The sequence below is a fragment of the Panthera leo genome, chromosome A3 (assembly GCF_018350215.1).
Source record: "Panthera leo isolate Ple1 chromosome A3, P.leo_Ple1_pat1.1, whole genome shotgun sequence".
Lineage (NCBI taxonomy): Eukaryota > Metazoa > Chordata > Mammalia > Carnivora > Felidae > Panthera > Panthera leo.
This window is the reverse complement of record NC_056681.1, coordinates 132,793,365-132,864,471: the sequence shown is the minus strand read 5'-3', so window position 1 is coordinate 132,864,471 and position 71,107 is coordinate 132,793,365. Positions and strand designations below refer to the sequence as shown.

Below are 71,107 nucleotides of genomic sequence, written 5' to 3'. Positions count from 1 at the left end.
TGATCTCACAGTTCGTGGGTTGGAGTGGAGCCTGCTTGGGATTCTCTGTCTCCCTGTCTCTCTGCTCTCTCTCGCTCTCTCTCTTTCCCTCATAAAAATAAATAAATAAACATTAAAAAAGAAGAAGGCCAGGTCCCAACTGGAGGAGACAGCCTCGGTCTGGGAGCAAGAGGTTGAGAGACTGAGCAATTAATTAGACAACAACAAACAGCCTGCGTTTCGTAGACAGCATGAGATGGCCTGTCCGTGGCTTGAGGGGCCTGGGGGCCTATCCTACACAGGAACGTATACCTCGATTTCTTTGGTCTCGAATCCTGGGAGCTATTTTGAGTCCCTGGCTAGAGACTGTTACTCATCTGTGTCCTGGGATGCAGAGTGCCCGGTGAGGATTGTTGAATGGAGTTCCTCCAACTTGTCCGATAATTTTCTCTTTCACTGGGTCACCTCCATGAGGACACCCACGCTCATTCTAATGCCCACACTTTTTCTTTGTATGTCTTACCCCTGGAGCGAACTGCCCATAGCTTTTGCCGTTGCTACCGTTGTTTCAGGGACTTCTGCAAGTTCCTTTTCCCAGGGGGGGCAGCTTCACTGAATGCAACGTATACATTTCAATTTATACAAATTTTACCCGCAGACAGCTTTTTAGGAACCATTTTATTTGGTAGAAATGGCTCATCTGAGTGAAAAAGAAGGGACTCCAACTACGCCATGGTGGGGTTTGGGGGTCTGGAGGAGACTTCCACGTGGAAATTGAAATCAGAGCCGTCAGTTTTGCAGGGACGATAGGACCCGCTGTCGGGAGGTGGCCCCAAGTGATCCGGGTGTGAAAGGGCCACACTACGAAGCCCAAAGGAGGAGGGACTAGGATGGGGACAGTACTGAATACTGACTGGTCCGACTAAAGGACCATGTAGTAAAGGAACACAAGACGGATGATGGAAGTCTTCCATTCACCTCTAGAATGCGTCTTCCTGCTTAAAGACAAGGAGGTCTGTGAACCATCCCCCCCTAACCCCTGCAGCTGTGACGGACGTTTATAGAGAAGGATTTTCAGAACTGTTCCCGTTGGAAGAAAGTGCCTGGAGAGAGCGCCCATCCGTCCTTCCGCTTCACGCAGATCCTGCAGGTACAAATGAAGTGGACACATTCCGTGCCATGGAGACAGAACTTGGCCGACAGAGGGAATGAGGCCTCTCTGCAGAAGAGCTGATACCATCCGATACTGTTTCATCATGGTTTTGTGGGGCTGGAACGGATCAAACACGCAGACGGTGATGAGAAACACTGAGCTGGGCCAGAGTTGGACGACCACACCAGATGCTCCCGCTGGGGGGCTTAAGGATTATCCAGCTGGTAACGCCAGACTCCCTCTGCAGTCATACTTTTATTCTACGTGTGTGTTTATATCTGCAGGGACCTTTGAATTTTAATTAAAAATCTTCCCACCTTCCAACACTCATACGGGAAGTATTTTTTTATTTTAGGTACAACGAGTTCGCATGAAGGCAGGTGACTTGGACGACCCACCCGAGAAAGTTCACTTAATCCAACCTGAGGCGGCCTGTAACCTCGGCATGCAACGGTAACACTACATACTGAGGCTGCACCTCCCTAGCGGACCCAGCCGGTTTGAGCAGACACGGCAAGAGCGAGAACTCTGGCCAGATTTCCTCCGACGGCCCCAGGAGAGCTGCCGGTGACCCACCTTGCCACCTCGGATGCAACGAGGCCAAAGGCGCGACCTCTCAAGCTTCTGTGAGGATGTTCCTGAGTCCGAGTGATCAGAAATACACACGTGTAGAGAGATGTACGGAAACAGGTCGTTCAATAGCCCTGGAGGCAGCACCCGAAGGGACGGCCTCTGGGTCACGGTGGCTTGAGCCTGAGGGGGAGGCAGCCACCCGGAGGCGGCTCTTGATCTGAAATGTGTAGATTCGATGCCATAATCAGCAAGTGTACATTCATGCCACTTTGCTGCCTTTGACTCTCTAAGCTTTTGTTCACTGGTGAATAAAAAGCAGAGATTTGCTCTGCTTCGAAAAGTGAACATGAGGCGCCCGGGTGGCTCAGTGGGTTGAGCGTCCAACTCTTGATTTTGGCTCAGGTCATGATCTCAACTCTTGATTTTGGCTCAGGTTCATGGGTTCTGTGCTGACAGCGCGGAGCCTGCTTGGGATTCTCTGTCTCCTGCTTTCTCTGCCTCTCTTTCTCAAGAAAAAAAAAAAATAAATAAATCAAGCAAACAGTTTTATGCTGCTGACTAAATACGGACAACACATTTCAGACTCTTTGGATGGCCTAGAAGACTCCAATTTGAATGCTCTTATTTTGTGGAAGGGATCATGAGGCGAACAAACAAACGAACGAACGAATGAGCGAACGAATGAGATGTATTTGGAGCCCCTACTTATGCTTCTGAGCCTCCTCTGCCTAAGCTGCCTGGACTTCTTGGCCTCTGCTGCACCTGCTACGGGCGACGCCCCCTCCTACAGGCAGCCCCGCAGCCTCACCCCGGCTCCCATTTCAGCGTCTAGTCCCCAACTTCGGGTTTCTGACTCTTCCCGAGAACGTCTCTGAAAGCCCTCTTGTCAGCACATGGCCGTATAAGCTTTCATTTTCTCATCATGAGAGATTTAAGGCACCGTACGTCTCAAATTAGAATTACTCCCTCGATACCCTTTAATCCTTCATAATACCCTTCTGGGAAGCCATAGCCACGGGGACAAAGCCATTAGTTATTCTCTGGCTGTGACACAAAGTGGCTGATGGATTCCTCACAGGCCCTGTCATCTTCTCTTTTAGTTTTTAATTTTAAAGGACTAAATGCCATTGCAACAGTCCAGCGAATAATAGACGTTGCGACAAATTTTGGCCTGGCAAAAGTTCAATTTAAGTGCAACTTGGCTAAAATGCGCTGATTTTATAAGGTGAGGGACGCCGGCATGGCACATGTCGGCCTGCTAAGTACAGAAAGGCCTTCACTGGGGACAGATGAGAGAGGGTTGGGGCTGGCCTCTCTCGGCAGGTTCACAAAACTCACCCACGCTCTTGTGACCTTATGTTTCCCCGGTGGGGCCTTTGTTTCGAGGAGGGGAACATACTTGGGAGTCAGGCCAACTTGGTGTCACTGGTACTGTTTATTATCTACCTAATACTTTATTTAAAAAAAGAAAACTTGGGGCGCCTGGGTGGCTCAGTCGGTTGGGCGTCCGACTTCGACTCAGGTCATGATCTCACAGTTTGTGGGTTCGAGCCCCGCGTCGGGCTCTGTGCTGACAGCTCGGAGCCTGGAGCCTGCTTCGGATTGTGTCTCCCTCTCTCTGCTCCTCCCCCGCTCATGCTCTGTCTCTTTCTCTCCTTCAAAAATAAATAAAAACATTAAAAAAATTTTTTTTAAAAGAAAACTTTCTGGGGCCCCTGGGTGGCTCAGTCGGTTAAGGGTCTGACTTCGGCTCAGGTCGTGATCTCCCAGTTCACGAGTTCGAGCTCCGCATCAGGGTCTGTGCTGACAGCTCAGAGCCTGGAGCCTGTTTCAGATTCTGTGTCTCTCTTTCTTTCTCTATATCCCTCCCACACTCGTGCTTTCTCTCTCACTCTCACTCTGTCTCTCAAAAATAAATAAAAACATTAAAAAAAGGAAACTTCCTGTTAATACGATACATGCAAACGATATTTATTCTGATAAACATGAAAATATTAGAATAAAAAAGGTTCACCTATGTACGACCTAAAATCATTCCATGGACTACTAAACTGCTAACATTACGTCCACCTCAGTGGAAGACCCAGTGGGACCATGGCAGCATTGGAAGTTTGATGAGGTGTAGATTTGGTAAAGAGGAAGACACAAAACGATACCACCCAGAGTCCTACTCTTGGATTTCACTTTTATCCACTCAGGAATGTTGTAGCTCCACCCCGTATCATCCCACATTTAGCAATTTATTTATGTGTGTGTGTGTGTGTGTGTGTGTGTGTGTGTACTTTATGTTTTAGAGCAGGGTTAGGTTCACCGTGAAACTGAGAGGAAAAGTACAGAGATTTTCCCATATATCCCCTGCACCCATGCATAGTCTCCTTCATTATCAATGTCTCCCACCAGAGGGTTCATTTATTGCAGTTGACCTTGGCCCTCACAGATAAGATGGCTCTGTCTTTGACAGCAATGGCGATCTTGGCTTGATGCTCTACAGGTGTTGTGAGGCAGTCATCAGAGTCTTTCAGGATTGGCCTTGGTGGCGATAGACCACTTGAACCGGGGGTGTCTTAAAGCTCATCAAATCCAACCCTCCAATCCAGAGTGAGGCAGTGGCTCGCTTTGTCATTGTGCACGTCACCGTTACCACCATCATCATCTACCATTTACCTAACTCCTACCAAGGGTACGTCTCTGACGCTACAGAGAAGAATAAGATGAGGTCTTGCCCTCAAAGAGTTTACCATCTGTTGTGATGATGGGTCTTGCAGGGAGTTAGTAGTGAAGTTCTGACCAGAGCCCAGGTTTCTCTCTGGACTCCCAGGGCAGTGCCTATCCCATTACCCCATGACCTCTTCTACCAGCAGGTCGGATGGGGGTGGGTGTCCTTAGGGGAGAGGGCAGTCAGGACTACGGATCCTTACAGGTAAAATGATTATATCCTTGATATCAGCGGTGATCTTGGCTCAATGCTCAGTATAGATGTTGGAGTGTAGTCTGGGCTGAGTCCCAGACAGGACGCTTCACAAAAAAACGCCTAGGGAAGGATCTCATTGAACTGGCTTGGATCAGGTGTCCACTTTCGGGCCAATCATCTGTGGCCAGAGGCAGAGGCGATGAGAATATGGAAGCTCCTTCCAGAATCAAGTGGTTGGAGTCAGAGGAGCAGTTCTCAGAAGCAGGGTGTTTTTCCAGAAGAAGGAAGAGCTACCAGGCAAATAAAGCAATAAGTGTTCTCTACGATGGTAGGTGCTCACTCAAAAAGACACCAAGGGTGTTTGAAGAGGAGGGAGGTTCTGCCCCACTGGGGATTAGGGATGGCCTTTAAGATGGAAAACAAAGGGAGAAGCTTTCGCAAAGGCAGAGGGGCAGGAAAGCAAAAGGCAAAGCAACACGTAAGAGGTAGTTCACTTTGCCTAGAAACGAAAATGGGTACCAGAAAGGGAACAGTGTGTGGGAAGTGAGATTGCAAAGTCAGGAAGGGGCTGAATCTTGGAGAATTGGAGGTCAGAATTCAGGCTTTAGCTTGTAGCCATTGGGGATAGGGTTGCCACATAAAATACAGGATGCCGGGGTGGGGACGCAGTGCCTGGGCGGCTCAATCCGTGAAGTGTCTGACTCTTGATTTCAACTCAGATCATGATCTTGCGGTTGTGGGATCGAGCCCCCCGTCCGACTCCGCTGAGTGTGGAGGCTGCTTGGGATTCTCTCTCTCCCTCTCTCTCTCTGCATCCCCCCCCCAAAAAAAATAAATAAATAAACACACAAAAAATACAGGATGCCTGGTTAGATTTGAGTTTCAGATAAACAGCAGCTAATACTTGCATGGGCATAATTACACCCAAAAATTATTCACTGGGTATCTGAAACTCAAGTTTAACTGGGCATTCTGCGTTTTGGTTTTGTGAATTTGGCAATTCTAACCGGGGAGGCGGTGAAGTTTTGAGCCAAGACATGCACCAAACTGTTGATTCAGTCTGAACTCCGGAACCTGTTAGGTCTAGAATCCTGGGCAATGAAAGCTGATGCCCACGGCCATGAGTCAGACCTTGACAGCTGCTGGGTTTCCTTGAATTCCCACAGAACGGCTGAATCCCCATTGTGGAGCAGAAGTGTTAAATTCACTCTTTTAATGTCTTCATGCTCCCAACTCCGGCATATCCGACGTCCTTTGTCACCGTGGTAACTCAATTGGAGCCACAGAATTCAATTAGCCAGACACCCCATTCCCTTGAGAATGACTCAGGAGTCGACCTCCCCGGGTTTGCTGACGTCATCCATGATTTATTCCCTCAGAAAGCCTGGATATAAACTCAGGCAGAGATTAGCAAAAAGGCAAGGCACATTTGTACGCGTGTCACCTGCTCTTCTTCCGCCATCATTCCTCTCCGGCAGAGAGGTCACAGGGCTGGCCTCAGGAAGCCACACAGCCCGGGCTTCCTGGACAGCTGTGAAGAAGGACTTCATCAGCCTTCACAGCCAGGACCCCGGGGGGGAGCTGTTGTACGCACGCCCACGAGCAAACTCTTCCCGCAATTTGCACTTAACAGAAGCACAGAGTCAGTTGGGAAAATGCGTCCTTCTTCAAAGCAGTAATTCAGATGACCTGATCCCAGCTTCCGGCTTTTTTCTGCTCAGCCTTTCACACACGCTCCACATCATAGCAAGATTTTTAAAAAACCAACCAAGAAGGAAATGGAGTTTGGGATCTTGCTCAGACAATCCTAGAAGTTTCCAGAAGTTTCCAGAAGTTTCCAGAAGCTTCTTCCTCCAAGAGGCCTCTACTTTGACTGTATTTCATGGACGTGAGACACACAAAAACCTTCCATGCTGTTCCGCCATCTTGGCTCCTCCCAAGAGGCCTCTACTTTTTCCTTTCTCAGCCCCCATCGTCAGAGGCATTTCTGGATGCTTACTGTGCGAATGAGCACAGTACAGGAGCAAGTATGCACCCCACAGGTCATGTGATGCGTGCTGGCCCAGGCGTCACTTTTCATTCTCAATTAGCGTGTCTCAGATACCTTTCTGTGTCAGTATGCATAGATCAGCCTCGTTGTTTCTACAGACAGCATAATATGCCGTAATGTGAGTGTAGAAAAATGTATTTACATAATCCCATACTCGTGAATATTTAAGTCGCTTTTTTCCCTTCACGTATAAAACAATGCCGTATGGACAGTCTTCCTTTTTTGTACGTACCTTTCGGCTCTTGTGCAGGGATAGTTACAGGATAAATTTCTAGAAACCAAACTGCTAAGACATACCAAAGGTATTTGGAATTTCTCAAATGCTCTCCGAAACCATGGCAACGAATTAAAATTCCTGTGTACGGTGTGTGAGTGGGTTTTCCTAGAAACTCTAACCATCACGATGTAGAATCAAACTGTAATTCTTATCAGTCCGGAAAATGTAATTCACGGTTCTGACTTGCACTCATTTATTTATGAGTGAGGTTACATTTCTCGGGTGGGTAGCTTATCATTGTTTCTTTATTATTTAATTTTTTTAATGTTTTATTGTTAGAGAGAGAGAGAGAGAGAGCGCGGGTGCGTGCGTGGGGAAGGGGTAAGAGAGAGGGAGACACAGAATCCGAAGCAGGCTCCAGGATCTGAGCTGTCAGCACAGAGCCCGATGCGGGGCTTGAACCCACAGATGTGGGATCATGACCTGAGCCGAAGTCAGATGCTTAACCGACTGAACCCCGCAGGCGCCCCACACACTCATACCCTCATTTTTTAACGTGTGACATCGCCTCCCCATCTCCGTTAAAAGCGAGCCGTGTGATTGACACTTGTCTGTTACGCCCACAGCACATAGTGGACTGATGCCAAGTGCTTAGGTTTTGTTCGGATACAAGCCAGGCAGCAAGGCCCGGGTCCCTTGCCCCACGCACCCTGGGAGCCAAGCCCTGCTGGGCGCCGGCTCTGGCCCCCTTCCTTCACACACAGCAAGGGATCCGAGCAGGAGGGAGAAGCCCAGCCCAGGCTAGGCCCTGTCTGGGTCTGAGGCGGGGAGAATCTGAGCAGCTGCGCCCCCACGTCCAGGCCTCAGCAGGTGGTGGGGCTGACACACAAGGTGGTTGCGTGATGGTCCTTCACAGACACCTTCTCGAATTCCTTACAGGCCCCGGGCTGAAGGCTGGCTGCCGCATTCCTGTCTTCGGGTCAACGCTGGTATTGCTGTGGTTGGGCTGCACACGGTGGGCACCCGCACGGGGCGTGTCCTCATTTCCTGGGCCTGGGTGCTGTCCCGACCCCCTGTCTCCTGCTCTGGCTTGTTGCAGCCCCTCCCCTCTCTGTGCCCACAGGGGCTGTTGTTCTGGGCCCGAACCCCAGACTCACGCCTGGAGCCCCAGCACCTGCCAGCATCCCCCTGTTCCTACTGCCAGCCTGTGACCCGGCTGCCCCCTAAAGTGACACGGGACTCACGGGACACTCCTCCCACATTTGACCCGGTTAGTACTATCCTTTGTACGATTAAACCACCATTTAATGAGTGTTTGCTGCGTGCCAGACTCTGGCGATGCTTTACGCATATTATTTCCTTTGTTATTCACCAACAAAGTTTTGCCACTGGTATTGTATCCCCATCTTCAAAATCAGGAAGCTGAGAGTCTGGGAGATTACGTCAGTTGTCTGAGATTTCATAACCTTGGAGGAGTGGGGTCAGGACTCCAACCGTCTCGCTCCGTACCTGGAGCCCTTGAGGCCAACTTCAGGTATTACGCTCCACCTGCTGCATAGAATTTCCTTCTAGGGCCTGCTGTGAGCCTGTCCTCGAGGGCGAAGTACCCCTCCCTCCCCCGGAGAAGCAGGGGGTTTAGTCCAGCTTTTCCCGGCCCACCCAGAGCCACCCACAGCCATCCTGCTATACGACAGTTACCCTGCCTCTTTCCCCACAGGTCTGACACATGTGCTAAATGACAAGCGGGAGGGGCGCCTGGTTGGCGCAGTTGGTTAAGCGTGGGACTCTTGATCTCGGCTCAGGACACGATCTCACAGATCCTGAGTTCGAGCCGCGCGTCTGGCTCTGTGGAGTGTGGAGCCTGCTCGGGATTCTGTCTCGCCTTCTCTCTGCCCCTCCCCCGCTTGTACACTTCCCCTCTCTCTCTCTCTCTCAAAATAAAGAAATAAATATTCTTAAAAAAAATAAAAAAACGCACGGCAAACAAGAGGGAAAGCATCCAGCTGTCCCTCATCCTCCCAAAGGGAGAAAAGCCAGGTTATTCGTGAACCCTGAAAGCAGGATGCGTGGGATCCCCCTGGCCGATTCGAGGCCCTGCTCACAGCATGGCACTACCAGGAGGCCAGCTCCGCACCCCTCGTCCTACCCCAGTGACGTGAAGTTAGTGTTCCTCCGGCAGCCTGTCAGGGGCTCACTGATAGAGGGAGGCGTTAAGCTGAGATGATGGGCTCTTTCTTCCCCTCTTAGCTTCATCTTGAAAAACTGTTTAGTCTTTGGGGCGCCTGGGTGGCTCAGTCGGTCCGGCTTCTGACTCTTGACTTCGGCTCAGGTCTTGATATCACGGTTCGTGAGACTGAGCCCCGAGTTGGGCTCTGTGCTGGCAGCACGGAGCCTGCCTGGAATTCTCTCTCTCCCTCTCTCTCTGCCCCTCTCCTGCTCACTCTCTCCCAAAAACAAATAAATAAACATTAGGAAAAATTGTTGGGGCGCCTGGGTGGCTCAGTCGGTTAAGCGTCCGACCTGGGCTCAGGTCATGATCTCATGATCTCTGTTTCTCTCTTTCTCTCAAAGGTGAAAAAAATGTTAAAAATTAAAAAAAATTGTTTAGTCATTGAATGAATAACACGTGAGGATATTATTATAATAGATTCAAATACAGACATTGCAATAAAAACTTGATGTTCCTCAGGAGAAATTATTAACAATTTGATATGTATCATACACATCACACACACATGTATTAACATAAATGTGATAATGTTATAGTACATAAAACATAAAATACTATTGTTCCATGACTTTCTAAATATATTTACATATTTAACTTGATTTGGAAAAAATTGCATATGAAAATACACGGTTCTATTTTACTGTTTCTCATGGCTACGGCATATTTAATAGTAGGACTAACCATTGTTTAAACAAATTTTATTTATTTATTTATTTATTTAGTTAGTTAGTTTTTAAAAATATTTATTTATTTTTGAGAGAGAGAGAGAGAGAGAGAGAGAGAGAGAGAGAGAGACAGAGCGTGAGTGGGGGAGGGGCAGAGAGCGAGGGAGACACAGAATCCCAAGCAGGCTCCAGGCTCTGAGCTGTCAGCACAGAACCCCACGTGGGGCTCAAACTCACAAACTAAGAGATCATGACCTGAGCCGAAGTCTGATGCTTAACCGACTGAACCACCCAGGTGCCCCGACTTAAACACATTTTAGATGAAGCCTTCTCAAATTAGTGTGGTCCTTAAACCCCTCGGAAGGCCTGATATCTCTTTGAAATCAAAATTACTTTCATACCTATGCTAAACGGTTCTGCCTTTTCCACTGTGCTGACCGTTGCTCAGAAGGTTCCAGAACAAAGGTGGGTAAAGTGTCCATGACTCAGCAGGAATCAGGGCAGAGACCCCTTGCTGCTCTAGCGGCCTCTGTGCTCTTCACCGCCCTGCACCCAACAATGGAAAAACAGTCCGGTTTCACCTGAGAATGTCTTTGATGAAGCAGTAGAAATTACTAATTTTGTTAAATCTCAAACCTTAAATACATGGCCTCTCAATATTCTGTGTCAGGAAGTGGGAAGTAGTCATTAGGCACTTTTACTTTTTGTTTTTATATATTTTTAAAAATTTGTAACATTTATTCATTTTTGAGAGAGAGACAGACAGAGCATGAGTGGGGGAGGGGTAGAGAGAGAGGGAGACACAGAATCCGAAGCAGGCTGCAGGCTGTGAGCCATTAGCACAGACCCCAAGTGGGGCTCGAACCCGCTGAACCGGGAGGTCATGACCTGAGCCAAGGTCGGAAGCTCAACTGACTGAGCCACCCAGTGCCCCCACAAGGCACTTTTGCACGTACTGAGACATGGTGGCTCGCAGGCGGAAGTGGCTGCATTTTCCAGAGTCTCGCTTTTACTTGAGAAGAACAACTGACAGGCAAAAGGTGGTTATTCCGACTGGATGTTTGGTGAACATTTCCACACAGCGAGCAAGGTGAGCCGTCACTTCAAGGAAAACAACCTACAGTGTTTGTCGCCAATGAGATGATTCGAGTTGTCAGGTGAAACACTTGAGTTTGGAAAACTTCTGTCTGCCACCTGAAGCTTGATAGCCTCCTGCGACTTCAAGACGGATGAGATGTGGTCAAAGATTAACGAGTGTGGTTTTTTAAAATATTGTATGACGAAATATGTCAACATTTGGAAGCTCCGTATAACTCAGGGAACCAATATTTTCCAAACAACAAATGCATTATGTTACAAAAGCATGCGTGGATAAAGGATCCATTCAAAGTAAAAGACAGAACAATGGATTTTAACGTAACACAGTATAAAAAGAGTATTGATATGGATTCAGATCCCACATTGCAACCGTCTTTAAGAGACGACCACTCACTGAGGATTTAAGTAAAGTCAAGGAAGAATATTCACAGTGATCTGAAAAAAGCTATGAAAATATTTTTCCCCTTTTATTTATTTTTTTTTTTTTTAATTTTTTTTTTTTCAACGTTTGTTATTTATTTTTGGGACAGAGAGAGACAGAGCATGAACGGGGGAGGGGCAGAGACAGAGGGAGACACAGAATCGGAAACAGGCTCCAGGCTCCGAGCCATCAGCCCAGAGCCTGACGCGGGGCTCGAACTCACGGACCGCGAGATCGTGACCTGGCTGAAGTCGGACGCTTAACCGACTGCGCCACCCAGGCGCCCCTATTTTTCCCCTTTTAAACTATATATGTCTGTAAGTCCAGCTATTCTTTGAATTCTTGAACTAAACCAATATATCACAATGGATTGAAAGCATACGGTATAGGAATCCAGCTGTAAATTGTAGAACAGTGTCACTCTCTTACTTTTTTTAGGTATTTAAAATATACAATTATTTTTTCATAAATATATATTATTTATGTTTACATGTGATGGGTAATTACTATTTTACTTTATTAAAAATTTTTAACGTTTATTCATTTTTGAAAGAGAGAGAGAGAGACAGACAGAGCCTGAGTGGGGGAGGGGCAGAGAGAGGGAGACACAGAACCCAAAGCAGGCTCCAGGCTCTGAGCTGTCAGCAGAGCCCAATGCGGGGCTCGAACCCATGGACCATGAGATCATGACCTGAGCCAAAGTCGGAAACTTAACTGACTGAGTCACCCAGGCGCCCCTTTACCCCCTTAATTTTAAGCTTTTTCGGTTCTTTGTTAATTTTTAAGAATGTAAAGATGTCTTCTGAGAGTAAAACGTTTGAAGACTGCTGCTATAGATAATGAGCTCTTAGACCTGGAGTCTACTTGCTGTACTTGACCCCAGTTCGGCCAAAAATGACCCCAGCTCAGGGTCATTCGAGAACCTAAGATCCATTGTGCAAATGATCTACGCCCCCGTGTCTGGCAGACCCTCCCCAATACCCAAGACACATACACCTGCTCCTGACTTTCTCTGTCTGGGGAAGCCAGATTAACAGATTCGTTAAAATTAACTATAAACTTGAGTCAACAGGCTCTGAATGAAGAGGAAAGGCCCTGTTTTGTTTTGTTTTGTTTTGTTTTCGATCTTCTCACTCAGGCTCTCAATTTCATAACACCTGTTTAGGACACTCAGAGGCCCTGGTTTAGGAACTTAAAGATTCCCAGTGTTTTCTGGGAAAATGTTTTCTATAGCCTTGCTACTCGGAGTAGTGGTCCATAGACCAAGAAATCAGCCTCAGTATCTTCCACTGCTTGTTACAGATGCAAATTCATGATCACCACCCTAGGCTACTAAGTCAAAATCTATATTTTAAGAAGATTCCTCAGGGGTGCCTCAGTGGCTCAGTTGATTAGGTGTCCGACTCTTGATCTCAGCTCAGGTCATGATCTTGTGGTTCATGAGATCGAGCCCCCAAATCAGGCTCTGTGCTATTTATTTGTAAAATAAATAGCACAGAGCCTGATTTGAATGCAAGCTGGTGCAGCCACTCTGGAAAACAGGATGGAGGTTCCTCAAAAAACTAAAAATAGAACTGCCCTACGACCCAGCAATTGCACTACTAGGCATTTATCCAAGGGATACGGGTGTGCTGTTTCGAAGGGACACATGCACCCCCATGTTTATAGCAGCACCATCAACAATAGCCAAAGTATGGAAAGAGCCCAAATGTCCACTGATGGATGAATGGATAAAGAAAAGGTGGTCTACACACACACACACACACACACACACACACACACACACAAAATGGAGTATTACTCGGCAATCAAAAAGAATGAAATCTTGCCATTTGCAACTACATGGATGAAACTGGAGGGTATTATGCTAAGAGAAATTAGTCAGAGAAAGACAAAAATCCTATGACTTCACTCATATGAGGACTTTAAGAGACAAAACAGATGAACCTAAGGAAAGGGCAACAAAAATAATATAAACAGGGAGGGGGACAAAACAGAAGAGACTCATAAATATGGAGAACAAAAGGGTTGCTGGAGGGGTTGTGGGAGGGGGGGTGGGCTAACTGGGTAAGAGTCATTAAGGAATCTATTCCTGAGATCATTGTTTCACTATATGCTAACTAATTTGGATGTAAATTAAAATAAATAAATAAATAAATAAATAAATAAATAAATAAATAAAATTAAAAATAAAAAAAAGAAAAACAAAGAAGATTCCCTAGTAGTTTGTATGAACATTAAAGTTTGTGAAGCCCTGCTCTAGAATAAGCATTTTAGAACCTAGAGTGTAAAATTCAAAAGGACTTCTAATTTTTAGTATGGTTGGCAAGTTACTTGGATGAAGTCTCCTATTGAAAGGAACTAAAATATGGGTAAGATATACCTTTATAAAACCATTAAAAAGCTTTTAAGACAGCAAGAAACCACCACACCCAAAATGAAGGGAACATTCATTCAGAGAGGTAAGCCTGAACTGAAGAAGTTTTTACCCTGAAGTCATTTGTTAAACGCAGAAAATTAGAACCCAGGGTTTTTTTTTTTTTTAAGTTTATTTATTTATTTTGAGAGAGAGAAAGATACAGAGAGAGAGAAAGAGAGCATGCCTGCGGGTGTGTGAGGGAGAGGCAGAGAGAGAGGGAGAGAGAGCAGGCTGCCAGCATAGAGCCCGATGTGGGATTCAATCATGCAAACCGTGAGATCATGACCTGAGTCACCCAGGTGCCCCAGAACACAGGTTTTGACAGATTCTCAGGGTGAAAGATTCAGAATTAAAACCTGGAAGTGGAAAATCCCGTGAGTCAGAAACCCTCAAGCCTTGAACTTGGTAATGTTCCCAGATGCCTGGAAAAACAAATGGAAATCCTCTCCGAGTAAGGTATCTTTAGCATGAGTGGTAAATTATTCTCACAAGTAACTTTTCAAATACAATGATCAGAACATTCATGGGTAGGTAGGCTCTCAAGGAAACTAGGCTCCATGAGCAAGCACCAGACTATAAGAGAGCTGGGCTATGTTTAACAAAAGAAAGACAGGCTTGAAAATATCCTCAGAGAATAGAAATCTACCAAGGGTCATGGATCCAATTTGAAAAAGAACCTAAGAGAACTTGTAGAAATAAAAATATTCAATAATTGAAATAAAAACTAAAAGGATACCCAAAGAATAAAAAAAAAACCCAAAACATTAATTTGAGAAGACACATACACCCCTATGTTTTTTGCAGCATTATTTAAAATAGTCAAACTATGGAAGCAGCCCAAGTGTCCACCAATGGATAAATAGATAGAGAAGATACGGTGTGTGTGTGTATAATGGAATATTACTCAGCCATAAAAAAGGATGAAAGCTTTCCATTTGCAACAACATAGGTGGGTCTGGAGAGTATAATACTAAGTGAAAAAAGTCAGAGAAAGACAAATAACATTTCACTCATATGTGAAATTTAAGAAACAAAACAAACAAAGAAAAAAAAGAGACAAACAAAAAACAGACTCTTAGCTATAGAGAACAAACTGGTGGTTACCAGAAGGAAGGTGGGTGGGGGATGGATGAAATGGATGAAGGGGGTTGAGAAAACGCTTATCATGATGAGCAATGAGTAACATAGAGAATTGTTGAATCACTATATTGTACGCCCCAAACTAATATAACACTGGATGTTAACTCTACCAGAATTTAAAAAAGAAAAAAAAAAACACCTAAAAGGATGGGCTCCACAGACTGCACCTAGCTGAGGAGAACATCTGTGAACTGTAAGATGGGTTATAAGAAATCTTCCAGAGCACAGCACAGCACAGAAAGACAAAAAGATGGAAAATTCAGGTTGAAAGGGCAAAGACAAAGACTGAAAAAGTGCAGCGCATGTATAGATCTATATAATATATATAACTTGAATCCTAGAAAGAGAAGAGTAAGGTAATGTGGCAGAGGCCATATTTGAAAAGATAATGGTGGAGAATTTTCTGGAACGAATAAAAGATACCAACCCACAAATTTTAGAATCACAATAAATCCCACGCTGAATCTACCCCCGACATAAATCATTGTGAAGCTTCAGAAAAACCACCAAAAGTGATCATCTGAACAGAGGGCAAAGTCACATGAGCAACAGCAGGACTGACAGCTGACTTCTCAAAGCGACAATGGGAGCCAGAAGATGATAGAATTCCATATGCTGAAAATAATTGCCGACATCATGGGGCGCCTGGGTGGCTCAGTCAGTTGAGTGTCCAACTTTGGCTCAGGTCAGGATCTTGCAGTTTGTGAGTTCGAGCCCCGCATCGGGCTCTGTGCTGACAGCTCAGAGGCTGGAACCTGTTTCAGATTCTGTGTCTCCCTCTCTCTGCCCCTTCCCCTCTCAGGCTTTGTCTCTCTCTGTCTCTCAAAAATGAATAAACATTAAAAAAATTTTTTAAAAATTTGCCAACATTGAATCCTACATGCGAACAGAAACATCTTTCAAGAACAAAGTCAGAAGACAGTGTCACATCAAGGACAGTTAAGGGAATCTGTCACCCAAAGCTCTCTACTAAAGGAAATTCTAAAGGATGTACTTCAGGTAGAAGAAAGATAATCCCAGTTGGAGAGACTGAGGTGAAAGAAGAAATGAGGAACAAGAACAAAGAAACTGGTAAATGTATGAATAAATTTAAGTGAACATGGGCTCTACTAGGTAATGATAATGTCCCATAGGGTTTGAAAACCAGAATTAAAATAGGGGACAACTGCATATAAATTGAAGAGATGTCAATGTGGCTAGAGGAAAGAATATTCATTGACATTGGACTGGATTAAGCTATAAGAATGAATGTTGTAATTTCAAAGATAAACTCTGAATACATTCAAACAGAATATATAACTCCCAAATGAATAGAGGGAAAAAAAGTAGAATGCTAAAAAATAATCAGTCTAAAGGAAGGCAAGGTGTGAGAGAAAAAGAAACAAAATGGGCCAGGACAATTAGAAGGTATAAAATAAGATGTCAGATTTTAAAAACTTTTTGGTATAGGCAGTTTAAATCATACACAAAAAATGAACAGAATAGTATAATAAGCCTCATGTACCCATTAACACTTAATATGGTGGCTACATTTCTCTCTCTCATTTTTTCCCCTAGAGTAATTTTAAAAACAAATCTTTTTATTCATAAATATTTTAATATGGATCTTTATCAGATAAGGACTTAAGAAAATATAGCACCACAATACCACTCTCACAACAGTGGTATAGTTAAACAGAAATATGTCAGAAATTATGTTACCCCCGTAAATGGATTAGATGGGTAAAGACACAAATTGAGAGACTGGGTAAGAAACAAAATCCTGCTTTATGCTGTGTGCATGTAAAAAATAAAGATTTAGGAATGTGGAAGGTAAATAATGGGAAGAGATACATTGCGCGAATATAAACCAGGAGAAGACGTGTACAGACCACAAAAGAAAAAGATGTTTCACATACGTGAACAAAGTCTCTCTGGGGCAGAATTGGGCAAAAGTTCGTACATCAACAGCTTATACTCCCCAGAGGTCAGTTTCCACTGCTGATCTCACCTGAGACAGGATTAACCCTTAAGTCTGCCTACGAATGAGGAATGAAGGCTTGGGAAGCTGAGGTTGGTCCAGGACCCCTGGCTGGTGAGGGGCAGAGGTTAGACTCGAGGTCAAGGTCCCAACACCAAGATGAGAAACACTTCCACACCCCATGGTGCTTTACCAGGCCCGAGAAGGAAAAGGCATGGGGGTTCCTGGGAGGGAAATGGCGGTGGGGGGGGGGGCTGGAAATCTCCTGAGAAGGTAGACCTCTGGGCCACGGTTACAGGTAGAGCTCCAGGGTCTTTAAAGTTCTTTAATATTTATTTATTTATCTTTTCAAGAGAGAGCGACAGTGTGAGCAGGGAAGGGGCAGAGAGAGGGAGACACAGAATCCGAAGCAGTCTCCAGCTCTGAGCTGTGTGCACAGAACCCGACGCGGGGCTCGAACTCACGAACTGCAGGATGATGACCTGGGCGGAAGTCAGATGCTTAACTGACTGAGCCCCCGAGGTGCCCCTAGAGCTTCAGGGTCTTTAAAAGGGAAGGCAAGAGCTTCAGGGTCTTTAAAAGCTTCAGGGGAGGCACCAGCTCCAGGGTCCCTTCGCAAATACAACTGGGAGAGAGAAACAAGAAGAGAGAATGGCTGTGTGTGCCCCTTGGTGCCGGTGCCCTTGGAGCGCCTGTTTGGCTGGGTCTTTCCCAGCCGGGGCCCACGGGAGAGAGGAGTGTGACGAGGGGGGAGCTCAGACCTTGGCCACTTTCCAGGAAGAGCGTGGGTGCGTTCCGGGGGCCCTGACACCCCAGGAACACAGCAGGCTCTGAGGTGACCCCAGGACACTTCATTTCAGGAGGCTCCTACCAGCGCAGCCTCGATCTGATGTCACCCAGCTCATCCCAGCGGACGGAGAGGAATTTTTAAGAAGGAAACGTGGCCCACGGGGGATTCGGGATTTGTGATTCATCCAGACCTGTCCAGGCCCATCTGGGAGGAAAGCGATGTAGCTTCCCGGCGAATCCTGGCACATTCCTACCAGGAGCCCGGCGGTGCCGGCAGCCTCCCCGAAGGAGCCGGCCGCCCCAGCGACGGGGGCCTGGCTGAGCCCTCGCCTCGCTCCCACACAGACGGACAGAAACCCGGACACAAACAAACCTGGGTTTCGAACACACACACACTCACGTGTGAGTTTCACCTCCCACCCAGTCAGGTTTTACCTACACGTGGACAGACGGACACACGCGTCCAGAGTTGCAGACACGAACCCGAGCACACGCGCTGCCATTCCAACCACCTGCCGTTCCTGGCGTGGTCGTGGGCCACCGGCGAGGAATGACCGAGCAGGTGTGGGCTGAGGCCACCGCTAGCCAAGAACAGAGGGAAGAAGCAGGCCCTCCCGATGCGTCCCGAAAACCAGGGGCCCTAAAGCTGCAAGCCGGCGGTCTGGCTGCTCCCGGGGGGCAGACCCACGGAATGAGCGCATTTGTTTTTTCTACAGAGCCAACTGCAGTCCCGTTTCTCTTACACGGGAGCTGTGGTTGGTGAGTCCAGCTAGCTGCACTGCCTGTCCTTGATGTGGTAGCTAAGGGCCGTGGATGCTGTCGAACGTACAGGCTTTGGAGACAAATGGACCAGACGTGCGGCCCGCATGTCACGCTTTCCACCTTCTGGGCTCAGTCTCCTCGTCTGTAGAAGGGACACACCAGCCTCATTCAGCTGTGAGGACTCAGTTGTAATAACACCCCCAAAGGACAGGGCCCGGGGCACAGGGGTGGTCCATCACTGTTGATTTTCTCCCTTCCTGTTTCAGGCTACACTCCTCACCCGGGCCTTTAGGGCAAAGAATGGGGTCAAGGCTAGCAGGGCCCCGCCTTTGACAATGCAGGAATGGACAGTCTTGTGACCGCTCTCTCCCCGCCTCCCAGCACCGCTTCAGCCCCTCGGCCACACGCCCTCTGCCAAGGCCCCTCTCCTGCCATCTCCTGTATGAAACTCCCCGTTGAGTTTGAAACGGGAGGGGGCGGGGAGGCAGTTCGAGAGGCAAGCACAAGGCCGGCCACCTCTGGGGGGGACAGACGCGCTGCAGGCTCCACACAGGAGGGTGGGGCGGGACTGGGGCGCAGACTCTGGTGATGTCCCCGAAGGTCACAGGGGCGTGGAGAGAATGAGTGACATGGAACCCATGAGGCTCGTGGCACGTGAGGGACGCTGGGTAGTCACTCCAGTTAGACTTTCCTTCTTTCCCTCGACCTCGCAGTCCTTCTGCAGGGGAGTCACTCGGGAGGGGGATTGCAGACGGGCAGCCCGCAAGCTGGATTTGCTTTGTTTGCCTTGTGTCCAAATATTTCCAGTAGATTTCCAGATTTCTGGCTTCTCAAAAAATCAGAGACCCCCAAGGGGCCTGATATTGAATGTCCTCGAGGCCACAGCTTAAACACAGCAGGTCCTTTCGGATGTACGTGCTCAACCTAGTATGTCACAGTCCACACGGCTTCCTACCGTCTACATGGGGCCCCCTTCCCTCGCTCACATCGCCTGCCCTGCCCCGCTGATATTTGTGTTGCAAACCTTGTCTACATAGTCACCCATCGGGGGTGAGAAAGGACATTAGATCTGGAAGGACCCTTAAAGGTGATCTTGTCCAGTGGATTTTAAACTTGCTTTTAAAATGTTTATTTATTTATTATGAGAGAGAGAGAGAGAGAGAGAGAGAGCAAGAAGGGGAGGGGCAGAGAGAGAGAGGGAGAGAGAGAATCCCAAGCAGGCCGTCAGCACAGAACCTGACGAGGGGCTCGACCTCACGAACCGTGAAATAGTGACCTGAGCCGAAATCAAGTCGGAAGACTTAACCGACCGAGCCACCCGGGCGCAAGGCACAGCTGGACAACAGTAGGGCTGTTCTGGTTGAAGCAGGACTAGCTATAATCCAACCCTTGTTTAGGTGAGGAAACTGAGGACCACGCTGGAGACTTGACCCTCCCCCTTTGATCCTGCTCACCGCGTGGGGGCAGGTTCCAGGTGAGGCCCGGTGGGAGGACACAGGGAGGATGCTGGACCCATAAGGCGGAAGGGGAGCTGTCGGGGTGGCAGATCACACAGGAAGGTCCCCAGAAGACAGGTCTTCCCCACCTCGTGAGTTGCCCTGGGACATCCTGATGCCAAGCACGCCCGAGGATTAAGAGCCGTGCTGGGGAACAGCCGGTCACGCAAACACTCACCGTGTCTTCTGGCATCGTGGTGACACCTGACCTCATGATCTCAGTGTGACCCACCTTGAATGGGACACGCCAGGCCCTGGGAGCAAACGAGGAGCTAAAAGGCTGTGTCAGGAAGTTGGCATAAAAAGGGAGATTTTGTCGGACTAATGAGATTGCACGTCTTTTGAAAGGGCCTCGAGGAGAGTCAAGTCCTGAGTCAGCCTTGGCATTAGAAGTAAAATTACCGTGTACTTTTCTGTTGGGACTCATCCACGGCAGCTGGAATGATCTGGGCTTCAAATATCAAGAGCCTCCGGGGTAAATGAATCTGTGAGCTCACGGAGCAGGTAGTCAGAGGGTAGGCCCCTCATCGATGACCCCGGTCCTTCTCATCCTTCTGCTGTGCTGTCCTTGGCCCTCAGGTAAAGCTCCCTTCACGGTAAAGCTGGAATAGACCAGGTTGTCACGTTTTCCTGACAGCATCCAGGCACTATGTCTCCACGTGTCCTTTTTCCCCCTTTTAATCAGGGAGGAGCCTTTCCTGGAAGCCCCCAGCAGACTTCCTTTCATCCTCTGTCGGCCAGAACTGTCAGTGGCCAGGAGAGTGAGGTCACTACCGTTGTCCTGATGCCCCGGTTCTGGGGGCTGCCCCCCTTGGCCAGAGAGTGGGTACCAGACACAGTGTGGGTCTGCGAGGAGGGAGGAAGGATGGACTGGCTGCTGGGCAGCTTCCAGCAGGGTCCCCTACACCAGCTGTCCACCTCCTTCCTCTCGGAAATTCCCTTCAGGTGGTGAAGCAGGAAGTCACGTTTCCGTGCCATCTCCTTGGACTCTCACAAACAGCTGTAACATCCTGACCTGAGGAATGGGCATCACAAAAAAAGTAAGGCAGCAGCTCCACGGTCACCGGCTTGTAAGTGATGAGCTTGAATCAGAGCCCGGTCCTTCCTAGGTCTCCATGGGGAGCTCTGGTCGCCACACCCCGCCTCGTCCCGCACCCCGAGACGGGGTGGCAGCGAGGGCAGGAGGCAGGGCTGGGGGGGGGGGGGGGGAAGGACCCCGGATGGGTCACAGCTCTGCCACTCATCTACATGAAACCTCCCTTCTCTTGGCCTCAGTTTCCCCACTAGGACAGACAGGGACTGGACTCTAATTTTGAAGGTTCCTTCTAGCACAAACATCCTTTGACCTTCTGAAAGAGATCTGGAGCTCCAGAGAAAAGCAAAAAAGAACCCAGCATTTCTGTGGCTTGTCAGCTCAGAGGCCCCACAACAGGCATCTGAGGGCCTTGGCTCCCCCTATTTTGGGCTCATGAGTTCATCCCGAGGCCCGTGCCAGCCCCTGTGGTTTCTCATCTTTCCATCCTGGTCTGAATGACACAATGACTAAAAATACCGGGCTCCCACAGGCCCGACACCCGGTTAACGCCCTCCCTTGAATTGGTTCATTTTTCAGTTTTAGGTGTGCCACGGGTGAGGGCCAGGGACCAGCCACACTTCACACTGCTGACTCCCAGCAACCCCACCTGCAGGGCGTGGGCAGGTGTGGGCAGGTGTGGGCAGGTGTGGGCAGGTGTGGGCAGGTGGGAGGGGCCCACGCCTGCCCCGTTGCGTCTCCCAGCCGGTGAATTTGGCACGTCAGGAGCCTCTGAGCCTCAGTTTGCCTCATCTGGAAATTGGGGATAATTACTCCCAGGTTGAGGATAAAATGAGATCGCGTAACCCAGGCTAGGGGCTTGATCTGTATCTGTTCCTGCCTCCCCTTGGCCCCTCCTCTCTGCTTGGTACCCTGGGGAGGTTTCCGGCCCGTGACGGCCCAGACCCTGTGCGCTCGATACTCCCCCTCCCCCTCGAAATCTATTCTGGGCTGTGTGAAGAAAGCCCTTCCCTAAACTGCTTCCTGAGATAGTCGCTCATGAACCCTGCGCAGCCACTGAGGGAGGCAGGGGCTCCTGCGAGGCCAGCACATCGCTCCTCCGGGGTCTGTCCGGACATCCCACCAGGCTGTCTCATGGCAGAGATGTGCAGTAACCAGGGCATGGCCCCCCGCCAATCCCCTTTGCTGGTTCCTTCTGTGAGGCCCGCTGGAAGCAGAGGATAAAAGGTAAACTAAACTAAAAGCTAATCAGATGCTCCATCCATAGGTGAGAGCCAGCCTCCGCCACGTGGAACCCCTTGACCTTGGGCACATGGTTTAACCTCCCAGACTCTCCCTTTTGTCTTCCACACAAAGAGAAAAATCAAAACGCCTCCCTTATATGTCCTCAGAGGATGTGAGGATCCAAAGAGGTAAGTCTGTGAGAGCATCACATATCTATACATACATATGTGCATTTATTTTGTCTTTTTATAGCCCGAAGACAGTCTTAAAAAGACTTGTGTGCCCACCCACACCAGATTGGAGATCCAATTTAGCTCAGTGTTTGGTCCATGACGGGAATTCCACAAACGTCCGAGAGTCCCCTGGGTGCCGGGCCGCGGGTGGGGTGCAAGGCAGAGCTGCTTCGACGGTGTGGTGGCCGTCTTCTGCCGTGAAGACAGGCTGGAACCCCGCCGTAGCTCAGCACCGAGGCGGACGTTCACCTCCTGCGCTCATCACGGTCAAGGGCCGGATGGCTGGGTGTTCCGGGGCTGACCCAAGAGGCTTATGGCTTCTCACGGGTTCTGGGCCTCTGCTCCGTTGGCTGTCTGCAGGAAGCTCGTGAGGGCAAGTCGGCCTCCGAAAGCGGCCTCTAGTCAAGCTGCCGGAGCCCCTCGGTGCTGCCTCGCTTTCCCCACAGGAGGCCACTGCCTGCAAAAGCAGACACGGGAGGAAGCCACGCCGGTCTCTTTCCTCCTTTGCTTTAGTTTTAGGGACTAGGACCTACGGCAGAGTCAAATAATTCTAGAAGGCCTGTGTGCAAACACGATGGGACGCCCCTGCCCCTCTCACCCCTGCTTCCTTCCCTGAAGTAGCTGCTTTCTCTTTCCCCCTGACGATCTGGGGTGGTCTCTAGATGTCTAGACAACACACTTGCAGAGTCACTTTCTAATCGTTCAGGGTGGACACCATCTACTGACTTCCGATATGAACTCAGAGATCGAGCACGCTTTCCACCGCTACTCTCCCCAGACACGGGAACCCCCCTCCCTCCCTATGGAATTAGGATGCCATTTTGGTTAGATCAAGTAAGTCTATGATATTAAGCCATGGGAACACTTTCCATAGTAAACAAAAAAGAATGTAGTTAATTATGAATCTTTTTCCTCCTCTACAGATTTTTGTTATCCCTGAAGTTAATCACTGTCTTGTTTCATAGTCTGACTTTCTGTGTTTTTATCACTAATTCCATTCCTGGCTTGCTGCTTGTCTAATTGTCCTCTCAAGACATTCAGAAGCATCAGGGGCTCTATCGGCTTTATCTTCCTGAAGTCCCATCTTTCTGGCTCCCTCTTACCTTCTGGACCTGTCACTCTGTGTCTGGAGCTCCACTGTCACCCGGCATCTGTCTATACCTCATCTGGGGACCGTCCTCTGCTCCTCTTCTGTGTTGGGCCTTCTGTTTCCTGGGTATGGTGGTCTCTTGTGTCTTGGATGAGTCCTCCTTTTAGGGGAGCACATTCTCTAGAGGTTTCCAAGAAGAGTGTCATGGCAGGTAAGTATTTTGAGCCCTTGCATATCTGAAAATGTTCTCGCTCTACCTTGTCACTGGGTGAAGAGTTTCACTGTTTCCGCAATCCCAGGTCGTAAAGCGTTGCCCCTCGAATTTTGAAGCCGGTGCTCTCCTGTCTTCTGGCTTCGAGGGTCCTTGTGAGAAACCAAACTCACGTCTAGCTTTTTGAATGTGACTCGTTTCCTGTCTCTGGAAGCCTCTAGGCTCTTCTCGTGGTCCACAGTCTTCTGAAATGCCACGGTGGTGAGCCCTGGTGTGGTCTGAACGCACGGGTGAGAACAGACCCACACATCAAGGCCCTTTTCTCTAGAGGTCTTCTCCAGAGGGCAAAGACTTAGCTTCCGGGCTCCAGGCAGGGTGTGTGGGGGCCGCGGTCTTGGCGTTTAGAAGCCACACAGTCACTTAGTCTCGCTATTTGCGGTGAGAATGCCTATCCTCAGCTGCACCTGGCGGCCTCCAATCCAAAGAGCCACTTTTGACCCTTTTCCAGGGTACAAATCTCCAGTCTTCTCCTGGGATGGAAAAGGGCAGGTGCTCATGAGTGGGGAATAGAGGGGACCGAGGGACCCAACTTCTTTGCCTACTTTCAATGAATCCTCCTCATTCTGGCCACCCCTTTACCCCCGTTCCAGACGTTCCTGACGCCTCTAGCTCCTGAAGAGTCCGGAGGGGTCCGTCTAGTCGGCTCTCACTTTTCTTCACTGTGAGTGTGAGATTTTCCTTTCTCAGGTCTGCTAAGTCCGTTACTCCTCTTCGACCTGCTTTCCAGCTTCTAAAACATTGTTGTGGTCTATTCTGGGTGTGTGCGCGCGTGCGCGTGCATTCGTGAACCTTTTGACTATAATTCTAGTGGGGTTTTTGCGAGGGATTGAAACTAGATGTTCAGTCTGCCATCTTTTCCCGGAAGCCTGGTTTGAATACTATGAGCAAAGCCCAGAGGCCTCAGAGCACGGAGTTCAACACCCTCAACATAGAGTGTTTTTCTTATCACAGAGACGGTGAGAACTTTTTCAGGCTGGGGGCAAATGTTCGGAGAGAAGGGCTTGTTGTGGGCCCTTGAGGAAATCCAGGCAGGGGTGCAGATGGGAGTGGCAGAGACCTCCTGATAGACTGGGGACACATGTGGGGTTCTCCAGGGAACCCCCTGCTCAGGGAGCCTATGCTAGAAATCCAAGAAGAGCTAACACCACCTTAGGCTGAGGCCAATGAGATAAGGCCAGCCTGAGAGCCAGACAGGTGGTATGTAAGCTCCCTGGGAAAATAGATAACCCTCAGAGAGAGGGGAGAGGGGACCCCAGAATCACAGAGTCATGAAGTTGTCAGAGCTGGGAGGCCCTTAAGAAACATCCCCTTCATGGGGCGCCTGGGTGGCTCAGTCGGTTAGGCATCCGACTTTGGCTCAGGTCATGATCTCACGGTTTGTGGGTTCGAGCCCTGCATCGGGCTCTGTGCTGACAGCTCAGAGCCCGGAGCCTGCTTTGGATTCTGTGTCTCCCTTTCTCTCTGCCCCGCGCCCCTCTCGCTCTGTCTCTGTCTCTCAAAAATGAATAAACGTTAAAAAAATTTTTTTTTTTAAATAAAAAAAAGAGAAACATCTCCTTCCATGTCTCCATTTTAGGGAAGGGGATTCTGGGGCTCAAAGAAGTAAGGGGGCTCGTCCCAGGCCAGTCAGTGAAAGACAGTGTCCCTTCTGTGATGCCTCTAAAGATGGTTGACGGAGACTAATGGTTTACTTGCCCTGGGAGTCCTGTCCTTGACCAGACCCACTCCTTCTGTCCCGATCTGCTTGTCTAGGGTTCATCAGAGCCTTTTGGATAAAGCGTATCTTTTCCGATGATTGCTCCAAGCATGCCTCAGGGCAGTCATGTGACCATGCAAGGGGCTATTTGAAGTGGACATCGGGGTTGGGGGAGGAGCTCGCTGGCCGGAGGAGAAAGAACACTCCCAACAGAGAGAGTACAAAGCTATGGCAGGGCGTGTGCAGGGACATAAGGGATTTGCTGGCTGAAAGGATGCATCCCTGCGGAACCGAGCTGGCAGAGGGCCTCCCCGGAGGAGGCGGCCGGGGCCCGAGGTGCTCCGAGGAGGTAGGCTTCTGGCAGTACCTGGGGCAGACTCAGACCTCCGGCCTCACTGCTCCTGGCCGTCCTGCCATGGCACCCACCGGCTGGTATTTGTGGAACAGTCTCCACTCTGTTGCCGGGGAAACGAGGCCTCCCGTCACTGCTGCCCCCACCCCTGGGCCTCCGACACCCACCACACCCGGCTCAGAGGCTTTGGTCAGCCCTTTCTGCCAGAGCCACATGCACACTAGTTTGTATATCCTGAGTGGGGGTGTGGCTGGGGGTGGGGGCATTGAGTGCCGCCCACCCAGGTCTCTCGGCATGGAGTCCTGGGCAGCTGGTTCCAGGGAAAATTTGGAGGGTTGATGGTTAACACTCATGTGTCAGGGTCACGGAGCGCCCCCCCCCCCCCCAACCTCCACTGCCCCCTCACCCCGGTTTGGACTGATGCTTACCTCCTCTCGGGGACACAGACCACAGACTGCCTGCCTGGCGTGGGAAGGCCAGGTGGGAAGTAGAAATACCAGCTGACACCCAGAGCTGGGGAGCCAAGTGCCCCCAAGCCCACCCCCATGTGGCTCAGCTCACTGGACTTCCTGGGGCGACCACAGTCAAGGCCAGGGCAGCCGAAGGGGCCAGGCCTGGGAGCCCAGAGAGCCGGGTCTGAGTCCAGGCCCACTGCCAATGGCCTTTGAGGCCTTGGACAAGTGGAGAGGCTTCTGGGTGTAAGCCCCACCACCTGCTACCTCCTGGGCTCTGGGAGCGAGTGAAGACCAAAGACACGGGGCGGACGACCTCCTCCTGGTTCACCCTGGGCTCCTGGAGATGGGGTGGGGGGGTTCTCTGGGGGATTTGGTGACATTTCTCGGGAATCTTCTCAAGTTTGGACAGAATCAAACTGGGGCCTGTGGGCCTGCCCTGCCTCCAGGGAGGATGGTGGCCGGAAAGCGAGAAGGAGAGACACAGCCCCTCTTCCTGTCGGCCGTCGTCAAGGCCAGGCCCCTACTCTACACCCCAGCCTCAGTAGGTGCAGTAGACGGGATCGTGTGTGACTTGTGCATGGCTTGACCTTGCACGTGGCCCTGTGTACTCCTAAGCCAAATTAACCCCTCGCTGCTATGTTGGGGAAAATGTGTTAGTAGTTCATCCTAGGTCCCCACCCTGCCCCTGCGATGTGTGAATCCTGGCCGGTTCCTGCTGGCACGCCTACTGCCCCAGCCCAGCCTGAGGACCAGGGCCTCTGGGCCTGGAGCCTGGGGCTGGGGATCCTTGGTGACCAGAGGCCCTGTGGACCCAGAGCCCAGCCTCCCAGGGTGTGCCTTCCTGAGGGCGATTGTCTTCAAGCAGGTTCAGGACCCCAGTGTCCCCCACCCAATGGCTCTCAACCCTTCCCTGCGCCCCGAGAGCCCCCTTCCTTCTCCACCCTCCTCCAGCTGACAGAGGCATACAGACGCCTGAGGGAACGAGGGACAGGCTCGTAACACAGCCCCCTGCAGCACGTCTCAGAGGAACCTGGCCCTTGTGCCCTGGCTCTGTGGATGGGGAGGTGGGTGATACAGGGAGGAAAACCCTTATTTCCATCCCCAGAAATCTAAAGCGTCTGTGATAACACCCCACATGGGATTTAGAGACTTAGAATACTGCCGTTTCCACATTCTAGCCCTTTGATGTAACTTCGACCCCAGAGAACACACCAAATACAAGCACATCAGGCAGTCGCTCGTCCCTTGCACGCATTCATTTATTCCCCAAACCCTTGTTGGTGCCTGTCGGAGGCCAGGCCTGGAGAAAACAGAAAGTGGGATGCATCCCGGCCCGCAAGGAGCTCCCGGTCTGGAAGGGGGATGCGTGAGTCCTCGGGTGCAGCGGTCAGGTCCTTCCCCCAGGAGGTGCTCTGCTGCTGGGTGGGGCAGGAAAGGGTGAGGGGGACGAGGGGAGAGGGGTGTGCCACAGAGGGGACAGAAGTAGAGGAGGCTGATCAGCGCGGAGCCCTCACAGGGGGTTCATCTGGTGGTGTAGACAGAGTCAGCGAAGGAGAGGGGCTCTCCGTCTGCAGGGACAGATCCCTCGCTGGTCTCCCCTTTCCTGGGTAATGAATCCCAAGTCCTTTATCTGTTCTTCTGTTATTCAGTAGCTGCCGGCTGAGCCTGTTCTCCGTGGCCAGGGCACAAACGAGGCTGGGCGGGGGACCCAGAAGAAAATAGCTGCTGTGCAGTGCGGTGCGGCGAGGGCTGGAACACAGGGACGCACAGCCACCAACTGACCACAGGACAGGAAGGGTGGCAGAGATGGGGACATTTGCGCGGGGCCGGGAGTAACGAGCAGGAGTTCACCAGACAGGTGAGAGGCAGAGGAGAGAACAGAGTGATCAGAGCCGGAAAAGCGAGGGGTGCTGTTGGGACGACAGGCAGGTGTCGGCTGAGGCTGCAGGTCAGGGGTGCGTAGGGACAGGCAGCCCAGCACTGGGGGCTGTCACCAGGGGCCCCCCTGCAGGAAGTCAGTGGGGCGCCTGGGCAGGAGGGGACCAGGATGAGACTCACCGTCTGTGACTTCAAGTCGGACCGTGGATCTCCTCCAACCGACTCTGAGTTCTGTTTTATTTCTAACTATATTCCCGATGGACAAAAACACGAATAATAGCGACAAACCCTTACCAAGCACTTGTTCTGAGTCGGGCCTTCGTCTCAGAGCCTCACCGGCATTAATTCATTTCATCCACACAAAAATGCTAGTGGTGTTCCTTAATTATTCCCACTTTACAGATAGGAGGTGGAGGCAGTTAGTCTGCACAGCTGCTAAGTGGCCGGCCTGGGGCAGGAGGCAGGCAAGGCTCAAGACGTTTGTCGCACTGGATGAAACCAGACCGAGACCCAAGACTGGCTCTGCCTGCAGCGTGGAAGCTGGTTAGGTGAGGCCGCAGGCGGGGTGACCAGGAGGCTGCTGCCGCTGCCCAGGCTCGCAGGGCGACCCCCCACCCCCCACCCGACACTGCCCAGGATGGCTCAGGTCATCAGTGACCGTCTTTGTGGAAACTTTTTCATTGCGGTGATTTTTTCTAGTTTACATTCCCCTGACTGTATCAAACCTTTCCTGCTTTCAAAATTGAGCCCTCCTTCATTTGTCAAACATTTACTAAACGCCTGCTTTGTGCCAGGCACTGTGCTGGCTCTGGGGGCTCTGGCCCAGATGAGACGGGATTCCTCTTCTTGCTGAGCTCGCGGTTCAGTGGGGGTGTTAAGCACTCCCAACATCAAGGCAGTGGTGACCCCACACCTGCAGGGACACCTATGCTGTCACCATCTGGGGACCTGGGCTGGACTCTTCACTGGGCGAGTGTCAGTTCCCTGAACTCCCTGTCCCATGGCCCCCTTATCCGTGAAACGGGGAATAAAAATCCTACCTTGGAGGATCCCTGAGGACTAAGGGTGCTCGCACACTCCCTGTGCTCCCTTGGTGCTCACTGAATGGTAGTGTCTCTCCCTTCTCCTTGTTTCCTGCCAGAGCACAAGCAAACTTTTCTCGAAGACTGGGCATCCTGGAGCAACCCCCCATCCTGGTGGATGTGCAGGAGGGCAGTGAGCCTCACACTGCCTGGGGCACAGAAGAGGAAGCCGCCGGGAACACAGGCTGGGGTAGCAGGCGAGCTGGGGCTGGCTGTGCGATTCCCAGAACCTTCCGAGAAGGCCTTGGCCCTGGCCGTCCTTCAGCTGGTGGATTGCATCCTGCAAGGACACGTCTCCTTTAGAGAGGGCATTGGAGGAGGGCTGTAGGAGCACCACAGTGCCCCTGCCCTGCTTGGGTGCTCATCATGGACTGCCCCCCATCTCAGGCTGGCAGTTCCCCTGAATCTTCCCTCAACCTTGGGGTGAGTTTTTTCTTGCTCCTGAGGGTCTCCCTTTCTCTCCAGCCCCCTTGGGTCCGGCTCTGTGGTTCTAGTGCCAGTGTCCATGGAACTGGGCCCTCAGGGGCCTCACCAGTGCCCAGGTCCCTCTGAACCCTCATAGGGCTTCCACCCAAGGACTGGAGACAGGGCAGGGCACCACCCTTGCTTGGTTGGGCTGCATGCTGTGTCCATTTTGCAGATGGCACCCAGAAGTTAAGCAGAGATACTTATGGGTTCCAAAGCATTTCCAGTGGACTGGAAAGATGATTACGATGCCATGTTTAAAGATAAAAATGGGAGGGGCGCCTGGGTGGCTCAGTCGGTTAATCTTCCGACTTCGGCTCAGGTCATGATCTCGCGGTCCGTGAGTTCGAGCCCCGCGTCGGGCTCTGTGTTGACAGCTCGGAGCCTGGAGCCCACTTCAGATTTTGTGTCTCCCTCTCTCTCTGCCCCTCCCCTGCTCGCTCTCTGTCTCTCAATAATAAATAAATGCTAAAAAATATTAGAAAAAAAAATAAAGGTAAAAATGGGATATGAGGCTGTGGAACCAGCATGATCCATCTCAAGAAAGACCACGTAGACAAAAACTGAAAGGACATGTCATTTCTCCTACTTTTTCCAGTTTTCCAGTTTTCCAAGCACTCTCCCCACTGTGACATACGTGCACACCGTTCATTTCCTACCTCTGCTTTGTTGAAGTAGGAGCAGACAGAGCCCCAGTGGTCCCATTTTAAGAGGCAGAGATTGGGGCGCCTGGGTGGCGCAGTCGGTTAAGCGTCCGACTTCAGCCAGGTCACGATCTCGCGGTCCGTGAGTTCGAGCCCCGCGTCAGGCTCTGGGCTGATGGCTCGGAGCCTGGAGCCTGTTTCCGATTCTGTGTCTCCCTTTCTCTCTGCCCCTCCCCCGTTCATGCTCTGTCTCTCTCTGTCCCAAAAATAAATAAAAAACATTGAAAAAAACATTGAAAAAAAAAAAAAAAAAGAGGCAGAGATTGAGGGGCGCCTGGGTGGCTCAGTCGGTTAGGCATCTGATTCTTGGCTTCGGCTCAGGTCACGATCTCATAGTTTGTGACTTAGAGCTCTGCATCGGGCTCTGTGCTGACACTGCAGAGCCTGCTTGGGGTTCTCTCTCTCTTCCACTCTCTCTGCCCCTCCTGTGAGCTCTCTCTCTCTCAGAATACATAAACTTAAAAAAAAAAAAAGAGGGGCTTAGCAAGGTTAACTGACTGGCCCAAGGTCACACAGAGGTGGAGCTGTGACCATACTAGGGGTCTTTTGACTCTTAGTTCATTGCCATCTTATGATTTCTCAGCTGCTCAGATGCTGATGGACACAGTACCCAAAGTCACTCAGTGTTCGTGCTGGATTCAGAGACCGTGTTCCCGAAAGGGGTGCAGACCATGGTGGGTCCAGGCTTGTGGGACTTGAAGTATATATAATTTGGAGGCCCTTAATGAGGACAAGAACAAAATAGGGCATGAAAGTAACATTCATTTAGAGTTACAAAATTTTAAAAGCAGGTAAATATCGCAAACAACACAAAATCCAGAAAAGTAACATATTTTTATTAATTACTTGCCTGACACACTTCCATAATACTTTCCCCCCAACATTTTTAAGCCACGTGCTCTTTGAATGCCTCTTTACATGACAATGGTTTCGTATTTTCTGTATAGATGATGATTAGTAATTGGTTTGCATTACGCACGTGACTTCAAAGTTATACTATAACTAGTATACTATAAATAGGACCACTACAGATCTGTGCCCTATAAAGACAGAAATCTGGATAAATTCGGGGCACCTGGGTGGCTCAGTGGGTTCAATATCAGACCTTGGCTCAGGTCACAATCTCGCGGGCCATGAGTTCGAGCCCCACATCGGGCTCTGTGCCGACCGCTCGGAGCCTGGAGCCTGCTTTGGATTCTGTGTCTCCTTCTCTCTCTCTGCTCCTCCCTGGCTCGCGCTGTGTCTCTCTCTCTTTCTCTTTCTCTCTCTCTCAAAAAATAAATAGGCATTAAAAAAATTTAAAAAAAGAAAGAAATTTGGATAATCCAGTCATACTGGATTAAGGGCCTGCCTACTCCCATGTGACCTTATCTTAACTTAGCTAATTATATCTACAAAGACCCTATTTCCAAATTAGTTCATATTCTGAGGTTCTAGGAAGAACATGAATTTGGGGGCGGTGGGAGGGGGCACTGGGATGCTTAATTCCCAGCTGGTTAGCAAAACATTATTTCTGGGTGTGTCTATGAGGGTGGTTCTGGGAAAGGTTAGCATTTGAATCAACAGTCTGAGCAAAGAAGATGCTTTATCCCGTGCGGATGGACGGCACCCAATCCACTGAGGGTTTAAATAGAAGCAAAGGCAGAGGAAGGGTGAATTCACTCTCTTTTTGCTGGAGCTGGGACATCCTTCTTCTCCTGCCCGTACACTGGTGTGGCCAGTTCTCTCTGGCTTTCAGCTGCCCACCAGGACTTAGACTATCATTTCCCCATTCTCAGGCCTTTGGCCACGGATTGAATTACTCCACCAGCCTTCTGGGGTTTCCAGCTTGCAGATGACAGATTGTGAGACTTCTCAGCCTCCAAAACTGCATGAGCTAATTCCCATAATAAATCTCCTCTTCTAGAATATCCGTATATAGCCTATATATCTTGACTAACACAGATACTATGCAACCCAGTACACGGGGTAAGCCAGAGTGGAACGAGACAGTGGCCCTAGCCCACTGGGCGAAACAGCTTACTTTTGCAGATCTTACAAGCACACTTGACCTTGTGAACGCATTGCTTGCAGGTGCCGGGGCCTTGGAGGCACCTGTGCAGGGAGGAAGGGACTCTGAAGCGGGAGCTTCCTTCAGGTATAGGAGAGGGGAAACAAGGGGTGGGGTGGGGAGATGAGAGGCTGTCTCCAGAAGCTGGTGGGATTTGGGGTGGTGGGAGCACCGGGGGCTTGCTCACAGGAGCAGGATAGGAAGAGCATGCGGGGCTGCAGAGGGTGGCTGTCTGGCCCCCTCTGCGAGGAATTACTCCTTATTACTCAGGAGGCTGTGAACCAGAGTCCCAGTGATGGTGCGATAATGGGAGGCCCAGGCCTGCGCTCCCCACTTTCCTTTTCCTGCCAGCCTCTTCTCCCGGGATTTCAGAAAAACCAGCGGCCTCCACCTTGACTCTTTGCACACTCTTCACCCGATGGCAAGAAGGGCAATAAAAATGATAGCTGTTTATCGAGCTCTTCGTTCAATAAATATGTGCTGAGCACCTGCTGGGTGCCAGGAACGCTTCTAGCTGAGATACAGCAGAGAGAAACAGAGGAACAGATCGCGGCTCTCGTGGGGCTAAGACTCCCGGGGAAGAGAACTGAGGAGTTAATAAGGTACCTGTGTGTCAGACGGTGATCAGCTCAAGGGGGGGAAAGGGAAACTGGAGTGAGAAAGTGGGGGTAAGGAGTGTGTGGGGGGTTTAATTTAAATAGGCCTGACTGAGAAAAGGGCATTTATTCACTCAAAGACCAAAGGCAGGAGGGAACTGAGCATTCCGGCCAACAGGCCAGGCGGAGGCCGGCGAGTAACAGATCGGGGGAGACGTGGCAGGGCCTGGGGACACAGCACCCTTGGAGTCACCATTGCAGGCGCTGGGCTGGAGGGTGATGTGATGTGACATCTGCATTACAGGTTGGCTCGGGCCCGTCTGGTGGAAATGGCCCGGGCAGGGAGTTGAGGGCAGAAGCAGGGAGACTGGTGGAGGTATAATCCGGGCAAGAGCGGAGGGCCAGGTACCCGTCGAAGGTGTGGCCAACAAAGTACGCTGAGGAACGCGAGGGAGACAAGCTGGGGAGGTGCTAGACGCTCGCAGACGTCCCCCGATAAGCCTGCCAATCCCTGTCTGACAGATGAGGCCCAGACTCACAGCAGGGAGGCTGCTTGTCACGGGCCCCACGGCCGGGCTTGTGTGCTGACCTCTGCCCGAGTCCAAAGCCAAGTGCACCTCAGCAGCCCCTCCGGCTTTTGCGTTTTAGACGGTATGAAATCAAAAAGACCGCGGGTACGTAACACATACACCTCTCATACCGCACATAAAACGTACATACTTCAACCCACACATTCCACACATCACACACACACACACACACACACACACACACACCCCCCACATACCTCACGCCCCACACATGTCCACAAAGTCTGATTGTCTTGCAGGTGAACCCAGCACTGGATCTCACAGCCCTCGGAGTCAGCTTCCAGAAGCCATGGCTTTGGATCCAGATAAAACCTGGTTCAAATCTTGGCTCGTCACCTTCCGCTCGCACGACGTTGGGCAAGTCATCAAATCTCGCCCTTCCAATTTGCTGTATACAGTGGCCACAGCCATTTCAGGGCTGCGGCGAGGATTGACAATAAGAGGCTGCTCTTGGGCCAGCCCTGGGTTACAGCTTGCCTCCGTTTCCCCGCTTGGGCCCTGAGGACAAGGGGGCTGTTCGGAAAGTGCTCTGAGACCCTGGGGCAGAGAGCAAGAAAGGCCGCAAATCTGTCCTCAAACTGTCCAGGAGCTCTGTCTCCCTAGGACACAAAGACTTGTTCCGGGCCACAGAGGGCCCCTCAGGCCGTGACCCTGTCACCGCAGCACTGACCCGAACCAGGGGCACCATCAGACCCCGAGCCTCTGGCCTCCCTGACACGACAGCCCCCCAGAGTGGCCAAGAGGGGCCAGGGCAACACTTTGCCTTGGATTTGGCTGTGATTTATTCCCTGGAGATGACTCATCCTGCTGGGAAAGGAGATTAATTGGAGATACACATGTTTAGAGGGCAAATCATTTCATATACAAACATTCTAGCCGAAAAGCAGTTGTAAACACCAGTTGGAACATCCTTTCTCCTCTCAGTCACGCAGACTCTTAGCTAACCAAACTGGCCCAGGGGTCTCCGGAAATCTCTTCTGACACCTCAGGCGGGGTTTCCCAAGCATCTAGTGGAGCTGCTCCTGAGCAAACTGCCTCCCTTTATACAACAGTTCAACAGAAAATCTCATGGAGGATGGCTGGCGCACGCACGCACACACACACACACACGCACACTGATGATGCAGAATGTGCTTTTCTCAAAAGACCGAATATGTGCTTATCTCCATGCAAGTGCATGTTCTATGGGAGAAAGAACATTGGACTTAATATAAGAATATCTGATTTCATGGGAGTGCAAGCTGGTGCAGCCACTCTGGAAAACAGTATGGAGGTTCTTCAAAAAATTAAAAATAGAACTACCCTACGACCCAGCAATTGCACTACTAGGCATTTATCCAAGGGATACAGGTGTGCTGTTTCGAAGGGACACATGCACCCCCATGTTTATAGCAGCACTATCAACAATAGCCAAAGGATGGAAAGAGCCCAAATGTCCCTCGATGGACGAATGGATAAAGAAGATGTGGTATATATATGCAATGGAGTATTACTCGGCAATCAAAAAGAATGAAATGTAGCCATTTACAACTACATGGATGGAACTGGAGGGTGTTATGCTAAGTGAAATTAGTCAGAGAAAGACAAATATCATACGACTTCACTCATATGAGGACTTGAAGAGACAAAACAGGTGAACATAAGGGAAGGGAAACAAAAATAATATAAAAACAGGGAGGGGGACAAAACAGAAGAGACTCCTAAATATGGAGAACAAACTGAGGGTTACAGGAGGGGTCGTGGGAGCAGGGATGGGCTCAATGGGTCAGGGGCACTAAGGAATCTACTCCTGAAATCATTGTTGTGCAATATGCTAACTAATTTGGATGTAAATTAAAAAAAAATAAATAAAAAATAAAACAAGTTAAAAAAATGAACAAACATTGAAAAATAAATAAAAAATAAACTCACACACACACAAAAGAATATCTGATTTCAGATCTTGTCTCTGCCATGACATTTAACATCTCTGACAAGCCAGTAAACTCTCAGAGCCTCATTGATCCAGTGGGGATGGGAGGGTTGTTGTAAGTGGTGAACGGACAAGATCATGTATGTGGGGACCTGGCCCCGATTAGCTGTAAGTCAGTGACTGGAATGTTTGTCCCTCCTTTGAGAAATTTACCTGCTATTGGTCTTTTGGTTTGGGAATATAGTTTTTGTTTCTTTTTTTTTTTTTTTTAATTTTTTTTAACGTTTATTTATTTTTGAGACAGAGAGAGACAGAGCATGAACAGGGGAGGAGCAGAGAGAGAGGGAGACACAGAATCCGAAACAGGCTCCAGGCTCTGAGCAGTCAGCACAGAGCCCGACGCGGGGCCCAAACTCACGGACCGTGAGATCATGACCTGAGCCGAAGTCGGACGCTTAACCGACAGAGCCACCCAAGCGCCCCTGGGAATATAGTTTTTGAAAATGTGGATCTAAATGTGTACTTCATGCACCTGCGCGTGTAGGTATTCAGTAAACATTTATCTGTCACCTGCTCCACGCCAGGCATAACCTGGAGGCTGGGAAGCAGGAAAGGCACTGTCTTACCTTTGGGGCTTGAGGTCTAGTAGGGGGTAAGATGAGGAAAGTCCTTGCTGCCCCGCCCACCCTGCTCCCCGGTACAATCGACCTGAAATGCAAATCTGACCCCGCCCCCCTGCTTTCTATTCCGTGTGGCTCCCTAATGCCTCACAGTGAAGCCCTTTCTGACCTCAGGCCCTTGGCCGTCTGACTCCCCTGCCCCCTCTAGACCACACCTTACCTCTAGTTCCTCTTTGCCCCACACCCTCCCTCACACCCTGTTCCCTTGGTCCCTCCCGCCTGCCACCTGTCTGAGCAGCCAGCTCTGGCTCCTCCCGCCCTGTGTGTCCCTGTCCCTTGGACCCATCACAAGGCACTGCTCTCTGGTGTTTGTTGCCAGACCCTTGTCTTGCCTGGGGGAGTGGGGGGGGGTGGGGGGGGGTGGGGGGGCCCTTCAGGGCAGGGCTATATTTTGCTCAGCCCGATTCCCTGGGACAAAGTCCAGGGACAAGTGCAGGGGCTTAACAAATGTAGTTGAAGTGAATATTTAAGAAACCGGCTTCTTACTTTAAAGGTCCCTTATTAGCAGTTTGGGAAAGAGAAACGATCCAGCAGAAACATGTGACCCTCCTGCTTGGCCTGGGGCAGGAGGCAGCACTTAGGAGGCCAGGCTGCTGCCCAAGACCACAGAGCCACGGAGCCCAGAGCCACAGAGCACACGGAGCTGTGGTCATAGGGACGTGGCCACCAGGCTGCCCAGAGCTCCTGCCTGCTGAACCAGAGGAACCCTGCCTGGCTTCCCCTGCTGCCTCTTCCCTGTCTCCCGGCTTCCATTTCCAGGTCTGTTTTGTGCATCTTGCCGCGTGGGCCCTTTCGTGGCCGGGCGTCTCGATCACTTCAGAAAGAGTGGGGGAGATAGGTTCTTGAAAGTGCCTACCGACATTCCCAGAGGCCTGCAGGGAGCATGTGCAGCAACGTTCAGTATTGTCGGAAACTTACTTTCTTTTTTTGTTTTTAATGTTTATTTATTTTTGAAGGAGAGAGAGACAGAGCGTGAGCGGGGGAGGGGCAGAGAGAGAGGGAGACACAGAATCCGAAGCAGGCTCCAGGCTCCGAGCTGTCAGCATGGAGCTCGACGCGGGGCTCGAACCCACGACCCGTGAGATCATGACCTGAGCTGAAGTCGGACCCTCCACCGACTGAGCCTCCTGGGCGCCCTGAACCTTTCTTTTTCTTTTTCTTTTTTTTTTTAAACGTTTATTTATATTTTTGAGACAGAGAGAGACAGAGCATGAATGGGGGAGGGTCAGAGAGAGAGGGAGACACAGAATCCGAAACAGGCTCCAGGCTCTGACCTGTCTGTACAGAGCCCGATGCGGGGCTCGAACTCACGGAGTGCAAGATCATGACCTGAGCTGAAGTCGGATGCTCAACTGACTGAGCCACCCAGGCGCCCCAAGAACCTTTCTAATGCATGACTCCGCTCACGTCTGTCCACTGCCTGGAAGTCTTTAGTAAATAATTACACCACCATCATCACCGGCAGCAGTAAAAGTGGTCAGCTCCTGGAATCTCCCTGCGTGCGAGGCGCTGGGACGAGCTCCTTACAGGTAGGATCTCTCGTCCTCACGCCCACCCTGAGTGAGAGTCCTTATCCCCATTTTATAGTTGGGGAAATGGGGATTTAAGGATTAAGCAGCTTTGCCCAAAGTGGCTTCAGGGGCCACCCATGTGCACCTCTCAGATCTCTGAGGCAGGGAGCTTCGTGCCTGAGCCCAGCGGCCGCCCTGACACCCACGTCCAGTCCTTGTCCTCGAGGCCACACTTTCCAAGGGCGGCCCCCCGCCAGCAGCTGAGCACAAGGCGGCGGGGGGGGGGGGGGGGGCATAGAGCCCAGCAGGAGCTGCAGGTCTCTGCTGCGCCCTTTGGCTCAGAATCCCTGACTGGACTCTGTCAGGACCCCCGGTGCACTGGAGATGTTTCTATTCTCCCACCAGGACCTCCCTCCCCTCTCTGTCTCCTCCCCACTCAGACCTGCCTCGCAGTCTGACAGCTCTCCCAGCCTCCCCCTCCATTCTTCACCGGCATTGCCCTGAGACATCTCTAGCATGGCTAATCGTGCATGGTGTCTGCTTTTTGGAGGACCAGAAGGAACGCACACAGCTAAAAAAAACGGTGAACCCCAATATCCCTTCTATCCTTCCACACTGACGAGCTGGCTTCCAGAATGGGCTGCATTTCCCAGCCTCTCTTGTAGCCTCAGGCTAGGATCTGCATGCAGTGGTCTGAGGGATGTCTGCTTTGTGTCCTTATTAAAGGGATGTCTGTCACGGACCCTGTGAAGCAGGTGACAGAAGAGCGTGGACCCCCGATGGCTTTGCAGAGCAGAGCATCACGCCTGCGGGGACTTCCACGTGGCAGGGGGTGGCGGGGGCGGGGGTGGACTTGCTTCTTATTTAAATCACTCTTACTCTGAGCTCTGTTCCACTTGGAACGGTATCAGTGGATCCCCGAATCCAATCTCCCAGCCAATACAGACGTGAATCTCAGCTTCGGTGGCAAAACTCTGGATTTTAAAGGGCCTCTAAAGCCACATCATTGCGACAGGCTTCCCAGCATGGAGGGAAGGAGAGGAAGAAAGGAGCGGAGGAGCAGGGAGCTGGTCAAGAGCCACAGTGAATGGGCGGAGCACTGTCTGCTGTGATCTGAGAGGCAGGCGAGAGCCCGGACGGGGGCAGATAAGTGCCCGGTGTGACTTGTGCAACAATAAGACGACAAGATCGCAGGACAAATTCAGCTCCAAAGCAGAGGAGACGCTTTTCCGACCCACAGGGGAAGCCCTCCAGCTGGTGCCGTGAGCCTCTTCCGCCCATGACCTTGAAGGTCCAGGGAAAGGGTTGGGTGGTTTGGGCTGGGCATCACCACCCCCGCGGCAGCCCCCGCCCCCAGCACTGTGGGAAGAGAGAGGATTCTTCGCGGATGCCAGCCCCATGTGAGCATTCTGGGGGTCAGCTCTGCCTCCCTCTTGTGCTGGGTGTGCCCAGAGTTAGGGCTCAGTCTCGTTTGGGCTGCCGGCCCTGCTCGAGTGGCCAGGAGGACAGGCTAAAACCAGCTTCCCAGCCTGGCTCTCAAGGCTCTTCAGGACGCGGGCGTCCCACTTTCCCACAAGGTCTGATGGACTTCTCACCACCCCCCCCAAACCCTGCCGCCACGACTGTGCTGTTCCCTCCAGACTTTCCCTCCACCTGCCCGGGTCCAGTGTCCCGTCCGTGAGGCCGAGCCCCCCGCCGGCGGTGGCCTCCTCTGTGCCTCCCTCGGTTTCACTGCTGGGATCTGCTCCCAGGTGTCCTCCAACCAGCCTTCTGAAGAGCAGGAATCTCTCACCATTTTCCTTCTTTCCAACCCAGCGCCTGCAAAAGGCTTGGCACGGTGGAAGGTTCAAGAACTTTTTGATGGACGAAAGAAGACTCGGCCACTTGTCAACCAACACACGGTGATCGAAAGTGCAGTAGTTGTTCCACGTGTTCATGCAGAAAATGACAGCAGGTCATCCAGGGACACTGTGACAGAGGCGAGTACTGTCCCTGTAGAGGGGGGCCGTGGGGGTGAGTATCGACGGAGGGCCTCTGGGAAGTGGAGTGCCGGGGATGTGGCCACGCAGCTCAAGAGCAGGCAATTCCCCTCCCTGCCGATGACAGCGTCTGCCGTGACCACACCGAGCCTGATGCAGGGACACGTGTCATCGATCCCTTATTCCCGTGTGGGTCTTTTAGTTTAGCTAATGCTGCAGCGATAACACAGCTGGGGAAACTGAGACCCCAGAGCTGAAGAACTGCAGTCACCCGGGTTCTCAGCACAGACTTTCTGACTTCCTGCTCTGCACACGGGCCATGAGCCTCTGTGGGCTTCTGGAGAATAGTCTGGACGCGGGAGTCAGAATATCTGGGTCTGCGTGTGGTTTCCACCCCTTTGTGACCCTTGTGTGATACATTCCCTACCTGGAGCCTCGGTACTCACGTAAAATGGGGATAAATTGTTTCCTTCCAGGTTGCTCACAGTCGGTTAAGCGCCTGACTCTCGGTCTTGGCTCAGGTCATGAGCTCACGGTTCGTGAGTTCGAGCCCCATATCGGGCTCTCTGCTGTCAGGGCAGAGCCCGCTTCAGATCCCCGTCTCCTCTCTCTCTGTCCCCTCCCCACTTGCACATGCCCTTTCTCTCTCTCAAAAATAAACATTAAAAAAGAAAGAAAGAAAGAAAATGTATGAAAAGCTTTCATAAGTCATCGGGACTTCCTTCAAACACAGATTTTGTTTTGTATTTTTATCTGAGTGTTGCAAATTAAGTGAAAGACCAGGGAACATAAAGTGTGCAACCAGTAAATTTATGATTTAAAAAGAAGAACTAATTGGGGAAAAGCTTACAGGTAAGACAAATATCACCATATGATTAAATCTAATAACCAGCCTGCATGGTAGAGTGAGTTTTGTCTCATTTCATATTTGCCTTTTAGAATATTTATTTACGGGCGCCTGGGTGGCTCATTCGGTGAAGTATCTGACTCTTGGTTTCGGCTCAGGTCATGATCTCACGAGCCCCGTGTTGGGCTCTACGCTGACAGCTCGGAGCCTGCTTGGGATTCTCTCTCCCACCTTCTCTGCCCCTCCCCCACTTGTGCTCTCTGTCTCTTTCTCAAAAATAAATGAACATGTATAAAATAAAATCAAATCTATTTAATCTGATCTGGTGACCTGAGGACAGCCCCCCTCATTCCAGCGGGGGTGTGTGCAAACATGTTACATGGTTCTTCGGTAGGTGGTGAGGTTATGGATGTTTTTTTTTTTTTTTTTTTTTAACGTTTATTTATTTTTGAGACAGAGAGAGAGAGAGACAGAGCATGAACAGGGGAGGAGCAGAGAGAGAGGGAGACACAGAATCCGAAACAGGCTCCAGGCTCTGAGCTGTCAGCACAGAGCCCGACGCGGGGCTCGAACTCACGGACCGTGAGATCATGACCTGAGCCGAAGTTGGCCGCTTAACCGACCAAGCCACCCAGGCGCCCCATTATGGGGTTCTTCCATATCTTTATTCTTGTACTTCACCTGCATGAACATGTGAAATATATATAAGAAGAAGAAGTTTGCGAATGCTCTCATTGGTGGAGTGGCCTCCCCCCGCCCCACTCCCGGCTCTGGTGTCTGCTTTGATCCTCACGGAAGCAGTGGAGAGGTCAGCTGATCTCAAAGGTGAGGCTGGGCTGTGCACTCAGGCTCAGGCTCCCTTACTCCCAAAGCCTTTGCTGTGTGCACTTACCGTGTGCTCCTGACTGGCTGGTGGGGAGCAACGTTGGGAATGGGACATTTGGGAATGGGACATTCTCTCTGGTTCCCTAGAGAATGGAGCTTCTAGATGCTTCTCTGCCAGGCATGGAATAAATGTGAATGAGGGGCCTTTGGCACTTCTCTGGCACCCCATTTAAACCAGGCTCATCAGAACCCATCGGACATGGTCCCATTGTAAGAGCTCGGCATGTCCTGAAACAGCCTACCCTCCCACAATTCAGAGCTACCCCCGAGGCCTCGGGAGCTGTATAGTCTGGTACGTGTGACCTTGTGGGGCCCTAGGTCCTCCGTGGGGCTGAGCTCTGGGTGAGAATTTTTGGCTTGCCCTGCCTGTGGGCCTCACCAGCTGGGAGGCCACCAGAGGACAAACCCACTTGTCTCCCTGAGTCCTACTTTCTCCAGTTTCTTTTTTTTTTTTTTAATGTTTATTTATTTTTGAGAGAGAGAGCACGTGAGCAGGGGAGGGGCAGACAGAGACAGGGACAAGATTGGAGGTGGGCCCCGTGCTGACAGTGGAGAGCCCGACATGGGGCTTGAACTCATGAACCATGAGCTCACGACCTGAGCCAAAGTTGGATGCCTCACCAACCGAGCCGCCCAGGTGCCCCAGTTTCTCCAGTTCCAAACGGGGGCCGTGTTTTCTACCTTGTGGAAGCCTTGAATGGCACCCAAGGAACTTTGGTTTATTCCAATGGAGGAAAACTCCACGGGTGATTTTGCCAAGCAGAATTCCAAGGGATTCATTCCACCCCCCAGGTTCACTGGAGCCTCAGCCACAGTGGGCAAAGCAGGGCTTGAAGGACTTCTGTGGACAGCATGCTCCCAGCCCAGAGGGGGGACAGAGGGGAGACACATGGCATCTGACTCTCCTCTGGCCCTGGACCTCAGGGCTCATCTCAGCCTCCCGTACATGAGCGGTTTCTTGACTTGGGAATCCAACTGTAGCCAGAGAAGAAGGGGTGAGGCCTGTACCCGCGTAGTTAGCAGAGGCCTCGCTGAGCCCTGCGGATTTGGGAGAGGGAAAATTCCCTCGAGAAGGTTTTGTTCCTGATATTTTTGGAGAATAGGAGCCTCTTCTGAAAGACAAGAGACTTCCTCACCAAACCCTCCGTGGGCTCCCAAGTGTTGTGTCTCTTACACGGTCGCACTGCCATGAGATTTCTATTATTATTATTATTTTTCTTGAGAGAAACAAAGGCAGTGTGAATGGGGGAGGAGCAGAGAGAGAGAGAGGAGAAAGAGAGAATCCCAAGCAGGTTCCACGCTGTCAGCGCAGAGCCCGACGTGGGGCTTGAGCTCATGAAACCTCGAGATCATGACCTGAGCCGAAACCAAAATGGGACACTTAACTGCCTGAGCCACCCAGGCGCCCCCATTTTTTAAATCAATGATACAGAAGATGGGCTTATTGCATTCTGTGGGTCTAACACCTTGAGGCTTGGGGAGGTAGATGACCGGCCCCTGGTCGCAGCTCGCTCGTGGTGGACCAGAGTTCCGGTCCTGCCTTCTAAGCCGGTGGCTTTTCCGCTGCCTGCGTGTGCCCATGATGGTATTTTTAAGCAAGGGCTTTAAGCCCCGGGTGAAAAGATGGCTTTTCTACCTCCTGGTTGTGTGAGCAGGAGTATTTCTTATTAATAATAAATGTAGGCTGTCTGGTGAAATTTGAGTCTCAGATAAACAACATAGAGGTTTTTTAGTACCAGCGTGTCCCAGGCAATGTCTGCTAACTCAGGGCTGAAATCCTGAAATGCTGATGTCAGCCTCATTCCGTGAACCGGCCGCTCTCCTTCTCAGGCAAGGTGCGCACATCCTGTCCCCTCTCTCCTGCATCAACCGTCCCTCTAGTGGGTTGTTCCCAGCAGCACGGACACGTGCTGTCCTTTCTTGGATCTGCACTTGAGAGCCCAGCCCGGCCCCTTCCCTGGACTCCAGGCTCATTTCCACGGTGTCCTTAACGGCCATGCTTGGGTATCTCCGAGGCAACTGAACCTAACCATCCAGAGCCACGCTGCTGATGTAATCCGTGCAGTTTCCTCCCCAGGAGTCCCCTTGGCCCCTCCACCCTCGCCCCCTGCCTCCCTTCCCTCCCAGGCGCTGGCGGCCCTCCCGTTCCCGGGCAGAGTCTCGCAAGCCTCTGTCTTGCGATGGCCTCGCCTCCCTGAACCCATCTTCTGCAGAAAGCTCAGGGCTGCTCTCTCCCCTCATTGGCTCACATGCTATCTCCGTGGGGAGGCTTTCCCGGCAACCTCGACGGCTGAATCTGCAGAGCCTAGGCCCAGCCGTTCCCCTTCTGGACGCAAGCTCGATGGGTGTGTGTTCACGCGTTCATCTGTGCGCCAAAAGACGCTCCAAGAATGTTATAGCAGCGGCATTCATGATTTACCTTTGAGTCACTCCAGCGCCTCGTTCTGAATCTTACCCAGGGTCCCACGGAGGGCCCAGGCCCTGCGAGGAGAAGGGCCCAGCCCTGCCTCCTGGCCTTTCCTCTCCGCTCCCTCCAGAGCCGAGTGTACTTTCTCATCCGTCCAGGAAGGCGTACGGCTAAGCCAAGGGCCAGGCTCTGAACCCGGCTCTGAAGCTTGAATCCCAGCTCCTTCTCTTACCTGCTGTGTGATCTTGGGTAAGCTGCTAACCGTCTCTGTGCTTGTTTCCTTATCTACAAAATGGGGATCGTGACCTCACTCCCCTCATGGGACTTTATGAGGATTAGCTGAGTTCACGCCTGGACATGTGTAGGACAGTGCCTGCTACAAGAAAGATGGAAGTCTTCCCCAAATCACAAAGGCTAAGATTAATCGAGTGCTTACCATGTGCTCAGTGCTTTACCGCTGTTACTTTCACCGCCCTCGAGGTAGCTAGAGATGTCTCTTTGTGGTACCATGGGGGAAACTGAGGCTTTCACCACCCTCGAGGTAGCTAGAGATGTCCCTTTGTGGTACCATGGGGGAAACTGAGGCATGGAGGGGGCAGGTGAGCTCTCTAAGGGCCCACAGTGGGTCCTCAGCAGGGTTTGCCTTCTGTTATTGGTCTCCTCTGTATATGGAGAGATCCTTAATGCCCAGTTTCCTCTTCAAGAAATGCAGCAAAGTCAGGGAAATCTGCTTAAATTACTTTTTGTGCAAGACCCCAGCATGGGAGACCCAGACTAAGTCCTCTAGAACTCACGGGGAAGAACAACTGGAATTCTTACTCAAACCTGTTCTGGAAGCCACAGAATACGTGGTCTACCAAGCCTCTCAGGCCTAGGTTTCCAGGAAAACTGAGCTGGGATTTCATGAGCTCAGATCTCTTGTTGGATCTGCTTAGTAGTGGGTGACTGGGTCTCATAGACTCACGTAAGTTGAAATCGGCACCCAGCCTTCCCCCTTTTCCACTTTGCAGATGGGACAAGCTGATGCCCAGAGAAGGAGGGTGATTTTCCCAAGACCACACAGCAAGACAGTGGAACTGAAGCCTCCTGACTCCCAGGTGGGCTGGCTCACCTGCTCCTGGAAGGCGTAGCCCTTGGAGGGCATTCAGTCTTGGAGTTCTCTATCTTGACTGTCCTTTGGAATCGCCCACGGGTACCCATGTGTGGGCGCCATCCTGGACCAGATAAATCAGAATTTCTGGGGGTAAAGCCTGGGCACTGATATTCTTTTAAAACTCCCTAAGTGACTCTAAAATGCATGAATGGTTGAGAACCACTGCTCCAGCCCAAGAGATGGGAGTGAACCTCAGAGATTGGAAATACCTGGGCCATCACGACACAGGTATTAAGACCAGAGTGGATCTCCCGCTGGCTCTTCAGATCCATTCAGTGCTCTTTCTAATCTGATATATGGCCACACCCCACCCCCAGCCCCCAGCCCCTTTGTTTTTTTTTTTTTAATTTTTTTTAAACGTTTTTTATTTATTTTTGAGACAGAGAGAAACAGAGCATGAACGGGGGAGGGGCAGAGAGAGAAGGAGACACAGAATCGGAAGCAGGCTCCAGGCTCTGAGCCATCAGCCCAGAGCCCGACGCGGGGCTCGAACTCACGGACCGTGAGATCGTGACCTGAGCTGAAGTCGGACGCCCAACCGACTGAGCCACCCAGGCGCCCCCCCACCCAGACCCTTTGAATAGAGCCCTATATCTGGTCCACATCAAAGTGGTGCCAAGCCTGGCAGGGAATACATCAGGCTCAGATACATCTGGAGTGGAATTCAGGAACACAAGGAGCATGCTCTGTCTCCTGCCTTTCTACAACTCTGTTCAGCTCATTCCTGGATAAGCTCAAACCATTGGCCATTTCGTCATTGGTCACCGTGTCCCCATCTTACCCCGGGCGGCTCTAGGTAAGTCTTCTGTGGGCCTCGTTCTTCCCGGCCCGGAATCCACTGACCCAGTTGGTTTCAGGTGCCCACAGCGGGGCTGGTGCAGTCTAAGACCCAGTCTGTGATTTGCGGCTGGTCAAGAGCCAGCTTTGGCTCCCAGAATCTGCCTCCTTATCTCTGCAAGAAGCTGGTATAGCCGGAAGGATCTTAGAAATCTGTGTTTCAAAAGGGAAACAGTTAAATTAGAGCTGAAACTCAGTGAGGCTTGTGTTAAAGCACAGCCTGTCATCTGAAGCCTGGGATTTCTTTTTCATTTTATTTTTTTTTAAATGTATTTATTTCCTTTTTATTTTTAGAGAGAGAGAGAGAGAGAGAGAGAGAGAGAGAGTACGAGCAGGGCAGAGGGGCAGAGGGAGGGAGAGAGAATCTCCAACAGGTTCCACGCCCAGCATAAAGCCCGATGCGGGGTTTCATCCCGTGACCCTGGGATCGTGACCTGAGTCGAAATCAAGAGTCGGGCACTCAACCGCCTGAGCCACCCAGGCGCCCCTCTTTTTCATTTTAAATGAGCGTGTTTATGCAGATTTGTCATGAAGGTTTAAAAATCTCGACTCGCTCTGGAGCCAAACTCCGCTTTCCTAATTGGAGAGGGAATAATTGTTAAAGCTCACGGCCGATGTTTTTCTCAAAATTGCATGTTTTACAAGAGCTGCTCTTGAAAACATATAATTCTGATGTTGTGAAACCGCTGCATCAATGCAGAGTTTTGAAAACATGGAAAAGTTCACTCCGGGAACCGAGGGGGTTGTCTGTCTGGGTTGTGACAGTCTGGGGTACTGTCTGGATACGATGGAGAAGGCGACACAGGCATCTGTGGGCTGGTTTCTCAAGGGTACGGGAAGGTTGGTAGGTTGGGGGCGGGACATAAAAGAGAAGAAAGGGAATCAGATCTGGAGCCTGGGCCACACTCGTGCTGGCTGGTGAGTGGCCTGAGGTCAATCTTTTAAGCTTGCTGGGCCTCAGTTTCCTTGATGGTAAGAGGAGAGGGTGGGGCCACACCCCTCCAAGTGACTCGGGTTGGACTTTCCTTCTCTGGGCCGCCCTTTTCCCAAACGGCAGGCAAAGGTATTGCAGTAGATGACCCAGGGAAACAGCGTGGTCCTAAAATTCCTTCCTTTCTGGAATGTTCTGGTTGTCCCTGGATGATTCCCGATCCACAAGAGGCATTGCTGGGCGCTCCCTTCCGTCGAGATGGTCTTCCCAGCAAAGTTCTATTTCCTCAGCTCTCTGCACGTGGTTTGAGTCTTTCCGGGAGAAATTAAGAAAGATTTAGGGAAATTTAATTTTCTCCTCTCAGGGTTAGTCAGAGCTTTACTATTATTATCTGTTCCAAACCAGCTGATCTATGGGGGAGAGCAGGGATGGGGTCACGATCGTCCTCTTTTGCCTTGAAAAGAGAGGAACCTTTGGGACTCCGTGGAGGGTCCGGAGTGTGCCAGAAACCTCTCTGCAACTCTGGACGCTGGTGAGTTCAGAGTCCAAGGCTGGCACAGTCATTCGGAAGGGCTGGGGAACGGCCAGGGCTGCTACAGAAGTTTCTAGCACACCGTCTCCCCCCCCCCCCCCGCCCCCCCGCCCCGGGACCCTAGGAAGTCTCCTCCAAGTCCAGGACAAGACAGCAACTCCCACTGTAGGCTTCATGGCTCTCGGTGACACCACTGCAGGGGACTTGTCGCTAAGAGAGTTTCGCACTGTTCGGTTTCTTTTGATTCTGGCTCCCAAGACGGTGTAGGCTTTCTCCTTGGCTTCCGGCACCCCTTCTGGTTCACACTGCATCCATTCTTGAACCTCAGCGTCAGTATTTCTCCAGGGAGCCCCGGGGCCCCACAAAACCCAGGCTCTTTTCTCTGGACCCCAACTCTCTATTTTGGATCCAGCTCAGCACTGACTAACCACCCCCTGGCCAACCCAGTTCTGGAGTGCCCCGGATCTGCTTATGGACACAGCTTGCGCGACAGTCTCTGCTCCTGGCTGACCTCGCCCCTGTAAACAGGCTGGTGGGTGGGGGACGGGCCAAATGGGTGACGGGGATGAGGGAGGGCACTTGTCGTGTTGGGCACCGGGGGTTCCATGTAAACGACGAATCGATCACTAAATTCGACTCCTGAAGGGGCGCCCGGATGGCACAGTCGGTTAAGCACCCGACTCTTGATCTCGGGCTCGGTTGTGATCTCACGGTTGGTGAGTTCAAGCCCCACATCGGGCCGTGTGCTGATGGCACGGAGCCTGCTTGGAATTCTGTCTCTCCTTCTCTGTGTCCCTCCCCTGCTTGTTCTCCCTCTCTCTCTCAAAATAAATAAATAAACTTAAAAAATAATTTTAAAAAATTCTACTCCTGAAAACAGTATCACACTCTACGTTAACCAACCAGAATGTAAACAAAACTTTGAAGAAAAAAAGTCATAAACAAGGCTGGCCCTTTGGTGTCACCTCCCTGCCCAGGGAATCAGTCTTAGCCAACAGTGCCTGTTCCCGATGTGTGCACAGGACTATTCTCTGCTATTGCAGACACGTCGCTCCCAGCAGCTCCTTAACTCAACCCCCTGCCTCTTCAAGGCGCAGCTTAGGGCCCTGGGTTCCGAGATCGGCTTCCGCTCTGCCTGAGCTGGCAACTGTTCTGACCCCTTTCTTGTTTGGAACTGGGTTCCAAACCTTCCGTTGGGTACTGGGATCTAGGTGTCTTCCTTATGTGAGTGTCCCTAAAGCTCCAGGCAGAAGTGCCCCTCCTGCTGCTCAGAGGTCCCCAGGGCCCTGGTTGCAACATGGTTTGTTTCAGAACAGCCTCCCGGATACACGTTCAGAAGAAGCTCTCGCGATTACCCCTCAGCCCCTGTTCATATTTTCTTGCCTGTGAGTCTTAGGAGCAGTGTCTTTGACTCAGACCCTCCGACTATAAAAAACATTTGTTTCTAAAGGTAAACAGAGTTGAATGTGTAGAACATATACAAATGCTGGATAAAATTGCAGGGCTAACCCGGCAGAAAAGTAGGAAAATCGTTGGAGGCTGAAAAGTCCAGAAAACACAAATCCAGAGAGAAAGGGGTACTGAGGCTGAGTTTGCCTGGGCCCACCCCTGCGGGTCTAGAGTGTTGGCTGTAACTGGGCCTATAGGTGGGTACTGGTAACAAATCCCAAGACCCACTCAAGGTGCAAGGTCAAAGGAGAGGCCCATCCCAGCGTAAAGCCAGATGATCCCCCCCTCCCCAAGCAAGAAGTTTAGGATTCCTGCCTGTCTAGGGGCGCCTGGGGGGCTCAGTCAGCTAAGCGTCCCACTTCAGCTCAGGTCATGATCTCCCGGTCCGTGAGTTCGAGCCCCGCATCGGGCTCTGTGCTGACAGCTCGGAGCCTGGAGCCTGCTTCGGATTCTGTGTCTCCCTCTCTCTCTGCCCCTCCCCTGCTCACACCGTCTCTCTCTCTTTCTCAAAAAATAAATAAACATTAAAAAAAAAAAAAAAAAAGGATTCCTGCCTGTCTATGCCTGGACTCTGGGTCCAGGGTAAAAAGAACAAGTCTCTGCTGAAAATTTCTAGCTCTGAGCCCCAGAGCTCAGTTGGGTTTAGGGCCAGAATTCTACCCCTTGTAGTCAGCTTTTGGCTTTAGTCTTTTCAGACCTCTCAGGTCGCGTGAATTGGACGTCTGGCTGGCCGAAGCAAACACAAATCCCATCTAAGGAGGCAATGCTATTTCACTTCACCGACGAGGAGGCTTAGCAGTGAATACTCGCCCAAGCTCATCTGGCTGAGAAAGAGGGGAGTCTGTTTTCAGGAAGGATACCATGAGGCCTCCTGCACATGGCCAGCGAGTGTGAAATTGTCCAGGAACTCTAGGGGGAAAGGGACACGACTGTGGGTGTCCAGCCTGGGGCTAGGGAGAATAGCATGGTTTTCATCCCAGATCTGGTGTTCGTACAGATACAGGCAGGATGCTTAGACCTCACGGGACGGCTGTGGGGATCCAAGGGGACCGAACACTTGGCCTTGAGGTTGAAGGGGCAAGTCGGCCTCAGAGTGGCCATGCGGAGGCCCTCAAGGGGCCTCGCTGGGCTCTGCTGTCTACAGAACGCTTGTAGGTTCCGGAAGTCGAGGGGAAGGAATCGCTCGGAGCAGTCCCCTTCCTGGAGAGACCTCTGCCTCCCCACGAAGCCCTGTTCTGCGGGTGCAGAGCAGTGCCCGGCCACTCTCCACTCGAGGAGCTCATTTGATAATTGATGTCATTCCCACCTGCACACACAAGCACGCGTGCACACGCTCCCTCAGTCTGATAAGTAGCGGACGCGGCTGCTGCTGGTTGAACACCTATGGCCCAAGCAGCACCTGCTAGCAACATCAGGAGGCTTTCAGCTAAAAAAAAAAAACAAAACCAAAAACCAGAAAGGGTTCAAAATAGCTTAATAACAACTACCACTTAAATGGCACTTAGAGGGGCACCTGGATGGCTCAGTTGATTAAGCGTCTGACTCCTGATTTTGGCTCAGGTCATGATCTCACAGTTCACGGGATCGAGCCCCGCATGGGGCTCTGCACTGACAGTATGGAGCCTGCTTGGGATTCTCTCTCTCCCTCTCTCTCTCTGCCCCTCCCCCACTCGCGTGCACAGGCTCTTTCTCTCTCTCTCAAAATAAATAAACATTAAAAAATGCATAAATCAGTGGCACTTACAATGTTTCAGACACTGTTTGAAATACTTTCCACGCACCAACCCTTTTAATCCTAGCAATAATCTCCATAAAATGGCGATGGGTGTCCTCTCCAGGCCCATTTTACAGATGAGGAGATCAAGAGAGGTGTGGTGAACATGCCAAAAGGCCTAAGTGGCAGAGCCTGGGTTTGCCGGTCTAGATCCGGAGGCTTTGCTCTTGACTGCGCTGGAAATACCCATTTAACCAGAGATTAGGATTCTCTCACTTAACAAGGTGTCCCAAGGTAGGGACACGCCAAGGGCAATTACTTCAATAGCTCAACTTCATCACCGAGGATTAGGCTTCTTTTCATCTTTATGCTCTGTCGGTCCTTAGCCCCTTGGCTTTTGCGTTCAGTATTATCCCTTATGTTTACAACATGGCTGCAGCAGCTCAAGTATCACACCGTCACCCAACAGCACCCAAAGGCCAGTAAAAGAAAAAGTCCCTTCCTTATGGTTCTTTTTGAGATGAGGGAAACTTTCCCCAAACGCCCCCCACCCCCAGAGACTTCTCCTTGTGTCCCCTTAGCCAGAATAAAGTTATACACTTGCTCATAAACTAAGAAGAAAGAGGTCACCCATTCACCTGGCTGAGACCAATCAAGACCCACCCCTGGGGGCCTGGAAGGGGGTGGGGGCTGCTTCTCCTGAAGCATAAGCCTGCCTGGGAACCTGAGCAAAACTGGCTTCTGGTTTGTGGGCTGGGAGGGGCAGCTGGAAAGGGTGTGGGCCGGCCACACCCGCACGATCTCTAGTTCTCACCTTGTAACCTTACGGGATAGAGGCTGTTACCGCTCCATAAATAAGAAAACTAAGACTCGGGGAGAACCCAGTGGCTTGGCCAAGGTCAGCCGCTGGTGACTGATAGGTCCTGTACCCTGGGCACACCCTCCTGCAAGCCTGGAAATGAAAGCCTCTCTTTTCCCACCTTAGGCTGATTGCGTTGGAAAGATTCATGGTCCTATCAGGTGGCTCTCACTGTCCCTTTTGGGTGACTGCATCCCTGACAACGGTTTATGGGCTGGAGAAATTCTCACATAGTGGCTCCTGTCCCTGCAAGGCAAGGGAAGGCCCCCAGGAAGAGCGGTGGTGGGTGGGGGGAGGGGAGGGGAAGGGCAGGGGCCAGGCAGCTCTCTGGCTTTGGTGCTGCTATCAGTGAAGGCAGCGCCTCCTGGCAGGGTTTTCTCTCGTTTGTGTTGATCAGAGGTACTTCGGCACTAGGGTCCTGGGTCCCCATCCAGAATCCCTTTGCAGAGAGGTGGGACGCACGGCCTGGGCTCTTCCTGCGTCTGTTCTACCGTCATTAGGAATGCCAGCACCTTTGACTTTCTGAGCCCCCAGAAGGAATCAGCTCCCTCATTGAGCCGGATGCCCCTTCCTCCCGAGAGCGGTGGCCTGTTCTCCCACCAGGGTCAGGGAGGGGGTGACCTACTCCCTCTCCCTTCCCGGTGCTCAGAGCCGTGAACTTGCCGTTGGCAGGCCACGCGGATACCATCTGGGACCGCTCCCGAGGCGCGGTGTACGGGAAGCCGAGGCAGCCCCGGGGGGCAGCTGTGGGGTCAGGCACCATTGAGAAGGTCCTGGGACCCGCTGCCCAGGCACAAACGTGGTGGGGGGTCAGAAGCAACATGCTTCCTTCCTGGAAACAGGCGAGGACACAGACCTTGATTTTCCTCTTCCCTCTACTTGTGTATTTTTCACTCTTGGTCATCCATCCATCCATCCATCCGTCCCTTCATCCGGTCGTTAAAGCGTACGGAGCCCCCCTGTGGGGCAGGCACAAGAATACAGTAGCAATTCACGTGTGGTCTACCCCAGGACGCCCCCAAACCAATGAGTGTTTGAGGTTCTAACTCGCCCATGGGCATTTATTTGTGTTTGAGCTGGGGTCTCTGCAAAATGAATACACAAACGCGAGCGATGTCTTGGTGGTTTCTCTGGCATCACGTCAAAGGTTAGCGGGGGCAGCACTTTCAAGAAGGGATTCTGCTTTGCCAGCATTTCTTAAATCTCTCCAGGCTCAGTCCGTTCACCCCTGTACCTGTGGGCCTTGTTCACCTGCTTCTGAGCTCTGGACCTCAGGAGAGGTTAGTGGTCCTGGCCCTGACAGGGACCTCTGGGAAATCACCAGTGAGCATCTCTAGAGGTCGGCAGGGCCACCTGCCCAGATGACTCAGGGATCAGGGGCACGGCAGCGGGGGGCCAGTCCTGCTGGCTGTGGCCTTCCTTTCCAGATGGGCAGGCTGAGTGGGCGTATCCACAGGGGCCTGAGTTAGATGGGGGCGGCATGGGAACCTTAAATGTTCTATGGGATGAGCTGCCTCAAGGAGAGACGCTCCAGCGCTGGGAGAGGAACCGAAGCTGGTCTGGACCGGCTCAGGGCCCCTGCCGGACTTCCGCACCGAGATGCTTGACTTCTGGTCTGGTGGCGCCTGACCGTGGGTGACGTGTTTGTCACCACGCTCTCAGCCCTCCTGAGGGGCTGGCTTGATTTCCAAGCCTTTCTCTGTACTTAGGATTATTTTAAACGCATCTGTAGAAGCTATTGTGTTTAATAAAATGTATCCTTTTAGAGGCATTGCTAAATTTATAATGACTTTTCATCCTCGACCATGGTCTCAGTTGAAGGATCCTAAACGCAAAACTACCATCACGCAGGGCTTTGTTGTAAAAGTGTTACCAAAGGTTGTGCAAGAGCATACTCAAAATGTCGCGAGCCTGTCCTACTGGAGGGTGACGCCCTTGGTGACGCCCTGGCAGGAGGCCACGCGGGCTGGGAGCCCCCTCCTCCAAAGCAGCCTGCAGGCTGTCGCTCTGGCAGTTGGAAAGCCTGAAGTCACCCTGCATCAGACTCCGCCTCCTGTCACCATACCTGACGGTCCCACCCTCCTCCCTGCTGTGATCTTTGGGATCGCTCCCTCGGCCCCACCAGGGACCCAGCTACCAAGTAAAACCACTGGCTGGTGTCTACCCCGAACTTCTACTCACCTATGAGTTTCCTGTCTTTACTTCGAAGCAGGAGAAGAAAGGATCCGAGATGGAGATACAGACAACCACCTGAATCCAGAAACCCCGCCCCCTCCAACCTCCCCACCCTCTTTCTGTGCCCTCCTACCTGGGGGAAGCAGAGGGTGCAGTAGAAAGAGTAGATCTTAGATTCACCAGACCCCGGGTTTCACTTGCTTTCCTGCCTGTCACTAGCTTTGAGACTTTGGGCAAATTCCTTTACCTCTCACCTTGTTTCATCTGAAAATGAGATTGATAATTCCAGCTCACTGGGCTTTTATCAGGATTAGGTGCATGGTACTTAGTGGGTGCTTCGTAAATATTAGATAAACCCGGATCATGTTAAAAGTTTATAATATTTGCCTTTGGGAGAACGCACACTAAGACGTGCATTAGCCAATGTGAATTCATATTTTCCCTGGCCAGAGCATGGAAGGAAGTGATCACAGTTACCGTTACTGCAGCAAATTGTTTTCGCCTGGAGGTCCCAGCATCCTTCAAGGACAGCCATCCTCAGTGACTTTCCAGAAGTCCTTGTAGATGTCTGCGTGTGCCTGGACGTGCTGGGGTGCAGACATGGATGGTGCCTGGGCTCTCCTGGGTGCTCTGGGCTCCTGGCAGTGAGGTAGTGATAAATCAGAAACTGGCATATTCTCTACTGACCTACACCAAGTACCCCAAAACATAGGAACTTAAAACAACAAATATGTTTTCTCCCCCACAGTTTCTGTTAGACATAAGCCCATTGACCCAATCACAGGAGGCTCACGGAGACTCGGAGCACGGTGAATCAAGGCTTTAATCAATGTTCTTGCAAGAGCGAGTGTCTGATGGACAGGCACACTTGGGGCAGTTACAGCAGACACTTTATCTCCTAGCATGCAAGTCCCTCCCCTGGTACCTCATTGGCTGAGCGCTGCAGAGGTAAGTCCCTCCCCTGGTTCCTCATTGGCTGAGTGCTGCAGAGGTTACGGCCTTACCCGGACATCGCCTATGCCCATGTAAGGCAAAATAAGTGGTCTGATTGGAACAAACGTACATTCCCTGAGGCGATGCCCAGACTTTCAGTCCCTCCTCCCTTTGTTCTTTGGCACACGCTCATTGCAAATGCCAGGAAACAGAGAGGGGAAAAACCAGCAAGTGAAGTGTCTAAAGGTTTGGGAGTCCACTGCGGGGGCAAGGGTTAGTCGGTATTTCCAATAGGTTGTAAACCTATTGTTAACTAGACAGCACAGCTTTTATTTAGTATTTCTGAAAATGAATCATCTCCTTTACTTCTCACAGTTTTCTGAGGGTCAAGAGTCCAGGAGAGGCTTAGCGGGATGGCCCTGGCTCAGGGTCTCGAGGCGACAGGCAAGCTGGCGACAGGCCAGATCTGCACCCTCAAAACCTCGAAAGGGCTGGAGGAGGAGTCACTGCCAAGAGAGCTCACTCGCATGGCTATTGGCTGGAGTCCTCAGTTCCTCACTGGCTGTTGGTGGAGGGTCTCCGGGTTACCCTTGGGCACCTGCGGACTCCACCTGGTCTCTCCAGGGCAATAGACCCCCTCAGAATGAGTAACCTGAGAGACAGAGACAGACAGAGGGACAACGGAGACAGAGCGCTACAAAAATGGAAGCTTCAGTGTCTTTTATAATGTTACACCTAACTTCAGAACTGGTAGATCATCCCTTCTGCTGTACTCACTGAATCCGGTCCACTCTCAAGGAGAGGACAGTTACATGAGGAGCAAAGTCAATGGGGGCCATCTTGGGGTCTGGGTCCTATGGCTGCTAAGCATGAAAGAGGACTGTGGCCGCCTCCATTTTGACCTCAGGCTTGCCAGTTGGGTTCTTCTTTCCAGCTTGGCTCTTGTCTCAGGCCGAAGGCTCTGAGGGCAGAGCATTCCTTGATGGGAACAAAAACTGCCGCTCAAACAACAGGGACTTTCCTGAGCCAGCAGGCCCCCAACTGTGATGGATTCCAAGACAATGATCCGTGTAACCTATACGGCCTGCCTGCACGTACCCACCCCCCTTTGCCCCCACGTTTTCCTTATATAAACCTGAAAGTGTTTTTGGCATTTTGGTCTTTGAGACCAAGTCTGCCGTCTTCCTGGCCTCACTGAGGTGTGCAAGGTATCCTTGCACCACTTGTACAACGGCACGTTGACTAGAAGCATAGAAACAAGTTGAGGGACTGGGCGGCCTCCTCCTCCTCCTTCTTCTTCTTCTTCTTCTTCTTCTTCTTCTTCTTCTTCTTCAAAAGCATTTATTTATTTTGAGAGAGAGAGGGAGCGCCAGTGAGGAAGGGGCAGAGAGAGAGGGAGAGAGAGAATCCCAAGCAGGCTCTGCATTGTCAGTGCAGAGCCTTACACAGGGCTTGAACTCACAAACCGTGAGATCGTGTCTTGAGCGCTGAAGTCAAGAGTCGGACGCTTAACCAACTGAGCCACCCAGAGGCCCCGGGGGCTGGGCATTCTTAAGTGACACTTCTCTCAGCCTGCGACAGCCTGGGGAATCGTCCGCCACTCTGGCCATTTGTCTATCCAAGGCCGTGGGGGAGCCATATGCTCCTGGACTGACGAGCCTTTCCCTTAGGGGGTGCCAAATAAATCCCGGCAGCTATCCCTCGGTGCGTTTATGGACTCATAGACCCGGAAGTTGAGCCAATTACCCAAAGGACCCATCCTCGTGCCTACTCCCCCCTGCCCCGCCCCGTCCCCACCCAGCCCAAGGATTCCAGAAGGCAGAGCATTCATTGTGTGACCCATGGGGCAGACCTCCCGTCCTGCCACCAGGACCAGGCTAAATAATTCGAGGGCCCAGCAAATTCTTGTTTTTAAGAATTCTTGTCTTCACCAGATGCTGCCGGTGGGTCAAAGTGTCTGCAGGGACACCCCTAACTCCCATCCCCCGCACTCACTGCTGCACGGGCCACAGGGTCGGGCTACTTCACGTCGTAGGGTCTCAAACTCTTATGAAGCCCCTTGTCAATTCTTATTTAGCTTTAAATATAGCCTCTCACTCTGCAAATCAGACAAAAATCCCCATTTCAGACATAAATCCCAGCATCAGGCTTAAGGACAATGTAATTTCCTACCTGATTTAAATTCTCTCTTCCTTTGAGCTCTTTTCCAGGAGATTCCTGGGACTTTTTTATGGTGGGTGTGTGTGTGTGTGCACGCGTGTGCACAGATGAACTGCGAGGGCCCTTCCTTCCAGAGTCCTTCAGCCTAAATCAGGGCAAAGGCAACTTATGTAGAAAACGAATGTCCTCCTCCCCAAGATTTGCCATAAAAATTAGAGGTGACAGGGAACCCGGACACCCGACTCGCAATCCTCATTCCACAGCCACGTGTATGGCCTTACCGTTCACCCAACAAACATTTGTTAAGCACCAACTTATGTCAAGCGCTGTGCTTGATGCTGGGGGTTCAGCGGGGAAGCAGGTAGCCGCGGCCCCTGCCCCAAACACAAGCTCCCCCATCTGAGGCGTAAGGGATGCAAATCGATCAGGGGCGTAGGCCTTGGATGAGAAGAAATGACCGTGTTTCCCCCCCTCTTCAACTGAAATTTGGCATTTCTTTCAATTGTAAATGCGGGCAACAAGCCAGAGCACTTTAGAGTGCGTGACTAGAGTCTTTATCACCAGTGTGGGTGACAGATGTGATCGTATCACACGACGGTTGTCACATCTCAAAATCTCATGTGTGTGGCTCGTCACACAGTCTAACACAAACTAACACCAACGTCACAGCGGCCGTGGGTCCTGTTATCTGACGCGTCCACAGAGATGCTCTGTGCCGTCACGCACGTTTTCATGCTCTGCCAGCTGTCTTTCGACATCGTTGGTTTCCTTTGCAATCCTACGTACTGTATTTTACTCATTCAAAAATGTCACTGGCAGGTCACCAGACTGCCTGAGGGGTTCATGGCACAGACAGACCAAGGGTTCTGGGACGAGAAGGTGTGCATCGTGCCCCGCTCGGGGTTACATCTCCACGGGCGAACACATCTCCGCCATCAACGGGGACGGGGACGGGCCTGCGGTCTCAGCCCCTTAATCTGGCAAATGGATTTGTTGTTGTTTTGCTTTGCTTCTATGATGCTGGGCCGGGCAGGTGACTCAGCCCCTTGATGGGCTCAATGGGCTGGAGGTGGGTCCCCCCCTTAACTCTCTGTTCTTGGAGAAATAGTTACGGCATTCCCTGAATACGTGTCAGGATCTAATTTTACTAGGGAAAAAAAAACCCTGTGAGACACTTTGTGTAAAAATGAAAGCACAGAGGTGCCCACCTCCACCTGCTTTGTCCTAGGCCTGCTTTGGCCCAGCTTCAGACAGGTCAGAGCCAATTGGCACCTAGGTACTGAGGGAAGGAGGGGACCTTTGCCGAGCATTTACATGCATCTCCCCAGTTAACCCTCCTAGCAAGTCTGGGAAGTGGTTTTTATCCCCAGATGAGGAAACTGATGTTCAGGGCCGTTAAGGGACTTACTCAGGGTTATCCTATTTGCAAGTGACAGAGCTGGGACTTGACCCCAAAGCAATATTGTTCTCACTGCCTCTGTGCCGGGTGATGTTGGGAGTTTTCACCACCGGGGTGAACTTGGGTATGACTCACTGGTGTCTGGGAATCAGACGAGACAGAGTAGAGCGAGGGTGACCGATTATTGTCAGCGACAAAAGAAGCCTCAGAAATTTCAAAGCAAGCAACTGCTTTCATCTAGGTGGTCCAAGGAGTCTTGAGCTGGGTCACGACAGATTCACACTAGGGGAGGTAGGAGGGAAGATGTGGGGCTGAGCACAGGGGTTGGGGGCAGCGAGGAGGCTAGGGTAGATGGGTCAGGGAGGTGAAGGGGACCAGGGAGAGAAGGCTGGTGGCCTGGGGCGGAAGGGTGCAAGCCCCACCACAGGGCCACACAGTTTATGCTTATTCCAGTAGGTTACCAGGGAGCCACAAAAGCTTCTTGAGGAGGGGAGGTGCCACGATAAGAGTTTCACTTTAAGAAACGAATTGGGAACTGGCAGACGATCTGTGTGGTGGCAGGCCGGGGGACAGGAAGCCTGGTTAGGAAGTGACTGCCTCTGCTCAGATGAGAAACGCTGGGGGCCTGCAGTCCTGTGACGGGGTGGGGACAGAAGGGCGGCGTGCAAGGGGCAGATCTGGTTGCACGTGGGGCAGGGGGATGGGAGGACCCGGTGAGGCAGGTGGATGAGGGAGAAGTCACAGGAGGCTGCGATGACCGGCCCGCGGCAGCTAGGATGGCCACGGGGAGTCTCGGTTCACTCAACCCTCAAGTCCCACGGGTCCCTCCGCGGAGGCCAGAGTCCCCGTGGTGGAGGTCTCTCTGGTCCCTGCCTTGCCATCCCGGCTCCCGGAGCCGAGGAGACCAGCCCCGCCCCATGCCTCCCATATGGTTTTTTCTCCTCTGACAACTGAGCCCCAGAAGCGGTGGGAGCTGATCCTTTCCCACCATGCACCGAACGGCCGGGAAGTATCGCATCAGTTTATGGGAGATAAAAAAAGGAGCCGCGGCCACACTTTCTTCCGCCTTTCCGAGTGGCCAACCACACTGAGTTTTCTATCAAAGAAACAGCAACGGAAGGTAAAGGGGCAGCTTCCAGACTCTGGAGCCCAACTATTCGGACCCACGTCCCAGATTTGCTACTCACTGGGAGACCTTGGGCAACTTACTTAACCTCTCTGTCCCCCAGTTTCCTCATCTATAAACTGGGGGGGGGGGGATACTGGTGCGCAGGTCAAAGACTGTTGAGGTTAAGAGAGTCAAACTCCTGATGCCATTAATGTCTGGTACGTAGCTGGTGCTTCATAAATAGGTGTTGAGTGGATGAGTGTTTATTTTTTTTGAGAGAGAGAGAGAGAGGGAGGACGGAGGGGGGAGGGGCAGAGAGAGGGAGAGACAGAATCCCAAGCAGGTTCTGCACTATCCACGCAGAGCCCGATGCGGGGCTCAAACTCACGGACCATGAAACCATGAGCCGAAATCAAGAGGCAGACACTTAACCCACCGAGCCACCCAGACGCCCCTGGATAAGTGTTTTAGAAGGAAGGATTCCAAGAAAGAGAATCAGAGGTGTTTGTTTTGTTTTGTTTTGTTTTAGGTTTATTTATCTATTTATTTACTAATTATTATTATTATTTTTTGTATGTGAAATGGAAAAATCTAGATAAGAAAGTGGATGGTTACTTCCTGATATCGTCCGTTTAAGTGTTCGGGGAGGGGAGGGAGGGAGTTACTGGAAGGATTACATTGAACACTCATGAAAAATTATTTCCTTTCTCTGCTTATTGAAATTCGCCCTTCAAGGCCCAGTGTTAATGCCACCTCCTGAGGGGAACCTCCCTGGTTTCCACCCTTCCCCACCCTCTCAGTTGTGGCTTCCTCCTCCGTTCTCAGCCAGCATCCAGCTTACGGGTTTACGGTGGCATTTACTGGATTCTGCTTTATTTTTTCCCATAGCAGCACTCGTGGCCGCCTCCTCTTACCGGACCAGAAGCTTCCCTCTGAGGCAGCACATGCAGGAACTTTGAGTCGGACGGATCTGGGGCAGGTCCCACCTACCGCTGACCAGCAGGGCCAGCTGCACTTGTAGGAGACGCAGGCCCAGGTCCGGAGCTCTGTCAGCCTTGGTCTTGTGCCTTCAGACCCAAGGGGACCAACCTTTCACGGAGCAGGACTGTGGGACGAAACCATGAAGCATTTTCTCCCCTTGTCTTTCTTGATTTAGTCAGTACCTCCCTGGTCCTGCTGAAGTCTCAGGCCGTCCTGTGACCTTTCTGGTTGCCCTTAGTTAATACAAATTCTCCCCATCTGGGACTTTGGGTTTTGGTTTCTTGTTCTTTTAATTAAAAAAAAAAAATTTTTTTTTAACGTTTATTCATTTTTGAGACAGAGAGAGACAGAGCATGAACAGGGGAGGGGCAGAGAGAGAGGGAGACACAGAATCTGAAACAGGCTCCAGGCTTTGAGCTGTCAGCACAGAGCCCGACGCGGGGCTCGAACTCACGGACCGTGAGATCATGACCTGAGCCGAAGTTGGATGCTTAACTGACCAAGCCACCCAGGCACCCTTCTTTTAATTTTTTAAAAAGTTTTTATTTGCTTGTTTTGAGAGAGGTAAAGACAGTGTGAGCAGGGGAGGGGCAGAGAGAGAGAGAGAGAGAGAGAGAGAATCCCACGCAGGCTCTGCCCTGTCAGCACAGAGCCCGATGCAGGGCTCAAACTCACAAACCATGAGATCATGACCTGAGGCGAAACCAAGAGTGGGACGCTTAACCTACTGAGCCACCCAGGCGCCCCCCCATCTGGAACTTTAAAATGTCCAGTCCCGAATTTGATTTAAAATAGGGACTTTTTGGGGGCCCCTGGGTGGCTCAGTTGGTTAAGCGTCCGACTTCCGCTCAGGTCATGATCTCGAGGTCCGTGAGTTTGAGCCCCATGTCGGGCTCTGTGCTGACAGCTCGGAGTCTGGAGCCTGCTTTGGAGTCTGTGTCTCCCTCTCTCTCTGCCCCTCCCCTGTTCACATGCTGTCTCTGTCTCTCAAAACCAAATAAACATTAAAAAAAATTTAAAAATAAAATAAAATAGGGACTTCTCGCCTCTCGCCTGGAGCTCTGGAGCAGGTGCGAGGCCTCCAGCTGGGGAGGAGGCGGGGGTGGCTTTCTCTCTTCTTCACTCAACGCTGCATCTTATTCAAATATTCAAACTTGTTGGGGGGGGGGGGCATTTGAGCTAGCTGACCGCCCCTCTGCCACCCACCGGCCTGGCTTTTGCCCCGAGGCTGTGCTGCTGGAGGGCTAGAGCCCCATCTGCTGTCTTCTCTGTCTCTCTGTCTGTCTGTCACAGGCTGCACTGGCTTTCTCTCTCTGTCCCAGCGTGTGCCAGGTCTTTGCTCTTAGTCCCTCAGGGTCCCATCTGCTTGGTGTGCTCCCTCCCCCAACCTTTCATGGCTTGTCTCCCTATGACTCGGGATTCCGCCCACACCTGCCCCCCCCCCCCCTTCAAAGAGCATGGCAGCTGGAGGGCTGTGTGGTTAAGGACAGGTTCGGGTTCCCGATTTTGCCATTGGGCCTGGGCTCGCTGCCCTGCTCTGGGGTGCGGTGGGGACTGGGGTGTGGTCCTACTTTCGGTCAAAGCAGCTACAGCATTCCTAGAGCAGGTCAGCTGTTTCAACCTCTGGAAGCTTGCCTGGACGCTTCCCTGATTTATGATGGTTGTGTAGCCGCTAACTCCCCTGCCACCCTCCTTCTAATGGGACTAAAGGAGGGATGGGACCCAGAACCCTTGGGACTCTTCTCTGCCCATTTATTCTGACTTTGGCAGCCTGAAGTTCGGACTCCTGGCACGGCATTCAAGGCCCCCCCTTCCATTATTTGGGGCTCGCCCCAGGCACAGCTTTCAAGACCACCGCCCTCAGCCCCCTTGTTAGCTCAGGGCACTGCCTCTGCTGGGGATGACTGTTCCATAACCGCGGCTGGGGCAGGGGTGGGGCACAAGGAAGGGGGCGCGAGTGGGAGACAGCACCTGTAGATAACTTCTTCCTGTGGGCTCAGGATGGGCCCTTAATACACTATTGCTCTTTTAATTAATTCCTCAAGCCAGATTTTCAGGCAGGCTGTGTTAAGCCTGTTAACCAGACAAACTGAGTCATAGATTTAGGTAACTGACCAGGCTGACACAGGGGAACAGGGTTCAAACGCAGACCTCAGGCCCAGCTGACTCCAGAGCTCCTGACTTTTAGGAAGCTTTTAGCGGAGAAGGAAACCCAGGTAAGCATAACGTAACAGCTCCAGGACCCCACCTTCCTCTGCAGATACTGAGCCCCCCCCCCCCCCCCCCCCCCCCCCGCTGTGTTCTAGGCCCTGAGGGGACCCACTCCAGAGCTCTCTGGCTGAGAGGGGAGGTGACCTGTTCAGAGGTAGCCACAGCCCCAGGCCAGGGTGGGGTGGGGTGAGGAAAGGATGGGTGGGGAGGAAGAGGTGACAGGTTCCTGAAAGGCCACCGTTAGGACAATCTTGATGGTAAAGGACAGGAAACTCCCAATATTAGATTTTGACACTCCCCCCCCCCCCCAACCACCGTGACTTCCGGAGGGACAGCCTACCCCGCAGAAGACAACTGTGCTCTAAGAAGACTAATCTCGTGTGTGTGTTTGTGTGTGTGTGTGTGTGTGTGTGTGTCCGCAACATGTGCTGGGGAGGAGGCTGTCCCCCAAGATGGCCTCCCTGACTCAGAGGAGTTTTGTCCACCAGCGGAATCTGAGGCGTGTCTGAGGTGGCCAAAACCAGCTCAGGAGACCTTTCCACACCCCGAGGAAGCCTGGGCCACGCTGACTGTTTGCCCACAACCTCGGGAGACTCTCCACAGCTAGAGTCTGAGCCGGCCCGAGATCCAGGAGACCAGGCTCAGGAACAGGGAGGCCGATTCTGAGGAAACTGGGAGCACAGAGGGAGCACTTGCTCTGCAGAGATAAGGGAAAACCCCAGGTGGAGGCAGCTGTCACTGGGAGGGGCAGGAGGTGGGTTTGACCCCATGAAAGAGGCAACTGCCAGGCGCTGGGCTAAGTGCTGACTGGGTGTTGCCTTTGAAGATGGGAGCCTGGGAGGGAACGGAGGAAGGTCCTGGCAGACTCTTCTCTACCTCAGACACATCCCTTTTCGGAAGCTCATGTGCTCTCACCCCAACTGAGGCCCAGTTCCGAGTTAATGGGGTCACCGAGGATTTGTCAGCTCAGGAAACAAGAACTTGAGTAATAAGGGCAACTCTGGTTCTACTGCTCACCAACTGGGTGACCTCAGGCAAGTTACTCAAGGGCTCGGATCCAGGCTTCGTCCTTGCGAAGCGGGGCTAGCCCACCTACCTCACGGGGAAGCTGTAGGAGCCAGAGCAGATGATCAAAGTGAAGTGTTCTCTCAGACTCCTGAGTCACCAGGGAGATGCAAATCAGGCCCCACGAGATACGTCCACGCATTGCCCAGCTGGCTGAAATGACAAAGACTGACCTCATCAAGTGCTAACCAGGATGTGGAGCCACTGGAAACGTCACGCATTGCTGGCAGGAATGGAAAATGGTGCTGCCATTTTGGAAAAGAGTGTGGTGGTTTCTTTCTTTCTTTCTTTCCTTCTTTCATTTTTTTAATGTTTTCAGGTGTAGAATTTAGTGATTCATCACTTCTATAAAACACCCACTGCTCATCCCGACAAGTGCCCTCCTTAACGCCCATCACCCACGTAGCCCATCCCCCCCTCCCTTCCAGCAACCCTCAGTTTGTTCTCTGTATTTAAGCGTCTCTTATGGTATGAATTTGTCAGTTCCTTAAAAAGCTAAACATCACCTGAACGTCACCAGACAAAAAAGGAAAACATGCCGCATGATTCCATTTATATAAAATTCTAGCAAATGCAAACTCGTCTATAGTGACAGAAAGATCAGTGGCTGCCTGGGGTTGGAGGGGTCTGTGGCGGCCCCGGGGGCCGAGAGGCACAAGGAAATTTTGGTGGTGATGGATTCATGGACATATACTACGTTTGTCAAACTCCTCAAATTGTCTACTCGAACTATATGCGGTTTATTGAATGTCAGTTATACCTCCTCGATGTCCGTTCATCCATTTCTCCTTCTGTGAGCAGGGGGCATGTGGGTGGCTCAGTCGGTGAAGCGTCTGACTCTTGATCTCAGCTCAGGTCGTGATCTCGCAGGTGGTGAGTTCGAGCCCCGCATCAGGCTCCGTGCTGTCAGTGAGGAGCCTGCTTGGGATTCTCTCTCTTTCTCTCTCCCTCTCTCTCTCAAAATGAATAACATAAATAAACTTGCCTTCGGTGAGTGAACAGAGTAGAGAGAGGGGCTGAGGTCCAGGTGCACGAGTCCTGATCCTGTCTTCAGGAGCATCACCCAAGAGGACTGGGGAGCCTGACTCATCATCCCCGAACTCTGTCACCCGCGCTAGGGACACAGCAGATGAATGCCGAGCAGGCACCAGGAAGGTGCCAGGGACAGAGGCGGAAAGTGCTGGGGGTCCCATTCTGCCTGGGACAGGGGAAGGGGGTCAAGTAAGTTTTCACAAAGGAAGTGGTTTCGAGGTGACCTTGAAGGATGAGCCGTTCCTGGGACCGGAAAAAAGGGGAAAGGACAAGAAGAGACACAGCAAAATCCGTGTCCGTCCACGTGGATGGGACTAACAGCAAATCCTCAGCAGCCCCTCCTCAAATGCTGTGGTTCTTCTAGGCCCAGCTGCAGAGACAGTGACGGTGATGTGGCATCTGAGGTCTGGGCTGCTCACCACCGTGTCTCCCCCTCTGGGAGCCGTCTCTGGGCTGGTGGGTGGGCCCGAGGGGCCCTAACCTCTACTTGGCGGGGCTTGGAATCCCCGAGAGGAACTCTCAGCTCAGGGGCGCGGTTTCTGAGGTCTCAGGGAGCAGAGCGGCCGTAAGCGGAAGGAGGCACCCAGAAGCTAGGCGGGCCCGGGGCAAGAACCTCTGTCCTGTGTATCATTAGTTTCCTGTGGCTGCGGTAACAGAATCCCACAAACACGGTTGCTTGAAACACTAGAAGTACTTTCTCCTAGTGCTTTGGGGGCCAGAAGTCTGCAATGAAGCTGGTAGCCGGACAGTGCTCCCTCCAGAACCCCCAGAGGAGAATCCTTCTTTGTCTCTCCCAGCTCCTGGTGGCTCCCGGAGGTCATTGGCTTCTGGCTGTGTCACTCCAATCTCTGTTCTGTCTTCACGTGGCCTTTTTCCTCTTTGTCTCTATGTCTCAGACCTCCTTCTCCTTTCTCTTAGAAGGACACCAGTCACCCCAAATCCAAGATGACCTCGTCTCAAGATCCTTAACTTAATTACCTTCGCGAAGACCCCATCTCCCGATAAGGTCACGTTCACAGGTCCTGGGGCTTAGGACTTGGACATATTGGGAGCCACCCCTTAACCTGCTGCACCCTGGATTGAGTGTGAATCCAAATGTCAACTTACTCTTTCCTCCCTCCATCCTGAACTCCACGGAAGGAAGTCACCCTGCAGGCCACATGTCAGGAAGGAGTCGGACATTGTCTTTTTTTTTTTTAAGCTTATTTATTTATGAGAGAGAGAGCATGAGCTCTGAGGACAGAGAAGGAGGGAGAGAGAGACTCTCGGTGCCATCAGGGAAAAGCCTGACGCAGGGCTCTAACTCCCAAGGGCTTGAACTCATGAACCAGGAGATTGTGAAGGGAGCCAAAACCAAGAGTCGGAGGCTTCTCTGACCGAGCCGCCCCGGGCACCCCGGGACATTGTTTTTTAAAAGTCATCCTGGCTTACACTCCAGACCGTCCGAGGCAGGCCTCTCTCCTTCCTACCCTCTTTATAGCCCCCAGAGTGTTCAAATCCCAGCTTGACCTCCTATCAGACCAGTGACCTCACACAGGGCACCCGAGCTCTCTTGGCCTCAGCAAAAAGGAAGGTGCCTATTTCCTGGGTCTGCTGTGGAAACGAACCAACGGGCACTTGGGCTAGCTGTGCACCACCCCCACCCCCCCGCTAATCCACACTTGCCTGACTCTCGTAAGAGGGCCCCTACCCTCATCTTCCAGGGGCCCCGTTGCCCCTACTTGGTTGCCCACAGTGATATGTGCTGTCAGGAGGCCTTCCTCCGTCTCTGTGGTATGCAGGGATCTGCTCCCTGTCTCCGAGGCTCATATCTGGACCCTTCCCCTGCTCGGTTCCACCCCCCTCTGGATGCTGTTTGCTACTGGTGGGAGGTGTGCTGTGGCCAGTGTCCCTGCCTCCCCCCTTTGGCATTCTAGCAGGGACCACAGCAATACCGGCTTGGGCCCTATGTGACTGTTAGTGACCCTGGCACATTTGGGTCCTCCTCACGGTCACTATCTCCTTGGGATTCAGACCTGAGCCCACAAAGGCTGGGCTGGAGGAAATGCTGAACGGCTGTCCCAGACTCTGGCTCAGAATCGCTCCGTTCTCCCCAAAGACGGTTCTGTTTCAGGCCCAGCCTGCCCGCCTGGCTGGATTCTCCCTCAGGATCCAGGGGGCTCCTCAGTCCCTCTAGTCCCTGAAGTGTGCTCAAGAGCATAGCGGGTGTACCCTTTTGCCTGAAGCTAGAACCTGCCCCCCCCCCCCCCCCCGGCACACATGGGGCAAAGGGCCTCACAGGGCACCTGGTGCATAGTAGGTGCTCACTAAACACCGACACTCTTTACAGCTTGTGTGTACACACACACACGCACAGAGTAGGTGCTCAATAAGCATTCACTCTTTACCCCTAGTGTGTGCACACACACGCACACACACGTAGGCACAGACCTACGTGAGGTGTAAGTACCACAAACACGAACCCCTTTCCTCTGCTAGATGCCAGCCACACATGGAGGCTGAAGGAAGAAGGGGTGGGGAGACAGGAAGTTATGGGGGTTCCGGATGGAAGAAGCAGCTGGGAAAGAAGGAAGCATGGCCAGCGGGGGGCCAGGAGCGCGGTGGAGGCACTTGGTCACGCCCCCTGCACTCTGCTCAGAGAAAGACAGCCATGGGACTGGAGACTAGGGCAGGGTCCTAGAGGGAAAGTGGCAGGTTTCTGAGCCAGGAGAGATGCTTTCGTCGGGAAGAACCCATCAGAGACTCCGTCCAGGCCAAGAAAGCATGGAGCAGGGGCTCAGCCCTGCTGGACCCCCCTGAGGATGAGGACAGGAGGGGCTCCTTCGGAAGGGGTGAGTGCTGGAGGGAAGAAGGAAAGCTGATGATGGATGGTTGCAATGAGAGCCTGAAAAGGCCCCAGAGAAAGGCCTTTGGCACAATTTAGAAGCACAGCCGAGGCAGGGGAGCGGCTCTGGTTTAGAGCCGTGGCCAGGCCAGGAAACGCAGGGGTCGGGGGGAAGGGGCACTGCTTTGGGTGAAGGAGCCTCCCACTCACTTCCCGGACCCCCCCACCCCCACCCCTACCTGCGTGAGCAGGGAACCTGTTGGGATTCCAGGACAAAGCCTTCTTGTGCAACGGCTTTTCTTGAATGAATCAGGTGGAAAATAAGAAGGTGTAGGTGGCATAGCGTCGGAGGTCTGGCTTTAGGGTCCCTAGATACGGTTTCATATTTTGGTTCTGCCACTACCTAGCGAGGTGGCTTTGGACACAGTATTTGACCTTTCTGGCCTCTGGGAGATTAGATGTTGCTTTTTAGTTGTTCTGAATCATCTATAACGTGTAGCATGGCATACGAACCAGACTAATGGATTCACTCCTTCCTTCCTTCCTTCCTTCCTTCCCTCATCGATCCCCTGTCACATCTGACCGACTCACTCCAATGTCCACATCCTACCAGCTCCCCACATTTACGCTTTAAATCCCTGAAGCTGGACCTGCCCGGAACCCATTGTCCCACAGTCACCCTGTTCCCTGGTGACATCACCACCTGCGGCTTCCGGAATGCACCGTGGTCTTGTGAGCATCTGTAGGTACAGCCCCTGTCTGGAAGGCGCCCACTGCAGCCTTCCTCCCCTCCCCCGGCAGAGCCTATTTGGCCCCTTCTTGGCTCTTGAAGCCCCTACACTGGGGCCTCTATTGACAGTTATCAGGACTGGCGTGCCTCCCCCTGTAGCCTGGGGGCTCCCAGAAGGACCGAGCTTTGGTTCCTGGCTTCTCTTTCTATCCCCAGCCCCTGAAACAGTGCCTGACACAGAGTGGGAGCTGAGAAAAAATGTTCGAGGCCGGAAGGAAAAAAGAAACTATGCCACAAGGCGTGTGTTAGGGGTTGAACTGTATCCCCTGCCCCCCCCAAAAGATACGTTAAAGTTTGTTATGAGCTGAATTGTGCCCCAAAATGTGCATGTTGGAGCCCTAATCCCAGCACCACAGAAGGCGACTGTCTTTGGAGACAGGGATGATTTAAGGGATGATTCAATTCAAATGAGGCCTCAGGGTGTGTCTGAATCCAATCGACTGGTGTCCTTCTTTTTTTTTTTTAATTTTTTTTTCATCGTTTTTTATTTATTTTTGGGACAGAGAGAGACAGAGCATGAACGGGGGAGGGGCAGAGAGAGAGGGAGACACAGAATCGGAAACAGGCTCCAGGCTCTGAGCCATCAGCCCAGAGCCTGACGCGGGGCTCGAACTCACGGACCGTGAGATCGTGACCTGGCTGAAGTCGGACGCTTAACCGACTGCGCCATCCAGGCGCCCCTCGACTGGTGTCCTTCTAAGAGATAAGGACACACAAGAGTGACCCACTGGGAAGGGAAAGGGTGTGCCAAGGAAAGACCATGTGAGGACACGGGCCCTATGCCAATCTGACTGGTGTCCTTGTATGAACAGGAAATTTGGGCAGGGACACGCACTCAGGGAGAACACCATGGGAGGGTGAAGAGTGGGACTTGAACTTCCAGCCTCCGGACATGGGAGACAACACAGGTCTGTGGTTTGTGGTACCATGAAACGGATACAGTGTAGATATGAAAGGCAACTACTCTGTCACCAGTTTATCAAAGCAAGAGGTTTTCTGCCTATGGCAGCACAGAGCTGTGGTGTCAATGCCAAATTTTTGGAGACAGCTCCCAGGGACCTCCTCTGCCTCCCTCCTGGCTCTTATCAACCATGGCCTTCTCTTGTGTGTGCGCGCGCGCGCGCACACACACACACACACACACACACACACACACACACACACACGGGTGCCTCATTGCTCAGTGCTGCCCCCAGCTGGCGAGCCCCGAGAACCGACTCTGCCTGCCGATGGGCTCAGCAAATCCCGGTTTGCGCACTGCTGAGTTATCTGCCCGAGGTTTGGGCTGGCTCCCTGAAATCCCGGGAAATCTCCAGGAAACCTGGACCCCCGCCACACCCAGCCCTCAGCAGGTCCCGAGGGCCCCCGGATGCCAAATTTGTGAACCTTCCTGGTATTTCCCAATTCGCCCATCCACAGCTGGCTTCCATTCTTTACCTTTGTGGTTACCTGTCCAATTACACACCTGTTCACACTCAGCTCCCAGTAAGGAGAGAGTGAGGGGAGAGGAGAGGACCGAGCCCAGGCCTCCAGGAAGCTGCGGGAGAGGAGCCGGCTGGGGGCCAGGGTGAGCTCCCTGCTCTGTGCAAGGGTAGCTGGGAAGCACCATCCCCGCTAGGCCCGCCCCCTGCAAGCAGGGCCAGGAGCAGAAGCAGACCCCGGAGGGAAGCAGGCCTCTCAGCGATTTCTGGACTGGCCTCCGTGACCTTCAGTGAGCGCCCAGATCACCTGGGGGCTCGTTAACGTGCAGATCGCGATGCAGAAGGCCGGGGTAGGGCCCAGACGCTGCAAGGCTGACCAGCAACGCGGATGCCCGAGCTGCTGGTCCGGGGACCACACTCCGAGCTCTTCGGTGCCCGCCCGGGGCTTGGGTTTTGCTGCCTCCCTGCTGAGTGGGCACCCAGGCCTATGCTTGATCACCTTGGCTGATGGAGAGCCAGGACCCGCGGGGCAGGCTGCTCTGCCTTGGGACACCTCTGTCCACTCTTCCCAATCTCGAATGCCTCCCTACAGCTTTGTGGGCTGCGCTCGGTGTCCTGTCGGGGCCCTCGCAGTATGTGAGCCTTTCCCACATCAGCCCTTCTCGCCCCAGGCTCGCCCTCACCAGGTTTTCTGGAGCCGGGCTTGTCAGCAGGGGTGGGGCTCAGGCAGTCTCCACACTTTGAACCCCCCACCTGCCTAGCAAGCAGGGGTCTTGCCCTTTCCCGGTGGTGCTCGCGTCCATGACCCCATCGTCCCCCGGGGTCCCTCAGAGTATAGGCGCCCTCCAGGAATCCCTGTACTGGGAGAAAGTGGAGGGGCCCAGTCTGTATTCAGCTCTGTGGCTCCCCCATACTAGGACCTGCTGTCCCTCCCTGAGCCCTTGGTCACGGTCAAGGTCAAACCCACCCTGCCCGCCCCGCCTGTGTGTTTCACAGGGCACACAGCTAATGGTGGATCTGCATCATCGACACCGGCACTGACAGATGTCCCCGTTCCAGGGAGGGGTTTCCAGCTGAGGAAACCTGGCCCCTCTGTGAAGCCGCTGCCCCCACTGGGCCCCAGGGACTTCTCAGAGGCCGCAGGGGCTGTGCCCCAAGAAAGCGGTTAGCTCAAAGTGCCAGAGCACAGGCAAGCAGGAAGGATGACGGAGAAAGGAGAGGAGGGGAGGGGAGGGGAGGAGAGGCAGAGAGAGGGAGAGAGAGAGTCCCAAGCAGGCTCCATGCTGATAGTGCAGAGCCCCATGTGGGACTCGAACCCACAAACCGTGAGATCGTGACCTGAGCCAAAGTCGGACGCTTAACCGACTGAACCACCCAGGCGCCCCTACGTGTAATTCCTGTAAAATGGGCACATTCACTGCCTCTTCTAGGTGCCTTTCTCAGCTGCACACATTGTCCACTCCTCCCTGTGGTCTCATATATGTCTAGCTGCTGAAGTCCTATACAACCTTCAGGAACTGTTCCACATATCTCTTCCTCCAGGAAGCTCTCTTCGATAACCTCAACCGGAAGAGGTTTTCACTCCTGCCTTTGCCATATGTGACATCTGTGCACGGAGTGTCAGGAAGCACGTTTTGGCTCAGGCTCTGGGGGAAAATGTGGATCAAGGGTGTAAGCCGTTTTATTTTATTTTTTAAGTGTATTTATTTATTTTGAGAACCAGCAGGTGA

The 71,107-nt window shown here is 52.0% G+C and overlaps 1 long non-coding RNA gene across 1 annotated transcript; it reads left to right on the top strand.

Moving 5' to 3' along the window:
- The first annotated feature begins 41,130 nt into the window (after positions 1-41,130).
- Positions 41,131-45,363, top strand: LOC122215169. The gene is made up of 4 exons (XR_006200278.1): positions 41,131-41,336; positions 43,962-44,052; positions 44,814-44,900; positions 45,340-45,363. It is a non-coding gene; the product is annotated as an uncharacterized LOC122215169 (long non-coding RNA).
- Positions 45,364-71,107: the final 25,744 nt, after the last annotated feature.